Genomic DNA, 72089 nt, shown 5'->3' on the forward strand with positions numbered 1-72089 from the left:
CGCAAGGTAAATGCATGCTGTGGAACAGAGTGAGGACAACAGTGACATGTTCATTGGCACAGTGGAATTGGAAGAGGAGGCATGCATCAAGAATATTGACAATGCAGAGATGGAGGATGAAGACGATTAGACTCAAGATCTGATAATAAACAGGAGGAATGTGACATTTAAGCTTGACACTGGGGCAAAACGCAATGTAATGTCAGCAGAAACATTCAACTCACTGGACATCAGAGGAAGACTGAGAAAATCCACCTGCAAGCGTGTTGCATATTTCAGCCACAAGGCGGCGCCACTGGGCAAAAAAGCACTCACCTGTGTGTACAAAGGACAAAAACACAAGATAGAGTTGAAATAGTACAGCAACATGTTCCAGCAATACTGGGCAAAGCAACATGCACAAAGCTAGGCCTGGTGAAGCGAATCTATGGGCTTGAAAAAGCAAATGACATTTTCAAAGACTTTGATGACTTGTTTTCTGGATTAGGATGTTTACCAGGGAAACACCATATCCAGGTTGATCCAATTATTGCACCAGTCGTGCATACCCCGAGAAAGATTCCAGTAGCTCTCAGGGATCGAGTAGTAGAGGAGCTACACAGAATGGAACAGATGGGAGTCATAACAAGACAAATAGAACCGACTGACTGGGTGAATATTATAGTGACAGTGGTCGCAGAAAAAAAGACAAGGATTTGCATGGATCACAAGATCTCAACCAAGCCATCAAAAGAGAGCACTATCCACTGCTCACAGTTGAAGAGGTTGTCCCCTGCATGCCTAATGCGAAATACTTTTCAGTATTAGACGCAAATCAAGGCTTCTGGCAGATCAAGCTGGATGAAGAAAGTTCCAAATTATGCACTTTCAACACACCCATAGGGAGATATCGTTTCCTGCATCTACCTTTTGGGATTTATTCTGCATCAGAGGTATTCCAGAGATCCGTGGCACAAATGATTGAAGGCCTGGACGGGGTGGACAACGTCACTGATGATTTGCTGATATGGGGTGACACATTTGAGGAACATGATCAGAGACTGAGGAAGCTCCTGGAGAGAGCACGTGAGTACAACCTAAAACTGAACAAAAGTAAATGTAAGATCAGAGCTACAAAGATCAAATACATAGGTCATGTACTCAGTGCTGATGGACTAAAACCAGATGATGAAAAGGTCAGAGCTGTGGTACAGCTACCACCACCTGAAGACAAGCAAGAACTATTGAGGTTCATGGGCATGATACTGTATCTTGCCAAATTCATTCCCAACTTATCAGAGGTCAGCGCTCCACTCTGTAAGCTACTAGAGAGCAACACTGAATGGCAGTGGGAAGACGAACAAAAGAAAAGTTTTGACACATTGAAGCAGTTGGCTACCAATGCACCAGCACTCAAGTTCTATGATGTCAATAAACCGGTGACGATGTCTGTGGATGCCAGTTCGGAGGGAATAGGAGCTGTTATACTGCAGGATGGGAGGCCTGTGGCGTATGGATCAGGAGCACTTATGGACTGTCAACGCCGACATGCTCAAATCGCGAAGGAATTACTCGCCACAGTTTATGGGTGTGAGAAGTTCCACCAATATGTATATGGCAAAGAAATTCAGGTTGAGAGTGATCACAAACCACTTGAGAGCATCTTCAAAAAGCCACTCCACCAAGCTCCTATGAGGCTGCAAAGGATGCTTCTCAGGCTACAGAGGTACGCTCTCACAGTCACCTATAAGCCAGGAAAAGAACTGTACATCGCTGATGCTTTGAGCCATGCTTACCTCAAAGAGCAAAAGGAAGAGTTGCTCGGAGGAGAGCTGGAGGTCAACTGGGTTACACCTCAGCTACCCATCTCTGAACAGAAGTTGAACATGTTCAGGAAAGCGACTGCAGATGATCCTGAAATGCAAATGCTAAGAGACATTACAATGAATGGATGGCCAACAGAAAGAAAAGATGTTCCAAAGGAAATGCAGAAATACTGGACATTTAAAGAGGAAATCAGCTATGCATCAGGACTAATGTTCAAAACGGCAAAACCCATTGTGCCAAACCAAATGAGACAGGAAGTGCTCAACAGAATTCATGAGTCACACCTGGAGATAGTGAAATATAAAGAAAGAGCAAGAGACATTCTCTATTGACCAGGCGTGTCAACTCAGATAGAGGACATTGTGTCTCAGTGTGCAGTTTGTAATGAAAACAAAAACAGCAATCCAAGAGAGCCTCTGCTTCCCCACCCACTACCAGGAAGACCACGGGAGAAGATTGGCACAGATCTCTATCACTACAATGGTGCAGAGTATCTGCTTTGTGTGGACTACTATTCAAAATATCCAGAGATCACCAAGTTAAGTGACACGTCCAGTCGAGGTGTCATTACCGCAATGAAGTCGACATTCGCAAGACATGGTATTCCAGATATTGCCGTTAGTGACAATGGTCCACAATATGCCAGTGGTGAGTTCAGAGGGTTCTCAGAAAGCTGGGAATTTCAACATGTTACTTCCAGTCCAGGGCACGCTCAGTCTAATGGATAAGCAGAGAGAACTGTACAAACTGTCAAGAACATGCTCAAGAAGGCACATAGCAGCAACGGTGACCCTTACATTGCTCTGCTTGAATACCGCAACACACCGATTGAGGGTATGGGTTCTCTCCTGCGCAGCTGTTGATGGGATGTCGTCTGAAGTCCAAACTGCCAACATCCACAACTCTACTGACTCCTGAAGGTAATGCTCAAGTACATGACAAGCAAAATTACAAGCAAATAAAGCAAAAGAGCTACTATGACAGACATACAAGACAATTGCCAGATCTGCATACAGGTGAAAATGTCAGAATACAGACAAGAGACACCTGACAACCAGCTGTGGTTGTGAACAGACATCAGCAACCAAGATCCTTCATAGTTCGCACGCTGGATGGAAGAGTCTACAGGAGGAACAGGAAACATCTGCTGAAGACAGGCGAGAGGGAGTTTCCACGTACAGATGCACAGGACATTTCCACATACACAGACGTGGAAACAAACGACACCAAGAGTGATGCAGACCGCACAGACACAGAGGTCACTCGAGAGACTGACACTGATGAAGGACAAGCACAGTCACAGTTGTATCACACACGGTCTGGGAGACAAGTCAAACTTCCAGCTAGATACAGAGACTAGACATACATACAGTCTCACGCAGTTCGAGGCAAAGTCACACATGTTATAAGTTCCAAGGTGTGAAATAAAAGGTTTATTAGTCTATGTTAGTAAAATTAAATACACTGCTGTTAGTATTGTAAGATACAATGCAGAATACAGTACAAGAAGTTAGGATTTTTTTTAGTTTATGTCATGGTTGTTGCACTGTAAGAAAGGCATACCTAGAGGCATTGTTTTGGTAATTCACAGTGTTGTAAAAGGAAAAAAAAGAATCTTGAGAAGGGGGATGTAATGTATTGTGTGAGTATTTGTAGCATCAGAGTGCGTATGACGTCAGGATGTGGAGAAGTAAAAATGGAAGTCTGGTGAATAAACGTGGTTGATCAATCTACAGCGGTGTCCGAGTCACATCAATATTACAGACTTGCACCATATCAGGCTCCAGGCGGCTGGTACCATTGCAACTGGAGAGCTTCAGGGTGGACCTGGTAGCGCTAATTGCCAAGACCAGTCTTCCTCCTGTTCCAGCGGCGTATGCCATGGGGTCAATCTCCCCATGCCTGCGGCGTCCTGGGTTCCCCAGTGCAGGTCGCGAAGGAGGGGCAGGTATTGCGTTCTGCCATGTCCCCCGGGTTAGGGATCCTGGGAAAGCTTGCCCCGGCCGAGTTTTCTGGGAAGGAACATACCTTTCCTGTACTTTGTGCAATTGATCTTTAAACACCCTTCCCATGTCTGATGTGCACTTGCCAGAAAAAAGGGTTTTCCCAATAAACGCTTCTTAGTTCCTGCCTAACACCCACGTAACTTGCCTTACTCCAATTTTATACTATCCCGCAAGGACCATACTCATCCATATCTACAGCGATCCTGAAAGATAAGGAGTTGTGGTCACTGCTCAGCCACTCAAAGGTCAGTCACCTGGCCAGGCTCATCATCCAACACCAGGTCCAGTACAGCCTGTCCTCTCATCGGACCATCGAAAAATTGGTTCAAGAAACCCTTCTGGATATACTTAACAAATTCTGCCCTACCTGAACCCCTTGCACAAATAAGGTCCCTGTTTATATTCCGAAAGTTAGTATTGACATTTTAACTGTGGACAGGCAATTTTTGTCTATTTATTGTCTTCAACTGCTCAGTTACAAAGGTACGGAATTAGGCTGTCCCGCATGTAATGGCTGGTGTCAATGACTATAATGTACCAAGGGATGCTACATTTTTCAATAGAATATTGTCACACCATTATCAAATACTAATTGTCTTGTCAATTTCCAAAACAAACAAAATTTCCTCCCGCAGATAAACAAGCAGCCTCTTAAGCGACAATGGTACAGCAGAAAAGTTATACGTAAATAAGATTTCTTGATAACTGGCTCATGTCTGAATTAACTAATATTTATGGGAGTTTATTCCTATGGATAGGTGTCCAATAGGCAAGGCTCATAAACCATGGCAAGTATGCCTTGTGATGTATTTGTCAGTAGAGGGCACTCTTCACAATTTCTCAGACACATGTTCCGTGCCTTGGAGGGAATTTCCTTACAAAGCTGTACTTCAGATTCAAAGTTTAAAAAAAACAATTTCTAACAATAAGGAATCAATTGTTGAATTGTAACCTTACGTCAGGCATCGACTTCCTTGAATATTTTCTCCTCAATTTGAGCCTGAAGGTGAGATCAGCAGTGTGCCATGCACTGCTCTGGCCTCTGAAAAAGTTTGCACTGATCAGATGTGATGTGTTTCCCTTCGGAAAGAGGACACAGCTCGATGTGCCAATCTCTCTTTTTTTGTCAGCTGTCAAAGCTAACACAAGCCAAACCTTTCTTATATCTAAAACATTCAATTTTTTTTCAAAATAACAAATGCTACCAATATTACTCTTAATTTCGCAAAAAAATTTATATGTTCAAATGAAATCAGATACATTTTAAAAGTCTAGGTGAAATCACACCAGTGGCTACCAGCCATTCTCCATCACTGGAGAAGCAGTTTTTCCACAGATACTTTATACCTTATACTTTATTGTCACCAAACAATTGATACTAGAACGTACAATCATCACAGTGATATTTGATCCTGTGCTTCTTGCTCCCTGGATTACAAATCGATAGTAAATATTAAAAATTTAAATTATAAATCATAACTAGAAAATAGAAAAATGGAAAGTAAGGTAGTGCAAAAAAACCGAGAGGCAGGTCCAGATATTTGGAGAGTATGGCCCAGATCTGGGTCAGGATCCATTCAGCAGTCTTATCACAGTTGGAAAGAAGCTGTTCCCAAATCTGGCCGTACGGGTCTTCAAGCTCCTGAGCCTCATCCCGGAGGGAAGAGGGACGAAAGGTGTGTTGGCTGGGTGGGTCGTGTCCTTGATTATCCTGGCAGCACTGCTCCAACAGTGTGCGGTGTAAAGTGAGTCCAAGGATGGAAGATTGGTTTGTGTGATGTGCTGGGCTGTGTTCATGATCTTCTGCAGCTTCTTCCAGTCTTGGACAGGACAACTTCCATACCAGGTTGTGATGCACCTTAGAAGAATGCTTTCTATGGTGCATCTATAAAACTTAGTGAGGGCTTCAGGGGACAGGCCGAATTTCTTTAGTTTTCTTAGGAAGTAAAGGTGCTGGTGGGCCTTCTTGGCAGTGGACTCTGCTTGGTTGGTCCAAGTCAGGTCATTTGTGATATTGACCCCGAGGAACTTAAAGCTTTTGACCTGTTCCACTTGCACACCACCGATGTAAATTGGATTGTGCGGTCTGCTACTCCTTCTGAAGTCAACAACCAATTCCTTTGTCTTGCTGACGTTGAGGGATAGGTTATTGTCTTCGTACCATGCCACCAGGTTCTTAATTTCCTCTCTGTACTCAAACTCATCATTACCCGAGATACGGCCTACAATTTTTGTGTCATCAGCAAACTTATATATTGGGTTTGATGGAAACTTGGCTACACAATCATGGGTGTACTGTGAGTACAGCAGGGGGCTGAGTACACAGCCTTGTGGGGCACTGGTGCTCAGAGTGATTGTAGAGGAGAGCTTGTCCCCTATTTTTACAACCTGGGTCCTGTCTGTGAGGAAGTTGAAGATCCAGCTGTAGATCTGAATGCTAAGGCCCAGGTTCCAGAGCTTATGAATCAGTTTATTTGGAATGATGGTATTAAAGGCAGAGCTGTAGTCAATGAAAAGGAGCCTTACGTATGCGCTTTATTCTCCAGGTGTTCTAAGGAGGAATGTAGGGCCAGAGGGATGGCATCTGCCGTTGACCTGTTGCTCCAGTAGGTGAATTGCAAAGTGTCGAGGTTGACCGGTAGGCTGTGGTTGATGTGTGCCATAACCAATCACTTGAAGCACTTCATAGCAATTGATGTCAGAACCACAGGTCGATGGTCATTCAGGCATGCCACCTTCTCACAGAAAATCCTTGCTTGGATTTCCAGCATCTGTAGATTTTCTTGTCTTTGGACAATCACCAGTTGCACCCACATTTACAGTGATGAAGTGCTTTTAAAAGATTGGCCATAGTCTGAATCAACTCCTGCCTAAGCAAGGACCTGGACCCACTGCAATTTGCCTACTACCACAATAGATCTACAGTGGATGCAATCTCACTGGTCTTTCACTCGGCCCTGGATCACCTGGACAATAGCAATATCTATGTCAGACCTGCCGTTTATTAATTAGAGCTCAGCTTTCAACACCATCAGTCTTAATCAATAGACTCCAAATCCTGGGCTTTTGTACCTCCCTCTGCAATTGGATCCTTGACTTCCTCATCAGGGGACCACAGTCAGTGTGGATCAGAAATAACATCTTCTCCTCACTGACAATCAACACTGGTGCACCTCAAGGATGCATGCTTTGCCCACTATTCTACTCTCTCTACAGCTCAAATGCTATCTATATACTTGCCAGTGACACATCTATTGTTTGCAGAATTTCAGATGGTAATGAGGAGGCATATGGGAGTGAGATAGATCAGTTGACAAATAAGAGAAAATCTACAGATGCTGGAAATCCAAGTAACGCCATCCCCTTCTCTCAATTCCTCCGTTTCCACCACATCTGCTTTAAGGATGAAGCATTTCATTCTAGAACAAAGGAGATGTCCTCCTTTTTCAAAGAAAGGGACTTCCCTTCCTCCACCATCAACACTGCCCTCAGCTGCATCTTTTCCATTTCACGCACCACCACCAGGGATAGGGTTCCTCTTGTCCTCACCTACCACCCAACCAGCCTCCGCCTCCTGCACATAGTTCTCTGAAACTTCCACCATCTCCAACAGGATCCCACCATCAAGTACATTTCTCCCTCCTCACCACTTTCTGCTTTCCACAGGGATCGCTCCCTATGTGACTCCCTTCTCCAGCTCCATTGATCTTCCTCCTGGCTCATATACTTGCAAGTGGAACAAGTGATACACATGCCACTGCACATCCTCCCTCATTACCGTTCAGGGCCCTAAACAGTCCTTTCAGGTGAGGCGACACTTCCCCTGTGGGTCTGTTGTGGCCACTTACTGTGTATGGTGCTCCTGATGTGGCATCCTGTATATTGATGTGACCAGACGTAGATTTGGAGACCACTTCACTGAGAATGTATGTTTCGTCTGCCAGAACAAGCAGGATCTACTAGCAGCCATCCTTTCTAATTCCACATTCCATTCCCATTCTGATATGTCTATCCATGGCCTCCTCCACTGTTGTGATGAGGACACACTTAGATTGGAGGAACAACACTTTTATTCTGTTTGGCAAGCCTCCACCTTGATGGAATAAGCATTGATTTCTCAAACTTCTGGTATTGCCCCCACCCCCCTCCCCGCCTTCACCATTCCCCATCCCCTTTTTCCTCTCTCACCTTATCCCTTGCCTGCCCTTCACGTCCCTACCCCCTTTTCCCCCTTTTGCATTCTTCCGTAGCCTTCTGTCTCTTCCACCGATCAACATGCCAGCTCTTTGCTTCATACAGGTTTCACCTATCACCTGGCCTTTCTCTCTCTCTCCCCACCCCCCCTTTAAAATTTATTCCTCAGCTTTTTTTTCTGCATTCCTGCCAAAGGGTTTCAGCCTGAAATGTCGACTGTACTCTTTCCCATAGATGCTGCCTGGCCTGCTGATTTCCTCCAGCATTTTCTGTGTGTTAGGTAGATCAGATGGCTGAGTGGTGTTGAAATGCCCTGGCACGTTAGTGTGCTCCATATTGATCTCCCCATCCTCAAGTGGAACTGCTGCATTCCTTTGCAGATACCTGGGCCTTTAAACGGACTCACTGATTTCTGTATAAAGCAAACCAGACAGAAACTTTTACCATGATTGCATCTTTCTACTTCACACATCTATCTACTTTCATGTCATTTTTACCTCAATAGCCTGTTGTATCACTTAATTCAATTGTTCCTTTCTACTTTATCATGAATTAATTTAGTATTGCTTTTCCATTACAATATGCAAATTTTTAATCTATCTATGATAATGTAAACTTAGTTGATGAACGGAGATTTTAAGGCTTTAATACAACAGATACTGAAATAAATGAGGCAAAACTGCATGAAGTGATTTAGGTCAGTTCCAACTACTTTGTTGCTGGGTGTAATAAGTTAAATCATTCTGCAGGATGAGTTAAATTGAATTATTGGCTTTATTCCAGTACAAATAGGATTGAGCCCAGTCACCAGTATAAACTTTAGAATGACTGTACTGTTTTCTATTGGTGGATTTTTTCTGTACAACATTCTCAATACTCCCAACATTGATTTGTTCTCATGTTATAAAGAAATTAGTACATGTCTGAGATAGTTGATGAAGAGCTTTTCCTTATTCCAACTTTGTGTTGACATCCTCATTTCTTTAAAGTTAGAGAAAGCCTCTGGGGAACCTGCAGCAGGTACCTGACACTCAGGGTGTTTTCTCCTTTAGATGGTCACAGGCAGGTTTTGTTTACCTAGGCATATTCATCACACCTATATTTGATCAATTGTTCAAAGCTAACTTTACACAGTTATTTGACAAAATCAAACAGGATCTTGAGCAATGGAGCACTCTTCCCATTTCTTGGCTTGGCCGAATTTCCTTGCTGAAAATGAACATTCTTCCTTATCTGCTCTACCCAATACGAATGATTTCAGTCATTTTCACCCAACAAACACTTTAAAAAATAAATGGCTGGTTTGGTTCTTTCATTTGGAACAAAAAAAAACCCTGTATTAAAATGCTTAAGTTACAGCTTTCCAGTAGTCTAGTGGGGTCTGGATTTTACAGACATCAAAAAATATCATTTAAGTTCCTTTTTATCTTATGTGGTTGACTGGGTTTGCAGGGACCCCTCCTCAATTTGGCTGGACATTGAAGCTTCACAAACAAAATGCCCTCCTATTAATTCGCTTTTCCTCAATAAGATGAAATTAGTTAAGGAATATTGTCACAATCCAATAATAATTAACACAATCAGGGCTTGGAGGGCGGTGTGACAAATTGAGGGCAACGCAGCGAAAATATCACCCTTCACTAACTGACACTTCTTTCTTAGTCTCTTTATTACTTTTTGTCACAATCATTTTATCCTACTTGCTCAGTACATCCACACCTGCTTTCTCTATTTACCCAGGTTGCAGATATGATATATTCAGATCACAATACCATAATTTGCTATATAAAAATTATAAAACTAAATCAGCACATACAAGATTAAGTTCCCTGACATGGCAGAATCTGTGTCAGTATTAATAGCTAAGTTAATAACACCGCTTTGAAATAAGGAAGTTTGCAAGTGACACACAGATTGGCCTTGTGTTTGACAGGGAGGAACACAACAGAAAAGTACGAGTTTGGTTATCTGAGCAGAAACGTAGGAAATGGAATTTAATTTCCAGAGAAGCGTGGGGTATGGATTTTGGAGAGTGCAGAATGTAGGGGAATATATCATGCAATAAATGAGTGAACATTTAGTGATATGGGCAAACAAAAGGATTTTGGCGTCTATACCCACAGGTTGCTAAAGATAGTAGGGCAGGTAAATTAGAAAAGAAAACTTGCAATATTTTCTGTTATTAATCTTGTTATGCAGTATAAAAGCACTGAGATTAGGCGAGAACAGAACACAATTCTGATTCGAACAAACCTTGCATTGGAATTGATTTCTTCAGAACACAAGATCTGAAGGAAGAATACTATGACAAATAAATCTCTTCCTAGCTCTTTCTTCAGTTAGTCCTGATGGAGGGTCTCGGCCTGAAACGTCGACTGTACCTCTTCTTAGAGATGCTGCCTGGCCTGCTGCGTTCACCAGCAACTTTGATGTGTGTTGCTTAAATCATTAGGAGCCTGGAAAGAATAAATAAAATGTTCCTGTTTCCCTTGTTTGAGGTTTAAAAAGTAGGTATACGGATTTAAGATAGCTTAAAGAGGGAAATAGGGGAAAAAGTTCACCCAGAGGAGGATAGTAACCTAGAACTCACAGGGGGAAAAGTTCGTAAAGGCAGAAGCCCTCATCATACGTAGGTAATACTTGATTACACGCATGAGCTGGTTTCTTCTAGGTGATGAAAGGTGAGAAGGTAGGATTAATTTGAGTATGTTTTACAAATTCTACACATACAATGAGCCAAATGGTTTGTTCACATATCATAAATTTTGTGTAATTCTGTGAAAATGACCAGTGCACTCTTCTGTATGCTGCCCAACAGATTAAAATGAAAATTGAACACTAGCAAGATCAGGAAATTTCAGAAAACTGCAGATTGTTATGTTTATCATTGTTTCAGGTTGGGGAGATGATTTAACATGGGTTCAAACCTATGGAGAAGGGCTATTCAAGGCAAGGAAAAGGTAATAAAAACCACTCGTATTAATATTTTGCATTAGAGAAGCATATTTAAGTTTTCAGAACTAATTGGTTCTACTTTAGGTAGAATAAAGTTATAACAAAACCACAGAAGCTGCTCAGAAATAAAGATTGGAAGTTTCAAAGAAAGGCAAATCTCTTTCATAGTGCAGTGTTAAAACTGCCCTCAGTGATTGGATATGCTGTAAACAGATTATTTTGTCCTAATTGACTTTTACTGTAGACATGTATCTGCTTTGGCAGCTCTCTCCAAAGTGCTACTGTCACGGTCCCGATCGTTAATTCCCTATCTTTCTCCTAATTTCCTTTGATTGTGCCACGGTTCCGACCATTAATTTCCCATTTGCTTCTAATTCTCTTTCATGACGGCACACCTGGTTTCCATCAACACCTGCAGCATAAGAACCCCGGCATTACAACCACTAGTCGCCAGATCATTGCCTGTGTGGGAATTAACGTTTCCTGGCCGCTTAGGACCGTGCGTTCTAAGTTTTGTTCCAGTTTCAAGGTTTACCTATGAAACTCCGACTCTCTGTATCAAGGCTCCGTGTCAATGCTCTGTATCCAGATCCCTTCTGTTTGCTGTTCAACGTTCACATCCACATAAGCATCCTAACTCAATCTCCGTGCCCGTATCCTGCACTTGGGTTGTCTACATTCGCTCACTGCAACTGCTGCTTGGATACTAAAACAAGAGTTGCCAGTGCATTCTTAAACTCAGCCTTCTTTATTATGAGAAGATCACAGGGCCACTGTATTTGTATCTTAACATGTGTTAAGTGTTTCGGTGAGGTAAGTTTATTGCTAATTGGAAATTTTTCTACTACTAACTATAATTTCCCCAAGATTCTAGCTTCCCTCAGTAAAAATTGATATATTCACAGGGTGTAACACAGTATAGAGCAAGCCATTCAGATCCCCCAGTCCACGTAGAATAACATCTATTTGCATTAATTTAATTCTATTCCCCCTAATTTCTCATCATTACCCCAGGAGTCTGTCTCTTACAGAGAAATTGGAGAGAATTGAGTTAGATATGGCCCTTGTGGCTACGGGGGTCAGGGGGTATGGAGGGAAGGCTGGGGCGGTGTTCTGAGTTGGATGATCAGCCATGATCATAATAAATGGCGGTGCAGGCTCGAAGGGCCGAATGGCCTACTCCTGCACCTATTTTCTATGTTTCTATGAATTTACAGTGGCAAATTACTCTTCTAACTCTCACAACCATGAGATATGGGAGAAATCAGAGCACTTTGGAGAAAACCAATGCAGTTGTCAGGAGAATTAGCGAACTCCACACTGACAGTGCCAGATGTCAGGATTCAGCCTGAACCTCTGGACTTGTAAAATAGCAGGTGTATTAGCTGTGCCACTGTTCAAAGTGACATCCTAAACACATTTGTGTCCTCACTGGCAATAAGATGAAAATCAGGATGAATGTAGAAATTCCAGATCAGTTGCAGAAACATGTCCTCCTTTTTGGGAGTACAAAAAAAATCTCCTACATAACTAACACTGGAGCTTTTGAAGATTTGAAGACTGCTCTGATGAGATGTTGTTATCTGTAACCCAGTAAAATATCCAACTTTTAGAAGCTGAAGGAAGAAATTGAAAGCTCAGCCTCTGGAAGAACAAGACTTTTACAGCAAATGTCAAATCCCAACAAAGAAACCCTTCTGAAATTTACGTTACTTACCATACAACTCCAGGCTAAGTTACAAACTATAGCACAAAGGTTCTGTTTTAATCAATCAACCAGTTTGGAAATAAAACTGTAATTCAAAAACCATTGAACTTACCTGCTGATTGCTCCCTGATGCTTGTGGTTTAAAAGGTGATTAAATTCCATTTCCTATGTTTCTGCTCAGCTGACTAAATTGGTTCTTTTCTGTTGTGTTCCTCTCTGGCATACACAAGGCCAATCTGTGTGTCACTTACAAACTTCCTTATTCCTCATCTCACGCAGCCGAAGACAATGCAGCTTGTCTTCCAGTGAGCAAATACCAGACAGCAGCACCAATGGCACAGCCAGCCTGCAAGGGCCAGCATGGATTCCAGCCGGCCTGCCTCACCTCTGCTTGCTCCCACTCTGCCTCCGTGCCTGCTACCCTTGGCGTCTGAAACAGGCTAAACTGCAGCATGAAGTCTGGTCCTCAGACACACATCCCAGCGCAGCCGCCGTGCCTCTGTTCACTCCCACACTGCCTCTGGCCCCTCCTCCCCGGGTGGGAATCAAGAATCACCTACTTTCTTTAACATCACGTTTACTACTATGAAAGGATCAATAGTTACTTAGCTGGCAAAGATATTGATGAGAAGTACAGTGTAACTTCACTGAACTGGGACATGTATGACTGCGTGGATTTCCTCTCTTTGCTCCAGTTTCCTCCCACAGTCCAAAGGCGTACCATTTAGCTGGCTAATTGCTCATTGTAAATTGTCCCGTGATTAGGCTAGGATTAAACTGGGGGATTTCAGGGCAGTGTGGCTCGAAGGGCTAGAACAGCCCACTCCACACAGTATCTCAATAAATTAATTAATTAATTTCAAAATACTTACACAAGATTGTGAATTCAATTGTGTTGCTCTTTAGCTGTAGCTGGAGAATGTGTGCACTCAGCGCTTGTTGGTACAATGGCACAAAGTAACTTTAACAATATACAGTATGGTTTACTACCAGAATTGTCAACATTGGCTTAAACTTTCACCATGTTAAATCCAGCATGTGCTAGGAGACAGCATCAGGAAATTCTATATTCCCACTCTGTGACTTTACAAGAATAAGACATCAAGGACTGGATTTGCATGACTTCTCATGAATACATTCTCCAAATTTATCTGAAATGACAATAAGCATTCTTAATGTTTTAGTACCTGCACCCTTCATCAAATGCCTGGCTGAATATCACATACACTCTATTCTGGTTTCCTCCTTAAACAAATTGGATATCTGGTTGAATATATCACCAAAGGCTAGGGTTTATAACTAATATTAACAGGAATTATTGGCTAATGATATGTAAAACAGAATAATGCATTAGATATTGGATTTTGCCTGATGTGCATGGTTCACAAACAAATGCAGGCATCATATTAAGGCAGCTTTGTTTAAATTGAGAACTAATGATGTGAATTGGGTCTTGAGTGTCTGGGTCTTGATCCAAAAGGTTGCCAATGCCATTCCCCCCCCCCCCCCCCACAACACACACACAGATTTTGCTCTAGCTACTGTGTTCCTCGAGCAGTTTGTATCTTGCTCCAGTTTGACTGGCTTCATTGCTGTGCACTTTGTTTTCCATAGATCCCTCTATGACTGTGAGAGCTGATATTACAGGGAGGTACACAAACCGTCTCTATACATATGAACCTCAAGATATTCAACTGTGTAAGTTTAAAGCACTTCAGTCGAAACCTGTGGTCCTAATTTAAATTATGTTTTGTCAATTCATTGACAGAAATCTTTTTGTGTAATTTATCTGCAGAAGATTATGTATCAGTTTTTTCCAGATATTGCAAAACAAAAACCTTGCAAAGTCATAGGAGGTTGTGAATCTCAGACCATGCTTAAATACTGAAAGAGCAAGTTCGTAAAATAGTGAATATTTATTAATGTTCTCCAAAAGCATTGATTCCTACAAAGCACATCAGTCACCTTTTCTAAAACTTTGAAATTATTTGATAAATATGATGACGGCTCTGTTTATATATCTTGTAAAATAACATAAAGGAAACAGATAAGACAATTCCAAACATTCTTGCAAGAATATGGCCTGAAGAAACCCTTATTTGTAAGTTCTTCAAATTTACTTTATGACAGAATGTTTTGTTAATTGGTTAATAAGCATTGCAGAATCTGCAAGCAATTGCAAAAATCAAAACTGTTTGGAATTATTCCACTTTACCTTCCAAAATCATCATGATGTTTAGATTCTGGAGGTTAAATAAGGTCCAAACAAACAATCATTTGTAAAAAAAGCACATCAATTGCAAAAAGTCCATGAAAATTCAGGATTTAATCATTTCAGGGTAAATATTGAGATGGCAAAATAAAATTGCTATGTTGTTACTATACTGAAAAGTAGAACAGTCACGGCTTTTATTTATCTTACTGATTATTCCTTCCAGTAAAAATATACTCCCTCCCTCTCCCCTCTTTTTCTGTTCCCCACTATGGTCTCTTCCCTCTTCTCACCTGTCTATCATCTCTCCCAGGGTCCCCACTTCCTTCCTTTTCTCCTGTTCTCCGCTCTCCTCTCCTATCAGATTCTTTACTCTCCAGCCTTGCTCCCTTCCTAACCATCTGACCTCACCTCCAGCTATCCTCCTTTCCATCCACCCACCTTTTTATTCTGTCATCTACCCCCTTCCTTTTCAGTCCTGAAGAAGGTTCTTGGCCCAAAACAATGACTGCTTATTCATTTGCATAGATGTTACCTTCCCTGCTGAGTTCCTCCAGCATCTTGTGTGCCTTGCTTTTGTTAATCTTTTTTTCAATTCTAGAAAAAAATTTTAAGATTCTGGCAATTGGGTCTATAGAACTTAACTGATAAAATCCCTTTATATGTTTTTCTATTTCCAGTGATTGATAACATGAAGAAAGCAAACCATTTGCTAACATCTGAGCTATAAAGAGGAACAGCAATGGTACTTGTTCTAATGTGAGAGAGAGGAAAGAGGGTTTTATTTCCTTATGTATACAAGTTAATCTGAGTTACTGATTCATGTTGATTAATACCCAAAGCCAATCTGCAAGAATGTATGCAATGTCTTAATTTTCATTTCTGATATAGAAGGTACATAATCGATTAATAAACATCTGAAAAATCATAATTTGATCAATTTTGTTTATTTTTTACGTTCAATATATGATATACAAGATCACAAGAAACATTTGTTTTCAATGAGCAGGTTCAGAAGTAGATAAGTTAGAATGAGTAAAATGAGTGGAAAATTAAAGAGGTCAATATCAACTGTTAGCAATGTATTGGTCTGGAACTGATAAGAGGCCACAGGGCGGGTGGATTGGGGCTTATGAAGTTGAGACACAGGGTCCACAGACTTGCATGAAGATTCCTGGTCAACTATTGTACACAAGTCAAAGGTGGTGGAAGAAACATCCAATGTCATGTTGAGCTCATGATGATGGGAACATAGGATGACAAAGCTGAGGCCTCTGGTCAGGACTAATTGCTTAGGATCAGAGAAGGGAATATTGGGATTGTGAAAGCATGGCAGGGGTTGGGATAGGGAGAGATCATACGGGGAAGGGATAGATAGTGTATTGGAATTTAAGCTTCCGATCTTTGACTTCCAGAAGGAAGGAAAAATTGTCATCTGTGGCAACACAAAATGCAGCAATAAATAGAGTGGATGTTGCTGCAGAGAATCAACAAGAGCAGGCATCTACCAACCTGTGGCATGGACTGTGGAATTCAGTAAAGAAATGAGAATATGACCGCAAAAAATGTTGAACAGTTTGAAAAGTTTCTATGATCCTGAAGAGGTCTGAATTTTGATGGGTGGAATGTGAGTAGAAATCCATTTTGGTTTGTTTGGGGCTAGAAACATTTGCTAAGGAAAGAGATGGGGCTGTAAAAGTGCTTTTTGATCAAAGAAGCGAAGGAGTAACCAGTGACGGTAAACAAGGCTAAAAGAAGTAGAAGAAAGTAAAAAAGATTGACTCTGTGGTTTGGATTCCTAAGAGATAAGTGGTAGTGAGTTCAACAGTAAATAAAAATAGTTTAAAAAATCAGTTGCTGGAAATCTGAAATACAATCATGAAGTACTGCAAGCACTCAACAGTTTAGTCTGCATCCTTGGAAGGGGATACAGAGCTAATATTTCACGCTGAAAATCCTTTGCAGACGAATAGAAATAAAATAAAAACACAAACTGGTTCATTGTATCATGTGAAGGGATGGATAGAACAAAATAAATCATTTTTAGGTGTGGCCAAGATTTCCAGGGGCTTAGTTGGAGAGGTCATCTGGTCAATGGATAGCAAATAGAGAAGAAGAAATGAACGAAAACTGTAAAGTGAGGGTGGCCAGAGATGGGAAATCAATCAATAGAAGATGAAAGGTTGTTCAAAGCCTGGTTCTGAGCCGTGCTCAAGCAGGTGAGACTGCACGAATGAAGAGAGGAAAGCTGAGCCAATCTCACAGACATGATGACTCATAGCAGAAATGTCCAATTCTGGCTCAAACAGAGAAGGAGAGTCAGCCTGAATTATAGAATTGTTTTTTTTTAACTTCAAATTGCAGCACAGTAACAGGTCCTTCTGACCTACTGAGCACATACCACTTAAACACACCCATGTGACCAATTGACCTGTACGTCTAGAAAGCAGAGGGAAACCAGAGGACCTGGAGGAAACCTCTGCAGCTTATTTCAATCCTGTGCAGTGGCCCCCTCCATACTAGACGGTGATATAACCAGTTAGAATGATCTCCACGGTACATCTGTAGAAATTTGCAAGTGTCTTTAGGGACATTCCAAATCTTCACCATTTACACCTCGGACTTCAACTACTGCACAGAGTCTTGTCATCTTCAGAAGTTTTCGGATGACTCTGCCATAGTTGGATGCATCAGCAAGGGAGATGAGGTTGAGTACAGGGCTACTGTAGGAAACTTTGTCACATGGTGTGAGCAGAATTATCTGCAGCTTAATGTGAAAAAGACTAAGGAGCTGGTGGTAGACCTGAGGACAGCTAAGGTACCGGTGACCCCTGCTTCCATCCAGGGGGTCAGTGTGAACATGGTGGAGGATTACAAATACCTGAGGATACATATTGACAATAAACTGGACTGGTCAAAGAACACTGAGGCTGTCTACAAGAAGGGTCAGAGCCGTCTCTATTTCCTGAGGAGACTGAGGTCCTTTAACATCTGCCGGATGATGCTGAGGATGTTCTACGAGTCTGTGGTGGCTAGTGCTATCATGTTTGCTGTTGTGTGCTAGGGCAGCAGGCTGAGGGTAGCAGACACCAACAGAATCAACAAACTCATTTGCAAGGCCAGTGATGTTGTGGGGATGGAACTGGACTCTCTCACGGTGGTGTCTGAAAAGAGGATGCTGTCTAAGTTGCATGCCATCTTGGTCAATGTCTCCCATCCACTACATAATGTACTGGGTGGGCACAGGAGTACATTCAGCCAGAGACTCGTTCCTCCAAGATGCAGCACAGAGCGTCATAGGAAATCATTCCTGCCTGTGGCCATCAAACTTTACAACTCCTCCCTTGGAGGGTCAGACACCCTGTGCCGATAGGCTGGTCCTGAACTTATTTCATAATTTACTGGCATAATTTACATAGTACTATTTAACTATTTATGGTTCTATTACTGTTTATTATTTATGGTGCAACTGTAACAAAAACCAATTTCCTCCTGGGATCAATAAAGTATGACTATGACTATGGCTATGATCTCCTCAAGCTCCTAATGAAATACACCCACTATCGTGCCTTCTTTGTAGCTGCGTTGATATCTTAGTTTCAGGTTAAATACTCAGAGATAATCACCAGAAACAGATTATTGAAGTAAACTCATTCATGTGATGTCTTAAAACCTGACACATTTAGGCGGATTTCTGTGTGTAAGTATCTGCTTTTCCCATTGAACAATAATCAGACCTATGTCAATTAGGGCCAACAGGGAAATGAGTCTAAATACTCCACAGTGAGATTCTCCTGAGCATGGTGGCATCAGCCACACAGCCAATAACATTTTCGTTCACATTGTGCATGCTCCCTCCACTGATGGCAAAAGCTTTTTGCGGAAACCTAGAATTCACTGTCCACGTATCGAAAATCCAGAACATATCCCACAAAAAGAAGTAGAGAGACAATAAGAATTCATATTATGGCGATCATTTGGTCCATAATGACAGACGAAGAAGCTCTTTAATCTCAACAACAGTTTTTATTGTGGTAAACACAAATCAGACCAGGTACCATGACCCGGAGAGAGAACAACTCAGTTACGTACTGATGGGGGAGGTGACCAACACACAACCCGGATACATTTAGGGTGACCCACAAATACACAAGCAGATAATGGTATAACCCAAGCCAGAATGTAACAATAAATGAACTGAAACTTCCCACCGTAATTCCACAACAGCATTTTAACACAAGAACCATAAACAGTGCCGGTCATTAGAAATGCAAGGAACAGTTGTCAACCAGGCGTCCCCCCCCCCGCCCACCCCTGAGCTTCACAATATTATAATTGCTATGTTTTGCATATAGCATCTCTGAGTCTCAGTGTCATGTGATCAGCACTGTGAAGAATTAATCTCTGGAACTTCCTTCACTAATCATAAGATTTTTATAAAGAATCAATGTTGAGTTGCAGCCTGTGATCGGCCATCCCTGATGTACCTCCATTCTAGTGGTAAAGGCCAGTTAGAGCATCTCTTCAGGTAGTGGGATGGGGGAGTTGTTCCAATCACACCGAGGCCACATATATCTCTTTCCTTCATCTATATAGAGAGTTCTCTAAGAGTTAAAAAGTGTCAAGCAGAATCTGTGGAAGCAGAGGGATCGTCCACCTATCAGGTTAAGACCCTCATCAGTCATGTACTTTAAATGCTGACTTGCTTTCTCACAGTCAACATGTTGATGAAGCAGCTCATATGTTTCCCAATGGCAACTGTATGGATCCCATGTCAGTGCACAATTCTGTGTGGTGAATACTGTCGGACTGCTTTTTGCACAATTTCATAGAAATGTTGTCAAGAGATCTGAATAAGTGTCAGTGATTTCTTTTGCAACACATGTTTTGCACACCCAAACCCACTTTTGCTTTTGTGACTTTATTGTGTGAAAATCAGTGTTACTCATTTCTGCTGTACAGTTATACTTCAATTTCTGGTATTGATTCTAAAGCTCTTCAAGAAATTGTAACAGTTAATTTCTCAAAATAACCTCTTTATTTTTATAATAGTGAAAATAAAAAAGTGTAAATGATATAAATTTAAAATTAAAACAGAAAATGCAGGAAATATTCAGCAGGTAAGACTCCGTCTGTGGGGAAAGATACAGGCTTAACATTTCAGGTTATAACCAGCTTGCTTTTAATCCAAAACTGCAGCCACAAGTAGACACAGTTAGATTTCATTCATGTTTCCTTTCACCATGAACATAGTTTTCCACCTGTGGCAAAACTCTAGACCATGTTACTGAAATGGAGATCACCAGGTGATCATGTCCTCCTGCAGATAAACAAGCAGTCTCTTCAGTGACAATGGTACAGCAGAAAAGTATTATGTAAATAAGATTTCTTGAAAACTGGCACTTGTCTGAATCAACTAATATTTATGGGAGTTTATTCCTATGGATAGGTGTCCAATAGGCAAGGCTCATAAACCACGGCAAGTATGCCTTGCGATGTATTTGTCAGTAGAGGGCACTCTTCACAATTTCTCAGACACATGTTCTGTGCCTTCGAGGGAATTTCCTTACAAAGCTGTAATTCAAAATCAAAGTAAAAAAAAAGCAATTTCTAACAATAAGGAATCAATTGTTGAATTGTAATCTTACATCAGGCGTCGACTTCCTTGAATATTTTCTCCTCAATTTGAGCCTGAAGGTGAGATCAGCAGTGTGCCATGCACTGCTCTGGCCTCTGAAAAAGTTTGCACTGATCAGATGTGATGTGTTTCCCTTCAGAAAGAGGACACGGCTCTATGTGTCAATCTCTCTGGTTTTGTCAGCTGTCAAAACTAACACAAGCCAAACCTTTCTTATATCTAAAACATACAATTTTTTTTTCAAAATAACAAATGCTACCAATATTATTCTTAATTTTGCAAAAAATATATACGTTTGAATGAAATCAGATACATTTTAAAAGTCTAGATGAAATCACACCAGTGGCTACCAGCCACTCTCCATCCGTGGAGAAGCAGTTTTTCAACAGCTCCTCCTTGTCACAGAATTTCACAGCGATTTTGCTGCTTGAGACCAAGTTAACTCACTCAATGACTATTGCCAGTTTGCTCTTTTCCATAGATGCTGCCTGGCCTGCTGAGCGCCTCCAGCATTTTGTGTGTGTTGCTTCGATTTCCAGCATCTGCAGATTTTCTTGTCTTTGGACTATCACCAGTTGCACTCACATCTACAGTGATAAAGTGTTTTTAAAGGATTGGCCACAGTCTGAATCAACTCCTGCCTAAGCAAGGACCTGGACCCACTGCAATTTGCCTACCGCCACAATAGGTCTACAGTGGATGCAATCTCACTGGCTTCCCACTCGGCCTTGGATCACCTGGACAATAGCAATATCTATGTCAGGCCTGCTGTTCATCAATTAGAGCTCAGCTTTCAAGATCATCAATATTAATCAATAGACTCCGAATCCTGGGCCTCTGTACACAGAAACATAGAAAATAGGTGCAGGAGTAGGCCATTCGGCCCTTCGAGCCTGCACCGCCAATTATTATGATCATGGCTGATCATCCAACTCAGAACCCCGCCCCAGCCTTCCCTCCATACCCCCTGATCCCTTTAGCCACAAGGGCCATATCTAACTCCCTCTTAAATATAGCCAATGAACTGGCCTCAACTGTTTCCTGTGGCAGAGAATTCCACAGATTCACCACTCTCTGTGCGAAGAAGTTTTTCCTAATCTCGGTCCTAAAAGGCTTCCCCTTTATCCTCAAACTGTGACCCCTCGTTCTGGACTTCCCCAACATCGGGAACAATCTTCCTGCATCTAGCCTGTCCAATCCCTTTAGGATTTTATACGTTTCAATCAGATCCCCCCTCAATCTTCTAAATTCCAATGAGTACAAGCCCAGTTCATCCAGTCTTTCTTCATATGAAAGTCCTGCCATCCCTGGAATCAATCTGGTGAACCTTCTTTGTACTCCCTCTATGGCAAGGATGTCTTTCCTCAGATTAGGGGACCAAAACTGCACACAATACTCCAGGTGTGGTCTCACCAAGGCCTTGTACAACTGCAGTAGTACCTCCCTGCTCCTGTACTCAAATCCTCTCGCTATAAATGCCAGCATACCATTCGCCTTTTTCACCGCCTGCTGTACCTGCATGCCCACTTTCAATGACTGGTGTATAATGACACCCAGGTCTCGTTGCACCTCCCCTTTTCCTAATCGGCCACCATTCAGATAATAATCTGTTTTCTTATTTTTGCCACCAAAATGGATAACTTCACATTTATCCACATTAAATTGCATCTGCCATGAATTTGCCCACTCACCCAACCTATCCAAGTCACTCTGCATCCTCTTAGCATCCTCTTCACAGCTAACACTGCCGCCTAGCTTCGTGTCATCCGCAAACTTGGAGATGCTGCATTTAATTCCCTCATCCAAGTCATTAATATATATTGTAAACAACTGGGGTCCCAGCACTGAGCCTTGCAGTACCCCACTAGTCACCGCCTGCCATTCTGAAAAGGTCCCGTTTATTCCCACTCTTTGCTTCCTGTCTGCTAAACAATTCTCCATCCACATCAATACCTTACCCCCAATACCGTGTGCTTTAAGTTTGCACACTAATCTCCTGTGTGGGACCTTGTCAAAAGTCTTTTGAAGATCCAAATATACCACATCCACTGGTTCTCCCCTATCCACTCTACTAGTTACATCCTCAAAAAATTCTATGAGATTTGTCAGACATGATTTTCCTTTCACAAATCCATGCTGACTTTGTCCGATGATTTCACCGCTTTCCAAATGTGCTGTTATCACATCTTTGATAACTGACTCCAGCAGTTTCCCCACCACCGACGTTAGGCTAATCGGTCTATAATTCCCCGGTTTCTCTCTCCTTTTTTAAAAAGTGGGGTTACATTAGCCACCCTCCAATCCTCAGGAACTAGTCCAGAATCTAACGAGTTTTGAAAAATTATCACTGATGCGTCCACTATTTCTTGGGCTACTTCCTTAAGCACTCTAGGATGCAGACCATCTGGCCCTGGGGATTTATCTGCCTTCAATCCCTTCAATTTACCTAACACCACTTCCCTACTAACATGCATTTCGCTCAGTTTCTCCATCTCACTGGATCCTCTGTCCCCTACTATTTCTGGAAGATTATTTATGTCCTCCTTAGTGAAGACAGAACCAAAGTATTATTCAATTGGTCTGCCATGTCCTTGCTCCACATAATCAATTCACCTGTTTCTGTCTGTAGGGGACCTACATTTGTCTTTACCAGTCTTTTCCTTTTTACATATCTATAAAAGCTTTTACAGTCAGTTTTTATGTTCCCTGCCAGTTTTCTCTCATAATCTTTTTTCCCCTTCCTAATTAAGCCCTTTGTCCTCCTCTGCTGAACTCTGAATTTCTCCCAGTCCTCAGGTGAGCCACTTTCTCTGGCTAATTTGTATGCTTCTTCTTTGGAATTGATACTATCCCTAATTTCTCTTGTCAGCCACAGGTGCACTACCTTCCTTGATTTATTCTTTTGCCAAACTGGGATGAACAATTGTTGTAGATCATCCATGCAACCTTTAAATGCTTGCCATTGCATATCCACCGTCAATCCTTTAAGAGTCATTTGCCAGTCTATCTTAGCTAATTCACAACTCATACCTTCAAAGTTACCCCTCTTTAAGTTCAGAACCTTTGTTTCTGAATTAACTATGTCACTCTCCATCTTAATGAAGAATTCCACCATATTATGGTCACTCTTACCCAAGGGGTCTCTCACGACAAGATTGCTAATTAACCCTTCCTCATTGCTCAAAACCCAGTCCAGAATAGCCTGCTCTCTAGTTGGTTCCTCAACATGTTGGTTCAAAAAACCATCCCGCATACATTCCAAGAAATCCTCTTCCTCAGCACCTTCACCAATTTGGTTCACCCAATCTACATGTAGGTTGAAGTCACCCATTATAACTGCTGTTCCTTTATTGCACACATTTCTAATTTCCTGTTTAATACCATCTCCGACCTCACTACTACTGTTAGGTGGCCTGTACACAACCCCCACCAGCGTCTTCTGCCCCTTAGTGTTACGCAGATATGTTGAAGGCAGATATATTGACTTTCCCTCAATATATTTGGTTGAGAGCAGATTCTGCAAGGTAGTTTCCTTGACAAAATCCAGAAATAGAATCGATGTTGCAACAAGAGGTGACTTATTGAATATCCCTGAATGCTGAGCTCCCATCCTTGGTCACCCTGGAGCCGTGTCTCTGTGATCCCAACTATATCATAATCATTAATAACAATCTGCACTTTCAATCCATCCACCTTATTACGAATGCTCCTTGCATTGACATCCACCTTATTACGAATGCTCTCTCTGCAATTGGATCCTTGACTTCCTCATCATGAGACCACGGTCAGTGTGGATCAGAAATAACATCTTCTCCTCACTGACAATCAATACTGGTGCACCTCAAGGATGCATGCTTTGCCCACTATTCTACTCTCTCTACAGCTCAAATGTTATCTATATATTTGCCAATGACACATCTACAGTTTGCAGAATTTCAGATGGTAATGAGGAGGCATACGAGGGTGGGGTAGATCAGTTGACAAACAAGAGAAAATCTGCAGATGCTGGAAATCCAAGTAACACCATCCCCTTCTCTCAATTCCTCCGTCTCCACCACATCTGCTTTCAGGATGAGGCATTTCATTCTAGAATGAAGGAGATGTCCTCCTTTTTCAAAGAAAGGGGCTTCCCTTCCTCCACCATCAACACTGCCCTCGACTGCATCTCTTCCATTTCATGCATGTTTGCTCTCACCACCACACTACCAGGGATAGAGTTCCTCTTGTCCTCACCTACCATCCAACCAGCCTCCACGTCGAGCACATAGTTCTCCAAAACTTCCACCGTCTCCAACAGGATCCCACCATCAAGTGCATCTTTCCCTCCTCACCACTTTCTGCTTTCCACAGGGATTGCTCCCTACACAAGTCCCTTGTCCATCCATCCCTCCCCACTGATCTCCCTCCTGGTACTTATCCTTGCAAGCAGAACAAATGCTACACCTCCTCTCTCACTACCATTCAGGGCCCCAAACAGTCCTTCTAGGTGAGGCGACACTTCACCTGTGAGTCTGTTGTGGTCACTTATTGTGTTTGGTGCACCCGATGTGGCCTCCTATGTATTGATATGAATGGACGTAGATTGGGAGACCACTTCGCTGAGCATCTATGCTCCATCTGCCAGAACAAGCAGGATCTCCTTGTAGCCACCCATTTTAATTCCACTTCCCATTCCCATTCTGATTTGTCCATCCATGGCCTCCTCCACTGTCATGATAAGGACACTTAGGGTGGAGGAACAACATCTTTATTCTGTTTGGGTAGCCTCCAACCTGATGGCATGAACATTGATTTCTCAAGCTTCCGGTATTGCCCCCAACCCTCCCTCCCCGCTTTCACCATTTCCCATCCCCTTTTTCTTCTCTCACCTTATCCCTTGCCCGTCCTTCACCTCCCTACCCCATTTTCATTCTTCCATGGCCTTCTGTCTCTTTCACCAAGCAACGTCTCAGCTCTTTGCTTCAAGCCTCCCCCTCCAGATTTCACCTATCACCTGGTGTTTCTCTCATACCTCACCCACCCCCTTTTAAATCTACTCCTCAGCTTTTTTTTCTGCATTCCTGCCAAAGGGTTTCAGCCTGAAATGTCGACTGTACTCTTTCCCATAGATGCTGCCTGGCCTGCTGATTTCCTCCAGCATTTTCTGTGTGTTAGGTAGATCAGATGGCTGAGTGGTGTTGAAATGCCCTGGCACGTTAGTGTGCTCCATATTGATCTCCCCATCCTCAAGTGGAACTGCTGCATTCCTTTGCAGATACCTGGGCCTTTAAAGGGACTTACTGATTTCTGTATAAAGCAAACCAGACAGAAACTTTTACCATGATTGCATCTTTCTACTTCACACATCTATCTACTTTCATGTCATTTTTACCTCAATAGCCTGTTGTATTACTTAATTCAATTGTTCCTTTCTACTTTATCATGAATTAGTTTAGTATTGCTTTTCCATTATAATATGCAAATTTTTAATCTATCTATGATAATGTAAACTTAGTTGATGAACAGCGACTTTGAAGCTTTAATACAACAGATACTGATATAAATGAGGCAAAACTGCATGAAGTGATTTAGGTCAGTTCCAACTTAAAAGTTAGCTGTATTGCTGGGTGTAATAAGTTAAATCATTCTGCAGGATGAGTTAAATTGAATTATTGGCTTTATTCCAGTACGAATAGGATTGAGCCCAGTCACCAGTATAAAGTTTAGAATGACTGTACTGTTTTCTATTGGTGGATTTTTTTCTGTACACCCAACCTTCTCAATATGCCCAACACTGATTTATTCTCATGTTATATGGAAATTAATACATGTTAAGATATTTGATGAAGAGGTAACACATCCTTTTTCTTCTTCCAACTTTGTGTTGATATCCTCATTTCTTTAAAGTTAGAGAAATCATCATTCCAAAAGTTATTAAAATAAAACAGAAATACTCCAAGCATTTATTGGAATGAATGAAGCTTGAACTATGCTCCAGGTGAATGTCACTACGTTGTCATGGGAACTATTGTTTTATGAGCGATATCTTACCCCTACCTTCGTTAAATATAATCACTTCAGAAAGTTTCTTATCAGTGACTCATTCCATGAAGCAGGTCATTCAAACTGACACAGAAAATACTTGTACAAGTAATTCTGTTTAACTTGTTCTTTCAGCTTGTGTAGCTTTCAAGAGTATAATTACAGTTTATTTAAAAACAATGCTTCAGATATTTGTTTCTGCCATTTTCCTCCTGGCTGTACTTATATCCAGCCCCACCACAGCAATCAAAAAAAGGCAACCTCAAACCCTGTCAAGAGGTATGTGATATTTACTTAATTAATTCTGTAATGTTTCAGCACTGTTGTTCATGTGCTGCATTGAAGTTGGCTTCAGCATTTATTCTGAATATTACTGCATTTTCCTTGAGTAGAAAAATAATTATTTTTTTCCAAATGTTTTGCATGGATGAAGGCAAGGCTTCACCCCAAGAAAGTCATGTGCTGTTCAATTGAGACACCTCAGCACAAAATAAATAGAAGAATTTTTGTCTAGCTGATTGTTATTTGGATCAGTGAAGAGATCTATGCAATTCCTTTTTCTGCAAGGTCTCATTCAAATACATTTTAATGATATCAAATCCCAGCTGTGAGATCCTGGAACAATACAGATTGGAAATGTAACAGTGCTAGATTTTGAATTTGATCATTTTGTGAGATTAACCAGAGTACAGGAAGTGTTTCAGCAAAGATTTGTTGTCAGTTCTGACCTTTGTTTATTAAGAGATGAGAGATAAAATAAAATCATTTTAGTTTCAAAGTTGTATCTGACAGCTAAAATCAAATTAGGATCCAGATTATATCGTGAATAATGCTTAGATTTCTCCCAGCATTGGTGAGTAAAAGGCATTTAATAAGCAGAGCCTATAGTTACCATTGAGTAATCTTAAATTCAGAAAGTGAGCATTCCACCAACAGAAGATTTAATAGAAGTCTTACGAAACATGCCCCTGCTTTACATCTGTTTTTCTTTACTAACACAGTAGATTTATGTTCTGGTGTGAGTTTTCTACAAATCTTAACTGCTACGTCACAATACTTCATCATTTCTTAAACAACTGGCAAAAATTTGTTCAAATGACTGCAGATTTATTTTTGCCTTCCACGCTAAAATGGAGTCAAGTTCCTACATTTTCACACAAAGTAGGAACAAAAATGTGAAGTCATTTAAAGTTCTACTTCACATTGTAAGTGCCAACCACTACAGCTATGCAATTAATCATCATGTGTTGATGCTTATTTTGTAATTTCCAACTATTTTCTGTCAATTTTTAAGAAAAACTTTCTTTCATTTTCAATGTTCCTCTTCCTTCCAATTATACTTTTTCTTCCTTCTTGGTATTTTTCTTTCTGTGTTTCATTTAGTAATGGATTGATATGTGCCACAATCAATATACCAAAGCTACTCAACTGGGTTTTTACTATTCAGCCATTATTTACAAAATAAGCATTTTATTGTCTTTTGCAACGTTGAAGTACATTTAGTACAGTGAAGTTCCTGTATCTGCTTGATAGCCAAGAAATGAATTTGCAAAATATTTCCTAGATTCTAAAAATCAACTATGAAAAGTATGGAATCTCTTGGCCTCGTATTCCTTTTGTCTTTGATTTTATGTTCAAAACGTCAGATACCTTAGCTCTCTCTCTCTCTCTCCCCCTCTCACACTCAATCACTCACTCACACTCATAATTTTTCTGTGCCTGATTTGGTGTGGAATTCTTCTATCCCAACTTACAATTCTTTCTCAGTCTCTTGATTCTTTTTTGTCACAATCATTTTATCTTACCTTTTCTGTACAAACACACCTGCTTTCTCTATTTACTCAAGTTGCAGCTATGGTATAGTCAGATCACACTACTGTAATTAGCTCTATAAAAATTGTAAAACTAAATCAGCACATACAAGATTAAGTTCCCTGACATGGCAGAATCTATGTCAGTATTAACAGCTAAGTTAATAACGCAAACACGAGGAATTCTGCAGATGCTGGAAATTCAAGCAACACACATCAAAGATGCTGGTGAAAGCAGCAGACTAGGCAGCATCTCTAGGAGGAGGAACAGTCCACATTTCAGGCCGAGACCCTGAAACGTCGGCTGTACCTCCTCCTAGAGATGCTGCCTGGCCAGCTGTGTTCACCAGCAACTTTGATGTGTGTAGCTAAGTTAATAACACTGCTTTGAAATAAGGAAGTTTGCAAGTGACACACAGATTGGCCTTGTGTTTGACAGTGAGGAACACAACAGAGAAGTAGAAGTTTAGTCGGCTGGAGCAGAAACATAGGAAATGGAATTTAATTTCCAGAGAAGCGTGGGGTATGGATTTTGGACAGTGCAGAATGTAAGGGAATATATCGTGTAATAAATGAGTGAACATTGAGTGATATGGGCAAACAGAAGGATTTTGGCATTTATACCCACAGGTTGCTAAAGATAGTAGGACAGGTCAATTAGAAAGGAAAACTTGGAATGTTTTCCATTATTAGTCCAGTTATGCAGTATAAAAGCACTGAGATTAGGCTAGAACAGTATACAATTCTGATTCGAACAAACCTTGCATTGGAATTGATTTTTTCGGAACACAAGAGCTGAAGGAAGAAGGTTAAGACAATTAAATCATTAGGGGCCTGGACTTAATAAATAATATGTTCCTATTTCCCTTGTTTGAGGTTTAAAAAAGAAGTATATGGATTTAAAGTAGTTTAAAGAGTGAAATAGGGAAAAAATTTAACCCAGAGGAAGATAGCAATCTGGAACTCACAGAAGTTAGTAAAGGCAGAAGCCCTTATCATACGTAGGTAATACTTGATTACGAGGATGTGCTGGTTTTTCTAGGTGCTGAAAGGTGAGAAGGTAGGATTAATCTGAGTATCTTTTACAAATTCTACATATACAATGGACCAAATGATTTGTTCACATATCATAAATTTTGTGTAATTCTGTGAAAATGACCAGTGCACTCTTCTGCATGCTGCCCAGCAGATTAAAATGAAAATTGAACACTAGCAAGATCAGGAAATTTCAGAAAACTGCAGATTGTTATATTTGTCATTGTTTCAGGTTGGGGAGACGATCTAACATGGGTTCAAACCTATGAAGAAGGGCTATTCAAGGCAAGGAAAAGGTAATAAAATCCACTCATATCAATATTTTGCATTAGAGAAGCATATTTAAGTTTTCAGAACTAATTGATTCTACTTTAGATAGAATAAAGTTATAGCAAGACCACAGAAGCTGCTCAGGAATAAAGATTGGAAGTTTCAAAGAAAGGCAAATCTCTTTCATAGTGCAGTGTTAAAACTGCCCTCAGTGATTAGATATGCTGTAAACAGATTATTTTGTCCTAATTACTGTAGACATGTAACTGCTTTGGTAGCTCTCTCCAAAGTGCTGCTTGGATACTAAATCAAGAGTTGACAGTGCATTCTTACAGTCAGCCTTCTTTTTTATGAGAAGATAATAGAAGCACTGTATTTGTATCTTAACATGTGTTAAGTGTTTCAGTGAGGTAAGTTTATTACTAATAGGAAATTTTTCTACTTCTAACTATAATTTTTCCAAGATTCTAGCTTCCCTCAGTAAAAATTGATATATTCACAAGGTGTCACACAGCATAGAGCAAGCCATTCAGATCTCTCAGTCCACGTAGAATAACATCCATTTGCATTAATTCAATTCTATTCCCCCTAATTTCCCATCATCACCCCAGCAGTCTGTCACTTTCAGAGCAATTAGAGAGAATTTACAGTGGCAAATTACTCTTCTAACTCTCACAACCATGAGATATGGGAGAAATCAGAGCACCTTGGAGAAAACCAATGCAGTTGTCAGGAGAATTAGCCAACTCCACACTGACAGTACCAGAAGTCAGGATTCAGGCTGAATCTCTGGACTTGCAAAATAGCAGGCGTATTAGCTGTGCCACTGTTCAAAGTGACATCCTAAACACATTTTTATCCTCACTGGCAATGTGATGAAAATCAGGATGAATGTAGAAATTCCAGAACAGTTGCAGAAACATGTCCTCCATTTTTGGAGTACAAAAAAAATTAATCTCCTACATAACTAACACTGGAGCTTTTGAAGATTTGAAGACTGCTCTGATGAGATGTTGTTATCTGTAACCCAGTAAAATATCCAACTTTTAAAAGCTGAAGGAAGAAATTGAAAGCTCAGCCTCTGGAAGGACAAGACTTTTACAGCAAAGAAACCGTTCTGAAATTTACATTATTTATCATACAACTCCAGGCTAAGTTACAAACTATAGTGCAAAGGTTCTGTTTTAACCAATCAACCAGTTTGGAAATAAAACCGTAATTCAAAAACCATTGATCTTACCGCTGATTGCTCCCTGATGCTTGTGGTTAATAGGTTTAAGGATTGTTAAAGAGTAGCTTTATTTGTCACATGTACATCAAAAAGGACAGTGAAATGCATCATTTGTGTCAAATCAAATCAGTGAGGATTGATCTTGTCAGCCTGGAAGGGTTGACATTCTTCTGGCACCAATGTAGCATGCACAAAACTCACTAGCCCTAACCTGTACATCTTTGAAATGTGGGAGAAACCGGAATACCCAGAGGTAGCCCATGCAGCCACAGAGAGAACATACAAACTCCCTACAGGCAGTGGCGGGAATTGAATCCCAATGCTCACTGACACTTGTAACAGCATTATGCTGAGCTCTGTGCCTCCATGAGCACAGCAGATTGCTCTCATACACCCCAGCAATCTCTGGCACAGGCATCTTTCTCTGTTTATGGCCACTAGTCATTTGTACTCAACCCTCGAGTGAAATATTCTCCCTGATTTACAGCTAATTTTCCACCATTATCCCACACCCAACCGCCATCAGAAATCTGGCAGGCTAAGCACACATCTTACCACAAGAATGAAAGAAAAAGGAACATAACCAAATCACTTTTACTGATAGTCAGCAGCGAGCGCACGAACCAGATTTTGCCCATTATTTACAGCTGTTACCGTTAAATAGGACCCTGGTCAGACCCCACTTGGAGTACTGAGCTCAGTTCGGGTCACCTCACTACAGGAAGGATGTCGAAACAATAGAACGGGTACAGAAGAGATTTACAAGGATGTTGCCTGGATTGGGCCTTATGAGAATAAGTTGAGTGAACTCGGCCTTTTCTCCTTGGAACGACGGAGGATGATAGGTGAACTGACTGAGGTCATAAGGTGATGAGAGGCATTGTTCGTGTGGATAGTCGGAGACTTTTTCCCAAGGCTGAAATGGCTAACTCGAGAGGGCACAGTTTTAAGGTGCTTGGAAGTAGGCACAGAGAAGATGCCAGGGGTAAGTTTTTTCACACAGAGAGTGGTGAGTGTGTGGAATGGGCTGTCGGCAACGGAGGTGGAGACAATAGGGTCTTTTAAGAGTGTACATGGAGCTTAGAAAAATAGAGGGCTATGGGTAACCCAAGGTAATTTCTCAAGTAAGTACATGTTCAGCACAGCATTGTGGGCTGAAGGGTTTGTATTGTGCTGTAGGTTTTCTACGTTTCTATTCTGACTATCTCTTCTAATCCATACATCTGTTCTTATTTCAGCAACAAGCCATTAATGATTATTCATCACTTGGAAGATTGTAAATACTGTAACGGTAAAGCTCTCATGTTTTTCAGTTTCACAGTCAGAATTATTTCATTTCATTTTCTACCCTGTCAACGCGGCATAGTCATTTAGCATCTTATAGAATGTGTCCTGAATATGTCTGAGAGAGGAGGGAGCTCTGCCAAATGAGCATACCTTCATTGATATTCCTTTAAAAGCAGTAAAAACTTATTTTAATCATCTTTATAAAAAATAGTTTGATATCTCAAGTTAATTCAGGAGGTGTTTTTTTTTCCTCTGTGGAGATTAAATTAACCTAATGATTAACTTAGTGTCCCCATGCAATCCAAGATTTCACAGTTCTCAATTGATTTGCTCCTGGTAGTGGCCATACATTAAATACTATAGGTCCAAAGGCTGAAAGTGTCAGTACCTCCAGTTGAATTCTATTTTTTTGTGTGTTTCCCACCAGCTGTCAGTCTGTGGTTTTGTATTGCTATGTGATCCTGTCCCCACTCCTGCTCTACTCCAGCCCCTGTATTACTGAGTACTCCGTCTCTCATCTGTTTCTCATTATTACCTGTATTGCTGCCACCTGTGTCTCATTGTGCTCCACCTATCATCTGTTTATTGCTCAGTGTATTTCAGTCCTGTGTTTTCAACTGTTTGTTGCTAGATTGTACCAGTGAACTTTCTTGAGCTTGTCTGTCTGTCTGTCTGTCTGTCTATCTCTGCCTGAACTTTGACACTGACTTTGTTTGTACCTTGGGATTTGTACTCAATTAATATCACTGTATGCCCAGTACTGGGTCTGCAATTGGATCCCTGCTCCAGCGTCCTGACAGAAAGCATAAATGGTGTGCAAGTGTCATAATTCTTCCTCTTTGATGTTAGAAACTTTCTCACCCACCTCCCCACCTCTTGCTGAAATTTTCATAATACACCACATTTAGTGTGCTGTGTATAGTTCTGGTCTCAAAATCACATTAAGGATTTGGGAGCGTTGGAGAGTATGCAAAGAATAATTACCTGAAATGCAAAAACACATATATGACATCTCAGAGGTGCTTCTCATCTATTTCCTGCAACTTTATACACCCAGCCAGAGTTATTTTCCCCCAGTCCACAACTTCTATCAAATCAGGCTCCATATTCAAAAAAGTATGCTCTGCAATTCCCACCCCTTCAATAAGATTCCACCACCAGAATAATATCCCCATTTCAGTATTTCAAAGGGTTGTTTCCTTTGCACTTCCCTGTTCCATTCTTCCATCCCTATAAATTATCTTTCCCATACAATGACATGATCAAATGGGGAATTCAGAAGGAACTGCATTACTTAGGGAATAGTGAGAACATGCAGCTTGCTACCACAATGAAGCAAATAAGAGGATGAGGAGACAAATATATGAAGGAGGAGAAAATAAAGATATTCTGATAGATTTAAGTAAGGAAAGCTCAAAGAAAATTTAAGTGAAACATTGCTACCACCATAGATTGAGTTGAATTTCTGTTTCTATACTGCATATTTGAAGTAATCCTACAAATTCTTTTTACCATCTAAAGTTCAAAATGTAGCTGTCAGGCTTGCCCATGTCATAACAATAATTACACAACAAAAGTAATTTATCGCTTGAAGGAAGACAAAGTGTGAATTTCAGTGCTTTCTTCTTTACTATAAAAAAGGCAAAAATGACTATCAATCTTTTTCAGCACTGAAACAAGTTTTTGCTGCAAGTCAAGAAATCCAGGAAATGGCAGACAAAGATTTCATCATGTTAAATCTTATGGTAGGTTTTAATCGGGTTTTATTTACTGAAGGAAACCTTTAATATGTTTGGATTTGCCATTTATTCATTTGTTAATACAGGGTGCACATTAAGAATTCAACTTAAAGGTGATATTGTGCAGATGAATATCAGCGTTTCAAAAGCTCAGAATGCATAAAGGTATTCAGTCACTTTGGCCCAACCCTGACAATCCAAATATCCAACCTTGCATCAAGAGGTTTGTTTAAGAAGTTACATCTGTAACTCGGATAATGAGAAAAAAATGTACTAAACTTGCATATACTTTTTTAGGGGATTTTTTAAAAATTGATTCTAAACTGTCAGTTTTTTCGTACGCAAGATTGTTTAATACAATTGCATTTAGACAGTCAGATTAACTGTCTGTAACAGAAAATAATGCTGATGATCTGTTCCACATGACAACTTTCTTAGTGTGGACAATAACTAAAGGGACCACTCCAAATTTTGCCGATTTTGCCACGAATATATGAATAATAAACTTACATAAATGAGAATAAATGTTGAGGGATAATATAGGGAACACCTTCATGAAAAACAAAGGATTAAAAGTAAAACATATTTCTTAATCTACTGCCCTTGAGTTAAAATTTGTGTTCATCTCTATTTATCTCCCCCCACATCAGGAAGCTATGACTTCAATAAGAGGTACATAGGTTAAAGAAAATATTTGGGTAGTCTGTTACAGTTCATTTCTCTGTCAGTAAAGTTTTCAATATGCATTTTCATATCTTTGTTCTTTTACTTGTTTTACAAGCATGAAACCACAGACAAGAACCTTGCACCAGATGGTAAATATGTGCCCCGGATTTTATTTGTAGGTAGGCATCTGGTCATTTTTGTAGATTCATCACTTAATGCTAAGCAATCCACTGTATCAATACTATAACTTCCAAGAGCCAATATGATTTCTGTTGATTACTATTATTTACTTCTTTATCAAAAAATTCTTTTACAATGCAGTGAACATTCATGTTATAACAGATGTTCCCAAACAGGTAAAACAAGTGTCAATGGTTGGCTTGAAGACTGAATGCTGTACTGATTCCCAAGTTGGGGCAGGTGTTAATTCATAGGCTACCCATGCCTTGGATAATGAACAACAGTGAATTTGACCTAGGAAAATGACATAGTATTTCAAGGAATTTACCAGAAGAGTACTGCTTTAATTTTGTTTATTAGCTGCAGGGCAGGTTATAAAAAAATGAACCCAGCTGCAAATAACACATTTATCTCCATGCTTGCAGTTTCCAGGTTCAAGGCAATTCCAGAAATTTGAGCACAGATACACAGGCTGATATCCCTTCATTATTCAGGGAATTCCACTGACGATGGGGGCATCATCTGGATGAGATGCTAAACTGAAACTGTGTCAATAGACAATAGACAATAGATGAAGGAGTAGGCCATTCAGCCCTTTGAGCCAGCACCGCCATTCACTGTGATCATGGCTGATTATCCACAATCAGTACCCGGTTCCTGCCTTCTCCCCATATCCCTTGATTCTGCTATCTTTAGGAGCTCTATCAAACTCTTTCTTGAAAGCATCCAGAGAATTGGCCTCCACTGCCTTCTGAGGCAGAGCATTCCACAGATCCACAACTCTCTGGGTGAAAAAGTTTTTCCTCAACTCCGTTCTAAATGGCCTACCCCTTATTCTCAAATTGTTCTGAGACTCCCCCAACATCGGAAATATGTTTCCTGCCTTTAGCGTGTCCAATCCCTTAATAATCTTATATGTTTCAATCAGATCCCCTCTCATCCTTCTAAATTCCAGTGTATACAAGCCCATTCGCTCCAATCTTTCAACATATGACAGTCCCGCCATCCCGGGAATTAACCTTGTGAACCTACGCTGCACTTCCTCAATAGCAAGAATGTCTTCCCTCAAATTTGGAGACCAAAACTGTACACAATACTCCAGGTTTGGTCTCACCAGGGCCCTGTACAACTGCAGAAGGACCTCTTTGCTCCTATACTCAACTCCCCTTGTTATGAAGGCCAACATGCAATTAACTTTCTTCACTGCCTGCTGTACCTGCATGCTTACTTTCAGTGACTGATGAACAAGGACACCTAGATCTCATTGTACTTCCCCCTTTTCCTAACTTGACACCATTCAAATAGTAATCTGCCTTCCTGTTCTTGCCACCAAAGTGTCTTCTCTTTCAGCAGAATTTAAAGGACTTTGGGCATTTCTTGAAAGAAACTCGTGGGATTTATCGTTAGTGTTCTGGCCAATGTTTATCCCTTACACATGATTAAAAAGAAAATTCATTAAGACCTTCACACTTTATGGAAAATTATTTTGTGTAAATTTGCCGCTACAGTTTCTCAATTGCAGCAACAATAATTCAAATTTATATAACGTACCAGAGGTAATAAATATAGACAATAGCAGGACTACCTGCATTAAAAAAAATGCCAGACCATATGACGAAAAACTTGCCCAAGAGGTAGATCTTTAAAGATATCATCAAGGAGTCAAAGAAAGTCGAGCACAGTTCTCAAGAAGGAATATCTGAGATCTGGTCTGAGTAGCTAAAGACACTCTTAAGAATTGCACTACAAAAGCACCTCTGCCTTGAAATGAATTGCAATTGAAAAGGATATGAAAGGAGCTTGTCATACATGTCTCATTTCAGTAAAGTTATACATCTCAGCCATATCTTTCCAAGTTCAAGTATAATTGTCATGCTACCAGACACATGCATACGGCTAAATGAAACTCTGTTCGTCCAGGGCCAAGGAGCAAAGCACCATAGACACAGTCAGGCACAACATAGAGCACATGTGGTTACAACAGCACCAAAGTTCCCTCCAATTTTTTTACAGCCGTGCAGACCAACCATCACCATGAGCAGGAAATTTTTACGTAGCCGGAAAACTGCGTGGCACATTATATAAAAGAAAATTCCAGCTGCATGGCAGCAGAGGTTATGTGAGCAGGAGCATTGCAGTTACTGCATGGCAATGCAGCCATGTAGTTTAGAGAGAACATCGGATAGCACATGTGGTCACAAAATAATACTAGCACAGGTCCCTGAGTAATGTGGCCTGAAGGTTGGTGGTTCATATGATGTGACCCTGAAATGAAGAACTAGCATCCTTCCTTATTCCTCATCTCACGCAGCCAAAGACAATGCAACTTGTCTTCCAGTGAGCAAACATCAGACAGCAGCACCAATGGCACAGCCAGCCTGCAAGGGCCAGCATGGATTCCAGCCGGCCTGCCTCACCTCTGCTTGCTCCCACTCTGCCTCCAGTGCCTGCTACCTTTGGTGTTTGAAACAGGCTAAACTGCAGCATGAAGTCTGGTCCTCAGACACACATCCCAGCGCATCCGCCGTGCCTCTGTTCACTCCCACACCACTTCTGGAGCCTCCTCCCCAGCTGGCTGTCACAGGCGATGCCGTGGTATGATGGTGTGGTCATGCAGTCTCGCCATGAACCAATGAACTGGATTTGCAGAACGTTGGATTATCAATGCCCATCAGGATCTTGCAATCACAAGGAAAATGTATAAGACGAACACTTGCACCTTTTGTTTCATCGAGAGAGGCTGCTGCAGCCAAGCACACCACCATCTTGCCAGAATTCATCTGCAAAATGTCCAGCTATTGCTCCTGTATTTTATGTGAACAAACTGTTCTTTATGATATGTTGCACCCCACTCCTTTCTGGACTTCTCTTCCTCCCTCTCAATTCCACCTTCCAAGCAATCAAATATGGACCAGGGAGCCTTCTACGGGACTAGCACCCCACATTCCATAAAGAACCATCTGTTCACATAAAACACGGGTGCACGAGCTGGGCATATTGCAGATGAACAGGAGTTCAATAATCAGCAGGAGACCTCAATTGTCTGAGACTGCAGGAGAAGAACAAGAATTGGCTACTTTCTTTAACGTCACGTTTACCACTATTAAAGGATCAATTGTTATTTAGCTGGCAAAGATATTGATGAGAAGTACAGTGTAACTTCACTGAACTGAGACATGTATGACAAAGTGCCTTTCACACCCCTTTCAATTTCAATCATGAGAGGCATAGATAAGGTGGATAGCCAGTACTTGTTTCCCAGAGCACGAATAGCAAACACCAGAGGGCATATGTACAAAGTTAAGGGAGGGACATTTAAGGGAGTCATCAAGGGTAAGTTTTTTACACAGAGAGTTGTGGGTGCCTCGAATGACTTGCCAGGGATGGTGGCAGAGGCTAAAACATTAGGCGTATTTAAGAGCCTCTTGGAGAGGCACATGGATGAAAGAAAAATAGAGGGTTACGGGGTAGTGTGAGTTTAGTACTTTTTTTTAAGGAATATATTGGTCAGCACAACATCGAGGGCTGAAGGGCCTGTACTGTGCTGTAGTATTCTAGTGTCTAGTATCTAGTGTCTAGCAATTCCATTCAAGGCAATAAGCTACCTTAGCAGTGTGGTTCTTGTGTCAGGTATTGTAGCCACTCAGACCTGCTCATGAATACATTTGAAGGGTTGCCGTTCAATGACCTGCCATGATTCAATGGCATTACCAGGCAGCATGGTAATGATTAGCACAACAATTTACAGTACAGGCAACCCGGGTTCAATTCCTGCCGCTGTCTGTCAGGAGGGTGTACGTCCTCCTCGTGACTATGTGGATTTCCTCTCTTTGCTCCAGTTTCCTCCCACAGTCCAAAGGCGTACCGTTTGGCTGGCTAATTAGTCATTGTAAATTGCCCCGTGATTAGGCTACTATTAAACTGGGGGATTACTGGGCAGGGTGGCTCGAAGGGCTGGAAGAGCCCACTCCACACAATAGCTCAATAAATTAATTAATTAATTTCAAAATACTTACGCAAGATTGTGAATTCAATTGTGTTGCTCTTTAGCTGTAGCTGGAGAATATGTGCATTAATTCACTCAGCGCTTGTTGGTACAATGGCACAAAGTAACTTCAATGATGTACAGTATGGTTTACTACCAGAATTGTCAACATTGGCTTAAGCTTTCACCGTGTTAAATCCAGCATGTGCTAGGAGACAGCATCAGGAAATCCTATATTCCCACTCTGTGACTTCACAAGAAAAGATATCAAGGATTGGATTTGCATGATTTCTCTTGAATACGTTCTCCAAATGTATTTGAATTGACAAAGTATTCTTAATGTTTTAGTACCTGCACCCTTCATCAAATGCCTAGCCAGATATCACATCTACTCTATTCTGGTTTCTTCCTTAAACAAATTGGAAATCCTGTTGAAAGAATCACCAAAGGCTGGGGTTAATTATTAATATTAACAGGAATTATTGACTAATGTTATGTAAAACAGAATAATGCATTAGATATTGGATTTTGCCTGATGTGCATGGTTCACAAACAAATGCAGGCATCATATTAAGGCAGCTTTGTTTAAATTGAGAACTAATGATGTGAATTGGGTCTGAGTGTCTGGGTCTTGATCCAAAAGGTTGACAATGCCATTCCCCACACACCCCACCCACCCCCAACGCACACACAGATATTGCTCTAGCTACTGTGTTCCTTGAGCAGTTTGTATCTTGCTCCAGTTTGACTGGCTTCATTGCTGTGCACTTTGTTTTCCATAGATCCCTCTATGACTGTGAGAGCTGATATTGCAGGGAGGTACACAAACCGTCTCTATACATATGAACCTCAAGACATTCAACTGTGTAAGTTTAAAGCACTTTGGCTGAAACCTGTGGTCCTAATTTAAATTATGTTTTGTCAATTCATTGACAGAAGTCTATTTTTTTGTAATTTATCTGCAGAAGATTACTTATCAGTTTTTCAACATATTGCAAAATAAAAACCTTGCAAAGTCGTAGGAGATTGTGAATCTCAGACCATGCTTAAATACTGAAAGAGAAAGTTCATAAAATAGTGAAGTTATTTTCTGAATATTATTAATGTTCTCCAAAAGCATTGATTCCTACAAAGCACATCAGTCGCCTTTTCTAAAACTTTGGTATTATTTGATAAATATAATGGCTCTATCCATATATCTTGTATAATAACATAAAAGAAACAGGTAAGACAATTCCAAACATTCTCGCAAGAATATGGCCTGAAGTAACCCTTATCTTTGTAAGTTCTTCAAATTTACTTTATGACAGATTATTTTGTTAATTGGTTAATAAGCATTGCAGAATCTGCAAGCAATTGCAAAAATCAAAACTGTTTGGAATTATTCCACTTTACCTTCCAAAATCATCATGATGTTTAGATTTTGGAGGTTAAATAAGGTCCAAACAAACAATCATTTGTAAATAAAGCACATCAAATGCAAAAAGTCCATGAAAATTCAGGATTTTATTATTTCAGCATAAATATTGAGATGGCAAAATAAAACTGCTATGTTGTTACTATACTGAAAAGTAGAATAGTCACGGCTTTTGTTTCTCTTACCGATTACCCCTTCCAGTAAAAATATACTCCCTCCCTCTCCCCTCTTTTCTTATTCCCCACTACGGTCTCTTCCCTCTTCTCACCTGTCTATCATCTCTCCCAGGGTCCCCTCCTCCTTCCTTTTCTCCTTTTCTCCACTCTCATCTCCTATCAGATTCTTTACTCTCCAGCCTTGCCCCCTTCCTAACCATCTATCATCCTCCAGCTATCCTCCTTTCCATCCACCCACCTTTTTATTCTGTCATCTACCCACTTCCTTTTCAGACCTGAAGAAGGGTCTTGGCCCAAAACAATGACTGTTTATTCATTTGCATAGATGTTACATTGCCTGCTGAGTTCCTCCGGCATCTTGTGTGTCTTGCTTTTGTTAATCTTTTTCGATTCTAGAAAAATTATTTAAGATTCTAGCAATTGGGTCCATTGAACTGAACTGATAAAAAATCACTTTATATTTTTTTCTATTTCCAGTGATTAGTAACATGAAGAAAGCAAAACGTTTGCTAACATCTGAACTATAAAGAAGAACAGCAATGCTACTTGTTCTAATGTGAGAGAGAGGAAAGAGGGTTTTATTTCCTTGTACATACAAGTTAATCTGAGTTACTACTTCATGCTGATTAATACTCAAAGTCAATCTGCAAGAATGTACGCAATGCCTTAATTTTCATTTCTGGTACAGAAGGTACATGATGATTAATAAACATTTGAATAATAATTTGATCAATTTTGTTTATTTTTTACGTTCAATATATGATATACAAGATCACGAGAAACATTTGTTTTCAATGAGCAGGTCCAGAAGTAGTTAAGTTAGAATGAGTGAAACGAGTGGAAAATTAAAGAGGTCAATATCAACTGTTAGCAATGTATTGGTTTGGATCAGATAAGAGGCCACAGGGCGGGTGATTGGGGCTTATGAAGATGAGACACAGGGTCCACAGACTTGCATGAAGATTCCTGGTCAACTATTGTACACGAGTCAAAGGTGGTGGAAGGAACATCCAATGTCATGTTAAGCTCATGATGGTGGGAACTTGTGGCGACAAAGCTGAGGCCTCTGGTCAGGACTAATTGCTTAGGATCAGAGAAGGGAATATTGGGATTGTGAAAACATGGCAGGGGTTGGGATAGGGAGAGATCGTACGGGGAAGGGATAGATAGTGTATTGGAATTTAAGCTTCCGATCTTTGACTTCCAGAAGGAAGGAAAAGCTGTCATCTGTGGCAACACAAAATGCAGCAATAAATAGAGTGGATGTTGCTGCAGAGAATCAACAAGAGCAGGCATCTACCAACCTGTGGCATGGACTGTGGAATTCAGTAAAGAAATGAGAATATGACCGCAAAAAATGTTGAACAGTTTGAAAAGTTTCTATGATCCTGAAGAGGTCTGAATTTTGATGGGTGGAATGTGAGTAGAAATCCATTTTGGTTTGTTTGGGGCTAGAAACATTTGCTAAGGAAAGAGATGGGGCTGTAAAAGTGCTTTTTGATCAAAGAAGGGAAAGAGTAACCAGTGAGGGTAAACAAGGCTAAAAAAAGTAGAAGTAAAAAAGATTGCCTTCAAGGTTTGGATTCCTAAGAAACAAGTGGTAGTGAATTCAACAGTAAATAAAAATAGAAAAAAAATCAGTTGCTGGAAATCTGAAATACAATCATGAAGTACTGCAAGCACTCAAAAGTTTAGTCTACATCCTTGGAAGGGGATACAGAGCTAATATTTCACGCTGAAAATCCTTTGCAGACAAATGGAAATAAAATAAAAACACAAACTGGTTCATTGTATCATGTGAAGGGATGGATAGAACAAAATAAATCATTTTTAGGTGTGGCCAAGATTTCCAGGGGCTTAATTGGAGAGATCATCTGGTCAATGGATAGCAAATAGAGAAGAAGAAATGAACGAAAACTGTAAAGTGAGGGTGGCCAGAAATGGGAAATCAATCAATAGAAGATGAAAGGTTGTTCAAAGCCTGGTTCTGAGCCGTGCTCAAGCAGGTGAGACTGCACGAATGAAGAGAGGAAAGCTGAGCCAATCTCACAGACATGATGACTCATAGCAGAAATGTCCAATTCTGGCTCAAACAGAGAAGGCGAGTCAGCCTGAATTATAGAATTTTTATTTTTTTTTAACTTCAAATTGCAGCACAGTAACAGGTCCTTCTGACCTAGTGAGCACATACCACTTAAACACACCCATGTGACCAATTGACCTGTACGTCTAGAAAGCAGGAGGAAACCAAAGCACCTGGAGGAAACCTCTGCAGCTTATTTCAATCCTGTGCAGTGGCCCCCCTCCATACTAGACGCTGACATAACCAGTTAGAATGTTCTCCACAGTACATCTGCAGAAATTTGTGAGTTTCTTTAGGGACATACCAAATCTCCTCAAGCTCCTAATAAAATATAGCCACTGTAGTGCCTTCTTTGTAGCTGCATTGATATCTTGGGTCCAGGTTAGATCCTCAGAGATAATCACCAGAAGCAGATTATTAAAGTAAAATCATTTATGTGATGTCTTAAAACCTGATGCATTTATGCTGATTTTTGTGTGTAAGTATCTGCTTTTCCCATTGAACAATGATCAGACCTATGTCAATTAGGGCCAACAGGGAAATGAGTCTAAATACTCCACAGTAAGATTCTCCTGAGCATGGTGGCATCAGCCACACAGTCAATAACGTTTTCATTCACATTGTGCATGCTCCCTCCTCCTTCTTTTCGCGGAAACCTAGAATTCACTGTCCACGTATCGAAAATCCAAAACACATCCCACAGAAAGAAGTAAAGAGACAATAAGAATTCATATTGTGGTGAGCATTTGGTCCATAATGACAGACGAGGAAGCTCTTTAATCTCAACAACAGCTTTTATTGTGGTAAACACAAAACAGACCAGGTACCAAGACCCGGAGAGAGAACAACTCAGTTACGTACTGATGGTGGAGGTAACCAACACACACCCCGGATACAGTTAGGGTGACCCACAAACACATGAGCAGATAACAGTATAACACAAACAAAAAAGTACCACGAGAGAGAGAACAAGAGAGAGAGAGCAAGGGCAAGAGAGACCACGAGAGCGAGAGAGCACGTGCGAGGGAGAGAGAGCGAGCACGAGAACGACCACGAGAGAGAGAACAAGAGAGAGAGAGCGTGCCATGGCAGTGTTCCAAAAAAAGAAAATATAGTCATAGTCATAGTCATACTTTATTGATCCAGGGGGAAATTGGTTTTCCTTACAGTTGCACCATAAATAATTAAATAGTAATAAAACCATAAATAGTTAAATAATAATATGCAAATTATGTCAGGAAATAAGTCCAGATCCAGCCTATTGGCTCAAAGTGTCTGACCCTCCAAGGGAGGAGTTGTAAAGTTTGATGGCCACAGGCAGGAATGACTTCCTATGACGCTCTGTGCTGCATCTCGGTGGAATGAGTCTCTGGCTGAATGTACTCCTGTGCCCAACCAGTATATTCTGTAGTGGTTGGGAGACATTGTCCAAGATGGCATGCAACTTGGACAGCATCCTCTTTTCAGACACCACCGTGAGAGAGTCCAGTTCCATCCCCACAACATCACTGGCCTTACGAATGAGTTTGTTGATTCTGTTGGTGTCTGCTACCCTCAGCCTGCTGCCCCAGCACACAACAGCAAACATAATCGCACTGGCCACCACAGACTCGTAGAACATCCTCAGCATCATCCGGCAGATGTTAAAGGACCTCAGTCTCCTCAGGAAATAGAGATGGCTCTGACCCTTCTTGTAGACAGTCTCAGTGTTCTTTGACCAGTCCAGTTTATTGTCAAATCATAACCCCAGGTGTTTGTAATCCTCCACCATGTCCACACTGACCCCCTGGAGGGAAACAGGGGTCACCAGTACCTTAGCTCTCCTCAGGTCTACCACCAGCTCCTTAGTCTTTTTCGCATTAAGCTGCAGATAATTCTGCTCACACCATGTGACAAAGTTTCCTACCATAGCCCTGTACTCAGCCTCACCTCCCTTGCTGATGCATCCAACTATGGCAAAGTCATCCAAAAATTTCTGAAGATGACTAGACTCTGTGCAGTAGTTGATGTCCGAGGTGTAAATGGTGAAGAGAAAGGGAGACAAGACAGTCCCCTGTGGAGCCCCAGTGCTGCTGATCACTCTGTCGGACACACAGTGTTGCAAGCACACGTACTGTGGTCTGCCAGTCAGGTAATCAAGAATCCATAACACCAGGAAAGCATCCACCTACATCGCTGTCAGCTTCTCCCCCAGCAGAGCAGGGCGGATGGTGTTGAACGCACTGGAGAAGTCAAAAAACATGATCCTCACAGTGCTCGCTGGCTTGTCCAGGTGGGCGAATACACGGTTCAGCAGGTGGACGATGGCATCCTCAACTCCTAGTCGGGGCTGGTAGGCAAACTGGAGGGGATCTAAGTGTGGCCTGACCATAGGCCGGAGCAGCTCCAGAACAAGTCTCTCCAGGGTCTTCATGATGTGGGAGGTCAAGCCACCGGTCTGTAGTCATTGAGGCTGCTGGGGCGCAGCATCTTCGGCACAGGGACGAGGCAGGACGTCTTCCACAGTACAGGAACCCTCCGGAGCCTCAGGCTCAGGTTGAATACATGGCAAAGTACTCCACATAGCTGAGGGGCACAGGCTTTGAGCACCCTGGTACTGACACCATCCAGTCCCGCAGCCTTGCTTGGGTTGAGACGTTTCAGCTGTCTTCTCACCTGTTCAGCTGTGAAGCCCACCGTGGTGGTTTCATGTAGGGAAGGGGTATAGTCATAAGAGAAGGGTGGGGGACTGTGAGGAGGGGTAGGAGGGGAAAGTGGAATATGTGTTGGTTGGGGGCCGACAACAGATGACTCATGTGGGGGATGAGCAGGGGCCATAATGTCAAATATGTTAAAGAACAGATTAAGTTCATTGGCCCTGTCCACACTGCCTTCAGCTGCTCTGTTGCTAGTTTGCCGGAACCCAGTGATGGTCCTCATCCCACTCCAGACCTCTCTCATGTTGTTCTGCTGGAGTTTCCACTCAAGCTTCCTCCTGTACCTGTCTTTAGCCTCCCTGATCCTGGATTTCAGGTCCCTCTGCATTGCCCTCAGCTCCTCCCTACTTCCATCTCTAAACGCCCTCTTTTTAGCGTTCAGGATGTCCTTAATGTCCTTTGTTAACCATGGCTTGTTATTTGAATAACGAAGGACAGATCTTGTCGGAACAGTTCACACAGAAGATGATGTAATCAGTGATGCACTCTGTGAGCCCTTCAATATCCTCTCCATGTGGCTCACAGAGTGCCTGCCAGTCTGTCACCTCAAAACAACCCTGGAGTGCCTCATAAGCCTCCTCCGTCCATTTCCTCACTGTCCTCAAGGTTGCAGGTTTACTCTTCACCAGAGGCACGTATATTATAAAATATAAAATGTACATCACCCCAGACTACCCTAAAGTGTACCCCTGCCTAATAGGGGTCAAAAATAATGACAATGTTTCTCACTGCACTGTTTGCAACAGTGTCTTTTCTATTGCCCATGGTGGGTTAAGACTGTAAAAGACATGTTGGGGTGAGTTTAACAGGTGTCATTTGTTCATTAGCATAGCTAACATTATTTAAACTGCTGGCTAGCTGCTAAGGAGCTACCCTATTGCAGACATCCCATCTCTCCCGGAAGTTCCAGCAGTCCCCCGCAAATTGATGGTGCTACCTCCCTGAAATGAGTTTTTTGTAGGGTGGGATGTCTGTAATCCTGACACAAACAGAGAAGGCAAATCAGCTGGAATTATAGAATTGTTAGCAACACACACAAAATGCCGGTGGAACGCAGCAGGCCAGACAGCATCCACAGGAAGAAGCACAGTCGAAGTTTCGGGCCAAGAGCCTTCGTCTGGACTCAAATTGTTATTTGTCTTTTTATTTCGATTTATAGCACTGGTCTTTCTGACCTAGTGAGCACGTACCACTTAAGCACACCCATGTGACCAATTAACCTGTATGCTAGAAAGCAGGAGGAAATGAGAGCACCTAGAGGAAACCCACACGGGCATGGAGAGATTGTACAAACACTTTACAAACAACAGCAGATCTGAAGTCATGTCACTGGCTCTGCAATAGTATTATGCTAACTGCCACGCTAATATGCAGCCCAATGTAGAAATGCTATAGAATTTGATATCGAGTCGGCAAAGTTGCAATTGGTATTTGGGAATAGATTGATTATTGACACATGTAATGAGATGGAGTGAAAAGCTATTGATTGTATGTCATCCAAAGAGGTCAGTCCATACACACATACACTGAGGCAGCACAGATAGGAAAACAAAACAGAATGCAGAATATCGTGGCAAAGTTACAGAAAAAAAAACTTGCATTGCAATGGCCATGATGAGGTAGATTGGGAGATCAAGAGTTCATCCAATAGTTCTATAACAGCAGAGTAGAGACTGTTCATGGACCTGATGGTATGTATTCTCTAGGGTTTGTGTCTTCTACTCAAGAGTAAAAGATACTCATATTTCCCACAGTGAAGACTGATGCAATATACTTATTCAGTTCATCCGTTTTTTCCCTCTCCCCCATCACTACCTCACCAGCATCATTTTCCAGCAGTCCAGTAGCTACTCTTGCCTCTCTTTTACACCTTATATATCTGAAGAAACTTTTGGTGCCCTTTTTAATATTATTGGCTGGATTACCTTCGTATCCCCATCTTTTCTTTCTACATGGTTTTCTTAATTGCCTTCTGCTAGTTTTTAAAAGCTTTTCAATTCTCTTACTTCCCACTAATTCTTACTCTATTATATGCCCTCTCTTTAGTTTTGACTTCTCTTGTCAGCCACAGTTGTGTCATCCTGCCTTTAGAATACTTCTTCTTTGGAATGTACTGTATTTATTCTGCGCCTTCTGAATTGCTCCCTGAAATTTCAATCATTGCTGTTCTGCCATCAGCCCTGCTAGCGTCTCATCCAATCAATTTTAGCCAGCTCCTTTCTCATGCTTCTGTAATTCCCTTTACTCCACTGTAATACTGATACATTTGACTTTAGCTTCTCCTTCTCAAATTTCAGGGTGAATTCAATCATATTATGATCTCCGGCCCCTAAGGGGTCCTTTATCAAGACAATTAGATCTGACTTAGCATATTAACATTAATGTCCATTGAAAAAAATGAAACTCATGCTGCATTTTGGTACAAATTTGAAATAGATTTCAAATTTCTGTTAAAAGTGGTCTTAAACAATTTAGGCATCAAGTTCAGACAGGTCACTCAACTTTAAAAAATTGATGATGGAACTTAAATGCAATGACAGCTGAAGAAGATCTTGGTAACAGTATAGGAATTGCTTTAGAAAGTTGCAATATATTCAGTTTGTGACCTTTCCCACAGTTGTGGAATTCTGCTGCCCTAAAACAAGGTGCAGCTTTGTGTTTCGCAATCATTTCTTTGTGCAGTGAGGAATTACTCATGGGCTTTAAGTCTACATGTCATGTATGTATTGGCTTAATGTCCAAGTGCCTGACATTTCTTTGTAAATATTAAATTACTAATACTTGCATTGTAGCTTGTAGCTTTCCGGCTCATCCTCCAGCATCTGCTGAATTATTGTTCCTCGCATCTTTATGGTGATTCATCACAACTGCTGCTTACCTTTTTTGTAATGTTACAGTAGATATCAGGCAGTGGTTGTTCAAATCATGAAGAACCCTAACTTCAGTCAATGCTTAACAGCTACATGTCTATACATTCCTCAACCTATTTCGTTTCTTATCACCACTGAGATATTTTGCGCTTCACTGCATGCCCCTCCTTGGCTTCTCCCAAAGACCAGTAACTGTGTCCAATACTTTTTTCCACCGTATCAGAATTTGTTTATATCAAAGTTTATCACAGAATAGAAATGAACGTGTTTCACTATGCTTTTATCATATTCATTTATGGATTTGGGCATCATCAACAAAGACAGAATTTATAGCCCTTCAGAATGTTGTAATGAGCTGCCTTCTTGAATGCCACAGTCGATCTCGTAAAGATACTTGCACAGGATAGTTGGGCAGCAATTTCCAGGATTTAGATCTAGAGCTGGTGAAGGGCCAGTGATATATTTTCAAGTCAAGATGATTTAGGACCAGGTCACCTGCAGACGTTGGTGCTCCCTACTGCCCCTCTCCTTCCTCGTGGTAAATATTGCAGATTTGAGGAGTGCTGTTGGGGTAGTGTGGATGAGAAACTGCAATGTATTTTGCAGATGATACAGACTGCAGCCTTTGTGCACCAGTGGTGGAGCAAATGAATGATTAGTACAATAAGTTGTATTCAAGTAGATGTTATTCAAGTAGATTGCTTTGTTTTGGATGGTGTTTTGCTTCTTCAGAATTGCTGGTGCTTCAATCATCCAGACATGTGGAGATTCTTCCATCAAACTTCTTGTTTGTGCTGTATCTTGTAGATTGTGAATATATGTTCAGGTAACAAGAGGTTACTAACTCATAGACTCAGACCCGCTCTTGTAGTGATGGTACTTATGAGGCTCTGAGGCCAAGGAGTAATATAATGTTGCATGGCAATGGAGACTGAAAGCCTAAAATGCAGTAATGATCCAATATACCTGGTAGGGCTCTGAAAACCTGTGACAACCAACTGGCAGGGACGTTCAAAGACATTTTCAATCTTTCATTGGTATAGTCAGAAATTCTAAATTCTAAATTTTAAATGACAATAAACGAGGACTGAGTGTCCTCATAACCTATTCTAATCTAATCTAAAACAATTCCCACCTGCGTCAAAAGGGCAACAATCATACCAGTGCCCAGGAAGGGAAGGATGAGCTGCCTTAACGACGATCATCTAGTAGCACTCACGTCTCCAGTGATGAAGTGCTTTAAGAGGTTGGGTATGGCTAGAATCAACTCTTACCTCAGCAAGGACCTGGACCCACTGCAATTTGCCTGTTGTAACAATAGATCTACTGCGGATGATGCAATCTCATCAGCTCTTCACACGGCCATAGATCATCAGGACAATTCTAATACTTATGTCAGACTGCTGTTTATTGACTACGGTTCAGCTTTTACCACAATCATTCCTACAGGTCTGATCAAAAAGCCCCAGAATTTTAGGCTCTGTACCTCAAAAAGCAACTGGATCCTCAACTTCCTCACCAGAAGACCACAGTCAGTGCAGATTGGACATAACATCTCCACCTTGCTGATAATCAACACCAGCACATGTCAAGGATGTATGTTTAGTCCACTGCTCTACTCTCTCTACACCCATGGGTGTGTGGCTAGGCATAGCTCAAATGTCATCTGCAAATTTGCTGATGACACAACCATTGTTGGCATAACTTAACAACCTGCAACAGTCTTTTTTGGTCCTGCTGAAGCCTGGGGCCCTTTTGTATGTTCTCCACCAGTACCTGATACAGTGCCGTGATGTGCATGAGATCAAGTAATAGAGACATGATCCCTCTCATTTCAACCGTTCACCTAATTGATAATACCATGTGTATAAAAAGTTTTAAGACTTTACATAAACAATAAACAGACTTAATAAAACAGGCAGTAATAAAAGTAATTAATTTAATCAACATAACTCTTCAGCTCATATTCACTAAAAACATATACACAAGTGTGCTTATGAAAAGTTTGCACTAAATTATCACATAGCCCACCAGCATAGCTCTGAAGGCACACTCTCTCACCCAATGTTGAAGGATGCAGTGGCAAACTCTGGGCACCCTCACCACCTCTGGAAGGGGTGGATATGTAGAATACTTTGTAGAGAAAATTAGTAGGGAAAGGTATTGCTCTGTGAGTCAGCATTGACTTGATGGTCTAAAAGGAGCTCCTGTAAGTTGTAAGGTAATAGGGGAATACAGCATTATAGAGTTTTAGAGAAGTACAGCACAGAAACAGGCCTTTTGGCCCACCTATTCCATGCCGAACGCATTTAACCTGCCTACTCCCATCAACCTGCACCAGGACCATAGCCCTCCATACCCCTATCATCCACATACCTATCAAACTTCATCAAACATTGAAATCATGCTAGCATGCACCACATGTGCTGGCAGCTCATTCCACCCTCCCACCACCCTCTGAGTGAAGTTGTTTCCCCTCATATTTCATCTTTTATCCTTAATGCAACACCTCTGGTAATATTCTCGCCCAAGCTCTGTGGAAAAAGTCTGCTTGCATCTGCCCTATATATATCCCTCATAATTTTATATACTTCTATCAAATTTACTCTCAGTCTTCTATGTTCTAAGGAATAAAGTCATAACCTATTCAATCTCTCCTTATAACTCAGCTCCTCCAGCATCCTTGTAAATTTTCTCTGTTCTCTTTCAATCTTATTTATATCTTTCCTGTCGCAGGTTATCAAAGCTGCACACAATTCTCCAAATTAGACCTCACCATCATCTTATACAACTTCAACATAACATCCCATCTCCTGTGCTCAATAAATTGATTTATGAAGGTCAAAGTGAAGAAAGCTTTCTTTACAACTTTAATTACCTGCTACACTATTTTCAATGATTTATGGACCTGTATTTCCAGATCCCTTTGTTTTACCACACTCCTCGGTGCCCTGCCATTTACTGTGTAAGACCTGCCCTGGTTGGTCCAAATAAAGTGCAACACCTCCTACTTGTCTGCATTAAATTCCATCTGCCATTTTTCAACCCATTTTTTCAGCTGATGCAGAACCCTCTGCAAGCCATGATAGCTTACCTCGCTATCCACTACACCTCCAATTTTGGTGTCATCTACAAATTTGCTGATCCAGTTAACCACATTATAATCCAGATTGTTGATATAGTTGACAAACAACAACAGAACAAGTACTGATCCCTGTGGCACACCACTAGTCACAGGCCTCCAGTCAGAGAAGCAATCATCCACTACCACTCTCTGGCTTCTCCCACAAAGCCAATGTCTAATTCAATTTACTATCTCATCTTGAAAGCTGAATACTGAATGATCTTAATCAACCTGCTATGCAGGACCTTGTCAAATGCTTTGCTAAAGTCCATGTAGACAGCATCCATTGCCTTTCTCAAAAAAATCTATAACATTGGTAGGCACGACCTACACACACAAAGCCATGCTGACTATCTTTAATCAGTCGTGTCTATACAAATACATATATATCCGGTCCTTTAGAATACCTTCCAGTAATTTTCCCACAACTGGTATCAGACTCACAGCCTATAATTTCATGCTTTATGTCTAGAGCCTTTCTTAAACAATGGAACAATATTGGCTCTGCTCCAATTGTCTGGTACTTCTCCTGTCTCTAAGGATGATTTAAATATATCTACAAGAGCCCCAACAATTTCTGCACTTGCTTTCTGTAGGGTCTGAGGGAACCCTTTCTCAGGCCCAAGAGATTTATCCACCCTGATTTGCCTCAGCCGAGCAAACAGCTCTTCCTCTGTAATCTGTATTGGTCCACGAAGCTGATGCCACTATGCCTCACTTCTGTAGATTCTGTGTCTGTCTCCTCAGTAAATACAGATGCAAAAAAATATTTAAGATCTCCCTCATTTGCTTTGGCTCCACACCATGAATTACCATTCTGATCTACCAGAGGACCAACTTTGTTCTTTGAAATCCTTTTGGTCTTGACATACTGTTTCTGTAGCATCCCTTAGGATTCTCCTTCACTTTGTCGACCACAGCACCATCACAACTTCTTTAAGCCTTCCTGATTTCTTTCTCAAGTGTTGCATTTCTTATATTCCATAAGACCTCATTTGTTTCTATCTGCCTATATCTGCTATGCACATCCTTTTTTCTCTTAGGACACCAACATCTATTGAAAGCCAAGGTTCCCTACACTTATTATCTTTACAGGCACATACAAGCATTGTACTCTTACATTTTTATTTTTGAATGCCTCCAGCTTACCAAGTACACCTTTGCCAGAAAACAGCCTGTGCCAATCCACACTCGCTAGACAACTTCTGATACCATCAAAATTGGCCTTTCTCCAATTTAGAATCTCAACCTGTGGAAAAGACCCATCTTTTTGCATACTTACTGTAGAACTAACGGCATTGTGGTCACTGGATGCAAAGCATTCCCCTACACAAATTTCTGTCACCTGTCCTGGCTCATTGCCTAATAGCAGATCCAGTATCGTAAACTCTCTTGTTGAGACTTCTACATATTGATTAAGGAAACTTTCCAGAATGCATCTGATAAACTGTGCCCCATCTAGTCCTTTGACAGTCAATATGTGGAAAGATAAAATCACCTACTCTAACTACCTTATGTTTCTTGCAACAGTATGCAATCTCTCGACAAATTTGTTCCTCTAAATCCCTCAGACTGTTGGGTGGTATCTAATATAGGCCCATTAATGTGGTCGTACCTTTCTTATTTCCCAGTTCTGCCCATAATGCCTGACTAGTCGTGTTCTCCAGTCTATACTGACTAAGCAATGCCATGACATTTTCCCTTACTAGTAATGTCACCCCTCCTCCTTTAATCCCTCCCACTCTGTCACGTCTAAAACAACAGAATCCTGGAATATTAAGCTGCCAGTTCTGCCCTTCCTGCAAACAAGTTTCACTAATAGCTACAATATCATAATTCCAGGTGTTGATGGATGCCCTAAGCTCATCTGCCTTTCCTATGATGCTTCTTGCATTGAAATATAGGCAACTCAGGACACTAGACACACCATGCTCAACCTTTTGATTCCTGACTTTGTCTGAGGTCTTACCAACATCCGTCTCTACAACCTCTCCAATAACATCTCTGGCACTCTGGTTCCCATCCCCCTGCAACTCTAGTTTAAACGCCACAGTGCAGCATTAGCAAACCATCCCACTAGAATATTAGTCCCCTTCCAGTTCAGGTACAAACTGTCTCTTCTGTGCAGGTCCCACCTTCCCTGGAAGAGAGTCCAATGATTCAAAAATCCTATGTCCTCTCTCATACACCAATTTCTTAGCCACATGTTAAACTGTATAACCTTCCTATTTCTGGCCCCACTAGCATGTAGCACGGGTAGCAATCCTGAGATCACAACCTAGAGGTCCTTCAGCTTGGAACTTAACTCCCTGAACTCCCTTTGCAGAGCCTCCTCACTCATCCTACCCATGTCATTGGTACCTATATGAACCATGACCTCTGGCTGCTCTCCCTCCTACTTGAAAATGCTGAGGACTCAATCCAAGATTTCCCAGATACTGACACCCAGAAGGCAACTCGTTCTTTCCCACAGAACCACCTTTCTGTCCCCCTAACTAATGAATCTCCTACCACTACTCCTCGCCTCTTCTGCCCCCCACCTTCCCTTCTGAGTCACAGAGTCAGACTCAGTGCCAGAGACATGACCGCAGTGACTGTCCCTGTCTAGGTCATCCGCTTCTGACAGTATCCAAAGTGATATACCTGTCACTAAGGGGAATGGCCGCAGGGGTACTCCACACTGGCTCCTGAACCCCTTTCCCCTTTCTGACTGTCACCCAGTTCCCTGTGTCCTGTACCTTGGGTGTAACTACCTCTCTATGCATTCTATCTATCACCCCTTCAAGCATCCCAAATGATCCAGTGTTCATCCAGTCCCAGCTCTAACTCCTTAACGTGGAGTGTTAGAAGCTGCAAAAGGAAGCACTTCTCACAGGTGTAGTTTGTATGAACACTTGAGGTCTCCCTGCCTTCCCACATCCCACAAGAGGAGCATTCCACTATCCTGTCTGACATCTCTACTGTTCTAACTGATCAAATGTAAAGAAGGGGAAGAACACTCTAACAACAGTTTTTTTGTTTTTGCCTTCCCTGACTGAAGCCTCAAAGATCTAAAGCTTCAGAATCTCCACTCTAACTCTATCCACTATGACAATGTCTCCTGTGACTGTCCTCAGCAATTGCTGGGACACAGTGTATGAGGAGCAACAGGTGTATCTAGACACTCCAGTGCTGTGTGCATTCATTTGTCACAGCAGAATGAAGCACTAGCAGCTGTCTGTCCAGGTGCCTGAGTTCATCCAGGGCAGATGACACACTGTGACACTCAAAGGTTTAATTGGGTGGTTGGTCTAACGTTCTTTGTAGGTAAGGATTCATCATGATAAGCACAAACACAAGAGATTCTGCAGATGTTGGAAATCCAAAGCAATTCACACAAAATGCTGCGGGAACTCAGCAAGTCAGGCAGCATCTATGAAAATGAATAAACAGTCAATGATTTGGGCTGAGACCCATCATCACTTCCTGCTTTTTCATTGGCTGCATGGAACGGTTCATGTTCCAAGCCTTCCCTGGTAATGCTCATGAACTCCTTCTCTGCTAAAATGATGACTGCATTGGTGCTGCTTCATGCACCCATGCTAAGCTAATCAATTTCTTCAACTTTGCCTTCAACTTCTACCCTGCCCTTAAATTCAATTTGTCAATTTCTAACCCTCCTCCCCTTCCTTGACATCTCTGTCTTCATATCTGGAGACATACTGTCTACTAATATCTTTTATAAACCTACTAATTCCCATGGCTTAAGGCAACACAGGGTGAAGGAGCAACACCTCAACTTCCATCTAAGTAGCCTCCAACCTGATGACATGAAAATTGATTTCTCTCTCTGGTAATTTTTTCCCATCCCCTTTTCTCTTCTGTTACTTATTCTGACCTCATCCTTCTTCTCTTCACCTCCCTCAGGGCTCCTCTTCCTTCCCTTTCTCCCATGGTCCACTCTCCTTTCCTATCAGATTCGTTCTTCTCCAGCCTTTGCCTTTTCCACCTATCAACTCCCATCTTCTTACTTCATCACCCCTGTCCAACTACCTGGCTTCACTTATCACCTTCTACCTTGTCCTCCTTCCCCTCCCCCAACTTTTTATTCTGGTGTCTTTGTCTTTCCTTTCCAGTCCTGATGGAAACATCAATTGTTTATTGCTTTCCATAGATGCTTGCTGAGCTCCTCCAGCATTTTGTGCATGTTGCTCATCATCGTAAAAAAGTTTAAAATTCAATAAAGTTTCAAAAAAACTTCTTCTTTCAAGGTTAGAAAAGATATTTTTGTTTGCCTTTTTATGTAACTTGTCCAAAGCCTCTATCCTGGTGTCTGACAGATTATCATTTTATTGTATGCTGCTTTTAAACTACTTTACACCATCTTTCTCCATTGAGTATAAAAAAAACAGTTTAAATCATCAGTCATGTAAATTCTTATAAACAGTTATTAAATAAATGATTGGCCAGTGTTGGACTAATGGAAATGACTTAGAAGCTTAAGCAAATCATTTGGCAAACCTCATGATTATTTGATATATACTGTAGTTTCAATCAAGCATTCAATTATCTGGACCAATGAAAAATACATTTTCTGTCTGGGTTTGAGCATTAATCTTAAGAACAGGTGCTAAAATAATCTCTGTATTTTGAAGATTGGTTTCTCCCTACACCTTTCCACAACAACATTAGCTAGAAACGTCAAGGTCATATACAGACCTCTGAACAGTAGCAAAGATGTAGCTGCAAATTATAAAGAGAGATAGATAATACATGTCAAAAGGGCAATGGTATGATTGTCATGGGATTTCAATATGCAGGTAGATTAGGGAAATCAAGTTGGTGCTGGATCCCAAGAGCAGAATTTGTAGAATGCATACAAGATAGCTTCATAGAGCAGCTTATGGCCAAACACGCGGCAGGGTCAGCTGTTCCAGATTGGGTGTTTTGTAATGAACTGGAATTGTTAGAGAGCTTAAGGTAAAGGAGCCTTTCTTGGTCAGTGATCATAATATGATAGAATTCACCCTGCAATTTGAGAAGGAGAAGCTGAAGCCAGATATATCAGTATTACAGTAGAGTGAAAAGAATTACAGAGGCATGAGAGAGGAACCGCCCAAAATTGATGGAATTGATGGCAGAACAGCAAAGAGTGGAGTTTCTGGGAAAAATTCGGAAGGTATAGGATAGATATATCATAAAGATGAAGAAATACTTTAAAGGCAGGATGACACAACCATGGCTGACAGGAGAAGTCAAAGACAACATAAAAGCCAAAGAGGGGACAAAAATTAATGGGAAGTTGGAGGATTGGGAAGCTCTTAAAAACCAAAAGAAGGCAATTACAAGTTGTAAAGAAGGAAATTATGGAATAGAAAGCTAAGCTCCTAAGTACAACATTTTTTCTAGTCATTTGTAAATTTGCTTAATTAGGATGAGATCATGTCCATGGGCCAGCATTTTCCATTCTATCCTCTGTTAATGAGATTATCCAAGCAAATATTAAAGAGGATACCAGTAGTTTCATCAGGTATAAAAAGAGTAAAAGATAGGCAAGAGTAGACATCGGATTGCTGGAAAATGATGCTGGCGTGGTAGTAATTGTGAACAAGGAAATGGCAGACGAACTGAACAAGTATTTTACATCAGTCCTCACTATGGAAAACACCAATAGTATGCGGGAAGTTCAAGAGTGTTGGGGGAAAATAAGTAAAGTTGTAGTTACTAAGGACAAGGTGCCTGGGAAACTGAAAGGTCTGAAGGTAGATAAATCACCTGGTCAGGTGGTCTGCACTCTACGGTTCTGAAAGGGGTGGCTGAGAGATTGTGGAGGCTTCAGTAATAATTCTTAATGAATCAATAGATTCTGGCAAGATTCCAGAGGACTGGAAAATTGCAAATATCACTCTATTCCTCAAGAAGACAGAGAGGTAGAAGAAAGGAAATGATAGGCCAATTTGCCTGACCTCAGTGGTTGGGAAGATTTTAGAGTCAATTGTTAAGGAATTGGTTTCGGGATACTTGGAGCCATATGATAAAAAAGGCAGAAGTCAGCATGGTTTCCTTAAGGGGAAATTTTGCCTGAAATCTGTTTGAATTCTTTGACGAAATAACAAGCAGGATAGACAAAGGAGAATTGGTGTGTTGTGTACTTGGATTTTCAGAAAGCCTCTGACCAAGTGCCACACATGAAGCTGCGTAACAAATTTAGAGTCCATGGAAAACCAGGAAAAATACTAGCATGAATAGATCAAGGGCTGATTAGCAGAAAGCAATGGATAGGAAAAAAGCGAGCCTTTTCTGCTTGGCTGCTGGTGACTAGTGATGTTTCACAGGGGTCTGTGTTGGGACTACTTCTTTTTACAATATATGTCAATGATTTGCATGGCAAAAGTGATGACTTTGTGGTCAGGTTTGATGAGGATACAAAGATAGGTGGTGGGGAAGGTGGTTTTGAGGAAGTAGAGAGGCTACAGAATGACTTAAACAGATTAGAAGAATGGGCAAAAAAGGGTCAGATGGAATACTGTGTTGGGAAGTGTATGGTCATGCATTTCGGAAAAAGGAACAAAAATGCAGACTATTTTCTAAATGGAGAGAAAATCCAAAAATCCGAGATGCAAAGGGACTTGTGAATCCCTGTGCAGGATTCCCTAAAGGTTATTTTGCAGGTTGAGTTGGTGGTGAAGAAGTCAAATGTAATGTTACCATTCATTTCAAGAGGACTAGAGTATAACAGCAAGAACGTAATTTTGAGGCTTTATAAGGCAGTGGTGAGGTCTCATTTGGACTATTGTGAGCAGTTTTGGGCCCTTTTCTAAGAAAGGATGTGCTGACATTACAGAAGTTTCAAAGGAGGTTCACAAAAAATGATTCTGGGATTCAAAGGCTTATCATATGAGGAGCACTTGTAGCTCTGGGCCTGTACTCAATGGAATTCAGAAGAATGAGGAGACGTCTCATTGAAACATATCAAATAAAGCTTCAAAGATTTTTCCTTTGTCAAAGTGTGTATGTTACAATATTACTCTGTTATTTGTCTTCTTCAGGTAACCATGCAATACAGAAAGACCATGGGAGTTGTTGAAAGAGACAGAATCATCTCCCTCTGCCAAGAAAAAGAAAAAGAAACAAAATTCATAAACCCCAAAATCCCCCACCCCCTCCCCAAAGAAAACACAATGACAATAGTCAAATCCCCAACTGCTCCCTGCAGGAAAAAACAGCGACAATAACAATTCGCAAACCTCTCGCTTGCAAAAAAAGAACAGCACACTAGCAACAAATCCTCAACCCTTCCCCCGCAGAAAAGAAACAGTGACAAATACAATCCCTGACTCCCTCACGAGCATCAAAACCCCCAAACCCTCTCACACAAACAAAAAAACCAACAGATCAGCCGCCTGCCAATTGGCCTCAAGGAACAGAATGTCGAAAAACTGAAGGAGATCGATTTAAAGTACAGTCCAATAATCACATTAATCTCAGAATATCGAAAGCATCTTTCCATCAGCATATGAGGAGAGTGGCCACACGAACTCAATCCTTCCGTGAAGAGCAACCACACCAGGTCTGAACGCCGCCAGCCCGGGTCCAAGTGCCTCTGACCTGGCTGCTGATCATCGTCACCCCGGTGGTGATGGCCTTCTGGTTCAATCTTCCTCACTGCTTCAAGATGGAGTCATTCATGAACCAGCCCCATCTCTGGTCTTTCCCAGGAATCAGCTCATGTTCTTGGTCCTTTTCAGTTCCCTATCTCTGATCTCCATGAGGCAGCTCTTCAGACACAGCAGAGCACTAGATCATTGGATTGAGTTCCAAACTACACGTCACATGCCTCGACAGCTTCTGGAGCACAAACAAGACAAAGAGAACAAGCAGAAGGCATAGAAAAAGTGAAATAATTGAAGAGACTAGCTATCTGAAAATGGTGCTCGAGGGATCTCAACTGAACAAGTGCCAGAATGTTGAAAGGCATCAATAGAGACGATGCAGAGAGGATGCTTCCTGAGGTGGATGAGGCTAAGACCAAGGACACAATCTCAGAATAGAGGGATGTCCATTTAGAATGTAGATGAGGAGGAATTTCTTTAGCAAGAGAGTGTTGAATGTGTGGATTTTTTTGCCTCAAGTGGCTGTCAAGGCTAAGTCACTGGGAAAATTTAAGGCAGGGGTTGATGGATTCTTGATTAGTCAGGGTAAGAAGAGTTATGAAGATTATGGCTGTGAGGGAAATGGATCAGCCATAATGAAATGGCAGAATATACTTAATGGGCCGAATGGCCTATTTCTGCTCCTCTATCTAAGGGTCTTACGGTTTTATGGTCTAGGTTATTTCTTGGAAAATAACACAATGGAAGAGCCAATGAAGCTGCCCAGGTTCAATTCTGACCTCAGAGACTGGCTGCAAGGAGCTTGCATATTCTCCCTGTGGCCCTGCAGGCTTCTTCTAGGTGCTCCAGTTTCTGACAGTATCGATAAGTATAGGATCTGAAGGAAGTGGAATTTGGGGAAAACAAAATAAATTAGTTTTAATGGATGATTGATGGTTCATGCAGATATCTAAGGTTAGATAACCTTTTTCTGCAAAGTATGACTTTGCAATAGGCAAATAACCAGGAAATCAAATTGTAATTTAATCTTTAGAACCAAGTGCATTTTAAAAAAATGGAGTTTCTGTTTATTACTCAATCTCAATCTGGCAGGAATCCAGCAGCAAGTAACAACACACCTTAAATTTTAATCAACCAGTAGGATATGGGAACGAACTTAACCAATCACATGAATAGTTAAGGACAGTCATCCTTTATCTACGGATGTGCTTTATCTTGGTTTTAAGGGCATCTGTGACAGATGTAGAGCAGGACTCCTATGCAATTAATTTCATTGCGTTAGAAAAATATACGCCTCTGCGTATTTACATTTCTGCTTCAAAAAGTTGAAGTAGTTTGTTATACTATTAACCCTTCACATTCAAAAGTCTTATTTATATTTTAGAGAATTATGAAATCATTAGAAGAAAAGCAATGTGTATAATTTTTTTCTTTATACATAAGCAGATATATAACAATAAATTTAATACAATCAAGCAAATTTTACTGCTAAACTCTTTCCCTTTTTTCCAATGCAACTACCTCCCCCCCTTGGGTTGAGGACAAAATTGCACCAGGAAGATCACCATTGTGTTCTCATTCCGCACAAAAAAGAATAGCTGTAGTGGAAAAGCAAGTGCATTATTCTTCCTGCTTCAGCGTTAAAATAAATTAAATTTCTTAGCTACTTGCATATAGTTTTAATTGGCCTTCAAATGAATTGTGTTAATACTAATATCAAAATAATAATTTACAAATATTTAACTTATACTTTGTCACTATGACAGTACTGATCTTTGGGATCTTTGACAAGTATAGAATTTTCACTATAAGATATCGTGGACTATAACGTACCCAGATAACTAGCTGTTACAATTTATGTAATTTCATTTAACAAATATTCTCCCTTTGGCTTTGAATTCTGTACTTAGTTTGCCTTTTAAAGATTATTTTCTCCATTAAATTACCAGATATTCACATAAAATGAATACAAAGTTGTAAGGAACATATATTCAGAAAAATTGAAAGTCAAGAGCAAAACATTCTTTTCATGAGTCAATGACTCTCTTGGGACAGAAATTTTGGAAGTGGTAAAAAGTATGTGTAATTTAATCAGTTTAAATAGCATAGATACTAAAATATATATGAGATTTCCACCATTTTGTTTTGTAATAATTCTTTAGTAGAAAATGCAGAATGATCAATGGGAGATAAGTAGAGGAAAATTTTTGATGTGAGGCCTCTGTTTTAAGGTACATGTATGGTAATCCGCCAAAAATTTCCTTGTCCTCAACAGCATAACTATTGTCTTCTATCTCATTAACTTAAGTTAGGAGAAGTTGTGATCAAATTGAACAATATTCTAGTGAAAATTAACACGTGATATTATCTTAGCTAGAGACAAAAGATTCATAGATGGACTAAGCAAGTAGGAAAATATACCTTCGATGACTGCCAAGGTAAAATGCATCAGTGCTAGTCAAATGGGAAGCATTATATCAATGACAAGAATTGGAATAAAGCAATAAATAAGGCAAGTCAAAGGACACAGAAAGAGAAAAAGGAAGAAAATCAAACACGTCATTGTCCTTTCTCTTCCCACATTCATCTGTAATCTTTGCCAAGTCCTCTTCTTCTATACCAATTTATAAACAGGAATTTTGTTGTACAGAGGGACACGCAATCCAAGTCCACACATCCCTGGAAGTAGCTGGCTGCCCAGGTTATAAGTTGATCAAGAAGGTCAATAACATTTATTAATCAAAGAATTAAGTTTAAGACTCAGAAAGTTATGTTGCAGCTGTATAAAACTCTGGTTTGGCTACATCTGGAGTATTGCATTCAATTCCAGTTGTTCCTTTATAAGCAGGATGTGGAGGCTTGGAATGGGGTTGCAGAAGAGTATTACCAGGTTTTTGCCTGGATTAGAGAATGACCTTAACTCACTCTACTGTATAAAATGTTCTGCTACAAGAGGTTCTATGCTCTTCGCTGAATTTGTAGAATATTAATTTTCCAAATTCTGCTCAAGTCCCCTGATCACTTATATTTTCCAGTACATTAATCCTTGGAATGTAGAAGACTCAGGGAAGATTTGATAGAGGTATACAAAATTATGAGGCGTATAGGAAAATATATGAAAATATATGGAAAATGCAAGCAGGCTCTTTCCACTGAGGTTCGGTGGGACTACAACTAGAAATCATAGGTTAAGGGTGAAAAGTGAAATGTTTGAGGTGAGCATGAGGGGAATCTTCATCACTCACAGGGGTCCTGAGAGTGTGGAACGAGCTGCCAGCGCAAGTGGTGCATGTGAGCTCGATTTCAACCTTTAAGAGAAGTTTGGATCGGTATACGGATGGTAGGGGTATGGAGGGATATGAGTGCAGGACAAAGGGAGTAAGCAGTTTAAATAGTTCAGCATGGACTAGATTGGATGAAGAGCCTTATTCTGTGCTGTATTTTTCTATGTCTCTATGACTATGACTCTAGTAGGTTTAATTGGGTTGGTACTTGTTGTCACTTCACACAGGAAAACGTCATCTTTGCTCATAACTTCTACTAAAACTATAATATTATCATAGGAAGTCTTAAGAATCTTGATTCAAGAAATTTCATCAAAATACACATAATTCCACAAATGCTCTGATAATGTATATGTGTTTTCATCCTTAGATGCTGCCTGGCCTGCTGAGTTCCTCCAGCACTTTGTGTAGCACTTTGGCCATGCAGCATCTGCAGATTTTCTCTTGTTTGTAATATATATGTGATGTAATGATGCTATCCCAATGTCTGTTGATTATTCAAAATGCCTTGATATACTTGTGATTTTATTGACAAGGAACTAATACATTTTGAGAATCTTACCTAGGTGAGTGTTAGCTCAGCATCATGGAAGAAAAATAGACAATCATTAGGAGTCTTTCCACAAATGATGTAAGTCAATTGTTATGCAGGATAATGTAGCATTTGTGCATTTACCAGTTTTAATTTGGGTCAAAAGTTCCTTTTACACTGTCAAGCTAATAGCTGGACTTGATTGCACACTGCACAATACTCTTATTCATTTACCACCATGTCCAGGATACCCCATCCTCCTCCTGCAGCATTTTTAAAGGTGATTCATGCAAGGAATCTTTGTCAAAATACAAGGCCCTTTCATTTTGGAAATGAAACGAGTAAGCTTACCAAGCAGTATTGACATCATGTCAGTTGAAGGCCTGAGGCAAATCTACAAATGGCAACCTTCACATGACAGATAGATATCAAATCTTTATACATTTTGATTAATACTGTAAGTGCTGTCACCAAGTGCTTTATGCACTTTATATACTTATTCTACTGCCCTACTTGTTTTAAATTAAATAAATCATATTAAAATTAATGTGTTATTGAAGGAAAAGAATGCACTGGCTCAATTAAATACCAAAATTAATGAGACATTCCTCTAAGCATGCACCAGCACTCAGAGCAATGGTGGCTTGCACTACAGCTGCCTGTCACATGAGGAACTGCCCCTTTACTGCTCCCTCTCTAACTCTTCCCTCCCACATTTATATAGCCATCCGTTAGTCTCATGAGACCATGGATTTGTGCCTTAGAGAGTTTCCAGGGCGCAGGCCTGGGCAAGGTTGTATGGAAGACCGGCAGTTGCCCATGCCACAAGTCTCCCCTCTCCATGCCACCGATGTTGTCCAAGGGAAGGGCATTAGGGCCGATACAGGTTGGCACTGGTGTCATTGCAGAGCAATGTGTGGTTAAGTGCCTTGCTCAAGGACACACATGCTGCCTCAAATCACTAAATGAATGCCTTAACCACTTGACCACGCGCCTCCCACATAGTTCTCCATTTTCCATGCCTAGCGACCTTCAAATCACTAAATGAATGCCTTAACCACTTGACCACGCGCCTCCCACATAGTTCTCCATTTTCTTTCATTAATGTGCCTATTTAAAATACTCTTTAATGTCCTTAATGTATCTGCTCTACCACCACCCCGGCAGTATGCTCCATGCACCTACTACTCTGAGTAAAAAACTTACCTCTAACACCTTCCCGACACTTTCCTCTAAGCATCTTGAAGTTATGCTCCTTCATGTTAGCCATTTCCACCCTGGAAAATGGTGCTGGCTGTCCACTCTATCTATGCCTCTCAACATCTTGTACACCTCTATCAAGTCACCTCTCATCCTCATTCGTTCCAAAGAGAAAACCTCTGGTTTGTCCAACCTAGCCACATAAGACATGCTCTCTAATCCAGATCTATATATAATAAACATACATATTCACATATAAACATTATCTGAAGTAATTGCACTAAATTTTGCATCAAAATCATTGGTAAGTATGTGAATTTGTTAGCAGCAGGCAACACTATCCATCCAATCTAATAACTTACTTCTCTAACACTTCAACTGCAAACCACCAGCAGTTTTCTTCATTGAGTGAATTTGATCTTCGATGAATGAATATTGTATGATATTTCTTGGACCAACTAATAGAAGAATGGGAATCTCCCAGAACCCAGAATCTTGCTTTCACATTGCTGGTCATCAGAGTCAATGGCACTTCACAGATTTCAGAGAAGGACAGATGAGACTTGAAGCTTGCATATGCCTATTCAAATAGACTGACTTAAAATGACAATGAAGGTCAATTTAACTTCTATTCCAGAGTAATTAAACACTTCATATCACAGATGTCATAGCAAAGTTTAATCAGGCCTTAATGCAGCAATAGTTGCAACATATGTCTACCTAAATATAATTTAAATTTCATGGAAAAATGTAACTGTAAAATAGGGCCATTTGTTCAGTTTTACCTCCGCCATCTCAGGGACATTCAGAAAGCTAGTGAGTGAAGTTGGCAGTGGATCTGCACTGACTCTCAAAGATTTTGTGGACTGCAGTCCTCCAATGTGCTGTTTGGGTCCCTGCACCTGTCCAATACCTTCATTCTCAGTGTCAGTGAATTAGGTGCTCTGCATCAGATAAAAAATGGGCTTTGGATGATTGTGAGGGTGCGTGTGGCTGGTTGAACCACACCAACACAATCTGAGCATTATCTTCTCCTCTATTCCCTGCTGATTGAAAGCTGCAGTATGATGTGTACAGTGCTGCCTTCCAAGGATAAACATTTAAATGGCTATCACTGAAATTCTGTCCTGAGCATAACTAGGTTCAAGGACAGCTCCTGTCCCACTAAAACTATTGAGTGGTCTCTTAGTATGACAAGATGAACCCTTAATCTCACAATCTACTTCGTTATAAGACCGTAACACCATAAGGTATAGGAGCAGAATTACGCCACTTGGCTCATCAAGTCTGCTCTGCGATTCATCATTGCTGATTCAATTTTCCTCTCAGCCCCAATCTCCTGCCTTCCTCCCATATCAGTTCATGCTCTGCCTAATCAAGAGTCTATCAACCTCAATTACGAGGGGTGATTGATAAATTTGTGGCCTAAGGTAGAAAGTGTCAATTTTAGAAAGCCTAGCACATTTATTTTTCAACATAATCCCCTCCTACATTTACACACTTAGTCCAGCGGTCATGGAGCATACAGATCCCTTCTTTGTAGAAGTGGTCCACAGCAGGGGTGTTTGATAAGTTTGTGACCTAAGGTAGAAGGAGATGAGTTATTAACTTCAAACTTTCTGCATTATCACTCAGAGTTGAACTGCACGTGCATATAACAAGAGCGTCTTGGACCTCCAGGTGGTCCACAGCAGGGGTGATTGATAAGTTTGTGGTAGAAGGTGATAAGTTATACAGCTTTTGTTACATGCACGTGCAGTTCAACTCTTTGAGTGAAAATGCAGAAAGTTTGAAGTTTCTCCTCATCGTCTTCTACTTTAGGCCACAAACTTATCAATCACCCCTGCTGTGGACCACTTCTGGAGTTCCTAGATGCCGACTTCTACTAAGAAGGAATCCGTATGCTCCACGACCGCTGGACTAAGTGTGTAAATGTAGGAAAAGTAAACGTGCTAGGTTTTCTAAAATTGACTCCTTCTACTTTAGGCCACGAACTTATCAATCTCCCCTCGTAAGTATACATAAAGACGTGGCCTCCACAGCTGCCTGTGGCACTGAATTCCACTGATTTACCATTCTCTAGCTAAAGAAATTCTTCCTCGTCTCCTTTTTAAAAGGACACTCCTTTATTCTGAGGCTGTGTCCTCTGGTCTTAGACTCCTCCACCATAGAAAACATCCTCTCCACACCCACTCTTTCAAGGCCTTTCACTATTCGATAGGTTTCAATGAGATCACCCCTCATTCTTCTGCATTCCAGTGAATCCAGGCCGGAAATCATTAAAAGCTCTTCAATAGGTTACAATAGGTTTAGGTTTTCATAGAGTATGACAAGCCATTCAATCCTGGAATCATTCTTGTGAATCTCCTTTGAACCGTCTCCAGTTTCAGCACGTCCTTTCTAAGATAAGGGACCAAAAACTGCTCACAATACTCTGTGAGGCCCACCAGTGCTTTATCAAGTTTCAAAACTACATCCTTGCTCTTATATTCTAGTCCTCTTGAAATGAAACCTACATCACATTTGCCTTCCTCACCACTGACTCAGCCTGCAAATTAACCTTTAGGGAGTCCTGCATGAGGACTCCAAAATCCATTTGCTCCTCAGATTTTCATATTTTCTCGCCATTTAGAATATAGTTAACCCTTTCATTTCTTCTACCAACATGCATGACCATACACTTCTTGACAATGTATTCCAGCTGCCACATTCTCCTTATCTGTCTAAGTTCTTCAGTAGCCTCTCTATTTCCACAAAACTACCTGCCGCTTCACCTATCCTTGTATCCCCTGCAAACTTTGCAACAAAGCCAAATCATTGACATATAACGTAAAAAGAATCTGTCCCAACACAGATGCCTGTGGAATACCACTAGTCACCGGCACCAACCAGAAAAGGCTCCCTTTTTTACCACTCTTTGCCTCCTGCCAATCAGCCACTGCTTTGTCCATGCTAGTTATGGTCTTGCACATTATTGTCTGACTGCACTGCATTTTCTCTGCAACGCCTTATTTTGCCTTCTGTTATTGTTTTCCATTGTGCTACCTCAATGCACTGATGTGATGAAATGATCTGTAGGGATGGCATGCAAAACCAGGTTTTTCACTGTACCTCGGTCCAAAGGAGATGATGATGGACTTCAGGAAGACTAAGCCTGCACTGTTCCCTCATCACTGTCATGGTGAGGACCTACAACTACCCGGGGGTGCACCTGGATGACAGACTTGAGTGGAGCACCAACACAGAGGCTGTGTACAAGAAGGGCCAGAATCACTTCTACTTCCTGAGGAGAGTGAGGTCCTTTGTAGTATGCAAACCTCTCCTTCACATGTTCTACCAGTCTGTTGATGCCAGTACAATTTTCTATGCAGTGGGTGTGCTGGGGTAATGGCATCAACATGGGTGATACCAGCAGGCTCAATTTACTGATTAGATAGGCTAGCTCTGTTATAGGACACACTGAGTCTGTGGTAGAACAAAGGATATTACAGAAAATCCTGGCAATTCTGGATAATGTTTCTCTCCCTCTACTTGCCACCTTAGCTGAACAGAGGAACACTTTCAGTAATAGACTAAGACAACTGCACTGCTCCAAAGAAGACTACATGAAGTCATTCTTACCTTCAGCCATTAGGCTCTATAATGAGTCAACCTATAGCCAGGGAAGTGATGACCCCTCCTGTTAGACTGTTTGAGGTAACTTATTTTTTATTCTTTCTTACTTCTCTCCTAATATTTTTATATTTGTATATCTGTGCTCTTGTGACGATATTGTGACACTGTAATTTCCTTTGGGATCAATAAAGTATCCATCTATATGTGACAATAACAAATCAATTTACCAGTTTGTAATGCTTTACTTTAAAACCATCCATTTTCACAAAGCCCAACAACCAAATGAGTAACAGGAGCAGTGGCATCTGTTACTGAAACATTTGCTTATGAAATTATAGGGACTCAACTGTCCAATGATCAAAAAGAGTAACTGAAACATGGATTGGTATCTGCTACTCAGTAAATCTTGGAATTCCATATTTGCCTGTACATTCTTCGGGTCTTAGGGTTTACTGAGATTTATACATCTGAAAAGTGGAGGTTCTGACTAAAAGCATGAAGTAAGATACACTCTGTTATGCTGTTATACACTCTGGTAGAACATCTTTAACTGCCAAGTATCACCCGAAAAGTTTTATATGAAAGATGGAGGAGCGTGAATGAAGTGAAGGTGTCTAGAGGTCTGTACTAGATCAGATGCAGAGACAGTAGAAGAATTATCATTTGCCTGCTTACGACAGAGAAGGATGGCTCGACTTAAGACCAAAGCAGAGTTGGCCTCTAAAGCAGATGATCCAAAGCAGTATGTCCAATGTTAGGGAAGTCTCAGTCATCCCACAAATTATAACTCAGTCCTAGGGAAATGTTAATAACCTCAATGAATAAGGAACGTTATAAGGACCCAATTGCTTTCTCTGAATATTTTGTGTTAAAGGCTATGAGCACACTTCAACAGATTGCTTATTTCAGAGTTAGGAAAACTGGATATAAACTGAACAAAAACTATATTACTATAGTTTTTATAGTATAACTATAAAACTATAATCAGGGTTGTGGGACTTAGCCGATGATCATTCATAGGTACTTGTTCCATTTTCATTCCATTCAGTGATCCTTGTCCCACTGCCGTTCCATTCATCAGAGCAGCAATAGAGTGTTTCGGACAGAGTGATCAGCAAAGCAGCATGGTATAGATCCAAATGGACGCTAGATGATCATAAGAGGGAAAAGAGATTAAAAAACTCAAAGATGATTGGTGGAAGAAGATTTGTGGGAATCATGATCACGAGAATGGAACAGTTGCGCTGAATGCTCTGTTACTGTACTGTAATTCAATGAATATCGCATCAAAGTTTGGTGATATGGATGAGAAACTAAAACTTATTAAAGTTATCTACTTCACACCACAACAGGCTGCTTTACACCTGTGAATGATAAATTTCACATGGGATGCCAAAAGTAGAAATGTTTTCCATTCAGTTTGAAGTTGTTCACTGAAAAGCATAAAAAATGAATGCAACATGAACAAATTCAGAAATTGGGAAACAAGGTCTAACATGTAGGTACTGTAATTGGCAGTTGAATCGAACAATAATTTACATATAGAGAAACACCCAGAGGATTTAAAGTTCATCCCGGATATTGCAGGTATATAAACATTAGACTGCACCATTATACAATAAGCTCAACTGATTTCCGGTTTTATCAGCTGTACATTCTACAGCTGGTACCACAGTCGTTTGGCTGAATGCCAAAATCATGACTGGAACAATTCACAAAAAAAAACAATGCAAATTCATGCACAGAACAACAAGACAAATCAGCCACAAGTTTTGCTTTGACAGCAAAGAAGACATAGCGAACATATCGAAACAGAAGCAACAAATAATCTGCTGGAGAAACACAACATGTCAGGTAGCATCTACAGAAAGAATTGTCAATGCTTTGGGTTGATACCTTGCATCAGAACTCAATCTGCTGAACCCACTGAGCTTTCCCAGCATGAGAAAGTCTGGAGATGCTGGAAATCTAAATCAACATACATAAATGCCAGAGGAACAGATGTTAGGCAGCATCTATGGAAATAAATAAACAGTCAACATTTCGGGCCAAGACCCTTCTTCAGGACTGGGTTTCTCCAGCCGATGTTTGTTGCTCCAGGTTCAACATCTACATATTAAAACTGGAAACATCTGATTTTCTAGTATCCAAGGTAAAAGTTGAAATCAGTGCCCCATCCCCATCTAAAAATTAAGTTACCAACAAAGGAATTGATGAAATTCTCAGCACACTCACAGTGCTTGTAGCATCTTTCATCAGGTAAAACAAAACAAAATTGCAAATAACTAAAAGCAATCCCAACGACAATGGATTCAAAAGGTGAACAAGTATAGTCGTCATTGAATCTCAGCGGTTTAAAACAACTATATTGCCAGTTCCATCTGCACTGGTCAATATTGTGTCTTCATATAATCAAAATATTTACACTCTCTGACAGTGGTGTCTAAAAAGAGGATGCTGTCCAAGTTGCATGCCATCTTGGACAATGTCTCCCATCCACTACATAACGTACTGGGTGGGCACAGGATTACATTCAGCCAGAGACTCATTCCACCGAGATGCAACACAAAGCGTCATGGGAAGTCATTCCTGCCTGTGGCCATCAAACTTTACAACTCCTCCCTTGGAGGGTCAGACACCCTGAGCAAATAGGCTGGTGCTAGACTTATTTCCTGGCATAATTTACATATTACTATTTAACTATTTGTGGTTTTATTTCTATTTAACTATTTATGGTGCAACTGTAACGAAAACCAATTTCCCCCGAGATCAATAAAGTATGACTATGACTATGACTAACACATATTAAGAATATTATTGACAATCACAAAGTAACTTTTTGAAAGACTGTGCCACAAGTATTCCAAGTTGGTAACAAATAAATGCCCAAGGAGTTTACCTTCAATCAGGCTCAGGTTTTGGTGCAAGTACTTCACAGTCCAGCACTTGCAGCCTCTTGTGTTCTTTTAATTCTTCGAAAGATTCCTGTTAAGGAATTGCACTGAAATATGCCTTTCAACACTTCACCTGTGAGTCGGCTGGAGTGATATACTGCGTCCGGTGCTCCCGATGTGGCCTTCTATATATTGGCGAGACCCGACGCAGATTGGGAGATCATTTTGCTGAACACCTACGCTCTGTCCGCCAGAGAAAGCAGGATCTCCCAGTGGCCACACATTTTAATTCCACATCCCATTCCCATTCTGACATGTCTATCCACGGCCTTCTCTACTGTAAAGATGAAGCCACACTCAGGTTGGAGGAACAACACCTTATAGTCCGTCTGGATAGCCTCCAACCTGATGGCATGAACATTGACTTCTCTAACTTCCGCTAATGCCCCACCTCCCCCTGGCACCCCATCCGTTATTTATTTTTATACACACATTCTTTCTCTCACTCTCCTTTTTCTCCCTCTGTCCCTCTGACTATACCCCTTGCCCATCCTCTGTTTCCCCCCCTTCGTCTTTCTCCCTGGATCTCCTGTCCCATGATCCTCTGATATCCCCTTTGCCAATCACCTGTCCAGTTCTTGGCTCCATCCCTCCCCCTCCTGTCTTCTCCTATCATTTTGGATCTCCCCCTCCCCCTCTCACTTTCAAATCTCTTACTAACTCTTCCTTCAGTTAGTCCTGACGAAGGGTCTCGGCCTGAAACGTCGACTGCACCTCTTCCTAGAGATGCTGCCTGGCCTGCTGCGTTCACCAGCAACTTTGATGTGTGTTGCTTGAATTTCCAGCATCTGCAGAATTCCTGTTGTTTGCCTTTTGATTTTGTGTTTTTATATTCTGTGTTTTTTTTTTGTTGCTGTTTGCACGTTTATCTCTGTGGGAGGAGGTGGGATTTGATGTTTGATGTTTTTCTTTGAATGGGTTGGTTCCATGGTTCTTTGTTTTGTGACTGTCTGCAGGGAAGATGAATTTCAGGGTTGTATACTGCATTCATACTTCGATAATAAATGTACTTTGAATCTTTGAAGGAGAAAGGAGTAAAATGCCATGGAAGTGGGTTGAGGAGGGGATGGGTAATGGTTTGCGATGGTGATGGGCAAGAGGTATAAGCAAGTCTGATCAGAAATGTCAATAAAGTTTCCCAGCGTGAACTTAATTAAAAGAGCTGGGTTGTTAGCTATAGTTTGAGAGAGTTGTAAAATTCAATCCTAACAACACCTTAATTTTTCTTTAGGTTTATGGAACATCCAAATTATTTTGAAAACAAACATCAAGGTAATCATTAACTGTTTCTTAAATGTAACAATGGTAACTGCTTCCACCACCTCTTTTGGCAATTTTCCAAATCAAGCGCTCTCTATGTAAAAATCTTTTCCTCCAAATCCGCTTTAAAACAGTTTTTTTTTCTCATCTTAAACCTATGATCTAATATGTTTTTGAGACCCCTACTATGGGAGAATATCTTTCTCAGGTATATTTTAAATACAATTATTGCCACTTTTTGACATGGAGGAGAATTATGCACATCTAAAACATAATATTGTGTACAGAGACAACAGCTAGCTCATCCAAAATCCACACCAGAGCGTGATTGAGGAAGTACTATCTGGTCTTTTCCCAGCATTGTGTTGATCCTAGCACAGGAACTGAGAAATTCATGCTGTCGGCAACAGATCAACAATGGATAGTCAGAGGCTTTTTTCCCAGGGCTGAAATGGCAAGTGCGAGAGGGCACGGTTTTAATGTGCTTGGAAGTAGGTACAAAGGAGATGTCGGAGTAAGTTTTTTACACAAAGACTGGTGAA

At 40.9% G+C, this 72089-nt stretch overlaps 2 protein-coding genes across 2 annotated transcripts; both read left to right on the top strand.

Annotated features, from left to right (window-relative positions):
• Positions 1–10680: 10680 nt before the first annotated feature.
• On the top strand, positions 10681–15611 carry LOC140195698 (anterior gradient protein 3-like). The gene is given in 4 exon segments (XM_072254411.1): positions 10681–10687; positions 10903–11016; positions 14284–14367; positions 15562–15611. Coding segments are annotated over 4 exon segments (255 nt in total).
• Positions 15612–26619: 11008 nt separating this feature from the next.
• Positions 26620–41022, top strand: LOC140194709 (anterior gradient protein 3-like). The gene is made up of 7 exons (XM_072251964.1): positions 26620–26819; positions 29619–29682; positions 32126–32178; positions 33843–33919; positions 34695–34758; positions 39527–39610; positions 40815–41022. The coding sequence occupies exons 1-7, from the start codon at positions 26720–26722 to the stop codon at positions 40862–40864; spliced, it is 492 nt and encodes a 163-aa protein (XP_072108065.1). The 5' UTR covers positions 26620–26719; the 3' UTR covers positions 40865–41022.
• The last annotated feature ends 31067 nt before the right edge of the window (positions 41023–72089 follow it).

Source organism: Mobula birostris, chromosome 3 (genome assembly GCF_030028105.1).
Source record: "Mobula birostris isolate sMobBir1 chromosome 3, sMobBir1.hap1, whole genome shotgun sequence".
NCBI lineage: Eukaryota > Metazoa > Chordata > Chondrichthyes > Myliobatiformes > Myliobatidae > Mobula > Mobula birostris.

What these genes read in the sequence shown, in the direction of transcription:
- LOC140194709 (XM_072251964.1), top strand. Translation starts at nt 26,720, where the DNA reads ATGCTTCAGATATTTGTTTCTGCCATTTTCCTCCTGGCTGTACTTATA. An exon ending in CTATTCAAGGCAAGGAAAAG is followed by an intron (nt 29,683 to 32,125) that starts GTAATAAAATCC and finishes TTCTTATTTCAG; the next exon opens with CAACAAGCCATTAATGATTA. An exon ending in GCCCCGGATTTTATTTGTAG is followed by an intron (nt 34,759 to 39,526) that starts GTAGGCATCTGG and finishes TGTTTTCCATAG; the next exon opens with ATCCCTCTATGACTGTGAGA.